The sequence below is a fragment of the Nuphar pumila genome, chromosome 12 (genome assembly GCF_984573655.1).
Source record: "Nuphar pumila chromosome 12, dmNupPumi1.hap1.1, whole genome shotgun sequence".
Lineage (NCBI taxonomy): Eukaryota > Viridiplantae > Streptophyta > Magnoliopsida > Nymphaeales > Nymphaeaceae > Nuphar > Nuphar pumila.
Genome location: NC_143260.1, coordinates 8,486,192 through 8,558,280, shown reverse-complemented (window position 1 = coordinate 8,558,280; position 72,089 = coordinate 8,486,192). Strand labels below are relative to the sequence as shown.

Sequence of the window (72,089 nt, the reverse complement as noted above, 5' to 3'; positions counted from 1 at the left end):
GATGCAACCAAAGCCTTGGAGGAAGCCAATTTGAGGTACTTGGCCTTGCAAACTCTCTTTTTAGTGTGATGTTTCACTGCTGCTTTGTTAATTACTGTTCCAAAAATGCATATAACTGGGTGGTTTGTTTGATAGGTATTGTAGTTTGATATCCAACTCACTTAAGCACCTAAGTTTTTCTATTGCCAATCACATTTCCTAATTTAGGCAATTTAGTTACCACTACTGTTTTCTATTAATTTAAAGTTTGGATGTTCATCTGTTGTCTGAATTTGCCCTCCCTTGGTTTTCACATACTTTTTGCACTTCCCTTGTTATCCTACTATTCCTTCCTCTCCCTTTGTCATTTCTCCACCATACATAGCTGCTGTTTCTATTTTATGTTTGAGACCTACAGTTGTTTGAAACATTCTTACTGCAATTATAATGTCTTGTCATCCTAAAATTCTATAATGTTTTTCTTAATTGTTCTTTCCTCATTTTGCGGACTCCAGCAAAATATTTGACCGGGTGATCTCAGTTAAATATGCACTAAGAGATGACAGAAAAAGGGATGACAGGCGGGACAGCCCCAGAAGAGATGGTTATGGGAGGCGCAATAGTCCATCTATTGGTCGCTCACCCAGCCCAGGTTATAGAAGAAAGCCAAGCCCTGACTACGGCAGGGAGCATAGCCCAGTCTATGAGAGATACAACGGGCCAGTTTATGATAGAAACAGAAGCCCTGATTATGGCAGATATCGCAGGTAAGGATCTCCTTTCTCTGTTTATGGTTTCTCATTTTCAAATCATGGTTATGCTTAGCAGAATCCTTACTATTGCCTTTTTCTGTATGGTTTTATTGGTACAGTCGATCGCCCATCCGAAGGTCCAGGACTTAGAGATCTCCACGGTCAGGTGGAATGTGTGCTGGTTTTTCTCCAAGTATTTTAGGAAGGATGATTGTTCGGTACTACTGGTCTAATATTCAACCTTAAATTTTGTGCTAGACTTATTATTTGTAAAAATCTAATCACCACTACTGTGTTTAATCTTTTGGTCTCCTTTTAGCATTTTCCTGGATTATCTAGTCATGTCATTCCCGGAAGTGCTTTGAGAATTGGTTACTGTTTTTGGTGGTAGGCGTGTGTGGATGTAGCAACGTTGTAAACGAGTGTATGTATGTTGCTCATGGTTTTTCTTTTTTCAGGGTTAACAACCTGTGGTTAGTCAGATTCCTACTAGCACAGAAGCTTATAATTAGGGATCACTCGTGGAGGGAAAGCATGTCAAGTTGTTTATCCTTTCAGATTATGTCGTCTCCTGTCACAGCATGAGCTGGGTCCAATTGCATATGACTCCACAATGTTATTGAGCTTTGTTTAGGAGAGTTTTTCCTATTCCATTAGAACTGGATCTACCTCCGATTGCATTGTAACTCTGTGGAGTATATCAATGTATTATTGAATATGTGGACAGATCATGTCTAGAATTTCTTCCCAAAATTCCCGTTCTCTGCTGCTGTCCACACTGAGGCCCATAAGTGCACAATGGACGTATATCTTGGATGTCACATACATATCTCTGGTGCGCTTGGGTTTAAGAGTTCACTGGTGTTCAAAGTGGTTGATCTTGAGTTAGTAGGCGATGGTGCTTCTGATTTCCATGGTATTGTTATCTTGTTTCATGTCGAAAAGTGGTTGATCTTGAATTGCTAGGCGATGGTGCATCTGATGTCCATCTTAGTCTTTATTCAAAGCACAATTGAAGCTTTCCCTCTGTTGATGGTTGTTTACATCTGCTGGTTTGGTTTAGAGGGGTGTGGGTCACGTTTGCCCGATTTTCAGTCTTTCATTTGTCCCTTGCCTCCATGATGACTATTGACTTTGCAGAATTCAGGTGCTGTTGGGATATCAGTACAATGCAAGGATGTGCCTGGGTGACCAGTCTTTTCAAAACTGTGAATGGAAGATATCTTAGTCTCAGATGCCTGTCTGGTGGCAAACTTGATTTTCAGTCTGTTAACATGAGCATTTTGCATTTGAGCTGAATCGAGGAACAAATTTGAATGAAAACATTCAATGTGGGGTAGGTCGGCTGCTCAGGATCAACGTCGAGTAACTTGAGGAGAGCAAAGTGATGGCTGAGAAACAAAGAATGACCTTTTTGCAAACTAAAGGAGTTGGGTTTCTCTTTGTGGTCTTCCTGATTTTTCCATTCCTGAAAGCCACTAGAAGGTTTGTCTATGTTTTGATATTTCTTTTACCATGCTGGAGTGACTTGGTTTGATACTCCACCAAACCCTGATCCAATAGGGTTTGATACGGGTCTGCATTAGACCCGACCCATTGACACCCCCACCACCACCCATCCAGCTTAATTTGAAATTATCTGGGTTTGCTAATGATATAAAACTAACTAGGTTCTTTCACGTATAAATTTATGATGCAGGGACGGGTTTCTCACTCATGTCCAGCTTGAATGAGAATTAGGGGTATCAATGGATCAGGTATGACCTGATCAAGTCCTGTACCAGATCCTATATGGACAGGCTTTGGTTACAAAAATGGTGTCCGATTAACTATCCAAGTTGGACCCATGAGGTCTGATTATTAAATGATTTATGAAATTTTATGCCAAACCTGGGTCTGACCCGAGTTCTGATTAAGATCCATAAATTTTCAATGTAAAAAGCTTTAAAATATATTATTTTACAGGGTATGGATCGGGTTCTGGTTTATGTAATTCTTATTGAATCTTAATGTGTTTTTTCTTATGAAAAATCCAGTTGGACCCGAATTCAGATCCAATACCTGCATTAATTAGTGGGATCTGGGTTTGGTCCCACCCATTTTAGTGGTGTCTGACCCGTTGACACCCCTACCAATAATGCAATATCCAATATCTAATTTGGTTTGATATGGTTATCCCGTATCTTCTTCTTTTTTTTGTCTCTGCCAAGGAAAAACACATGGGTTTACCTTAGTTCATGCAAAATACTTAAGTGTGGAGTCCATCTGGCTTTCAGTCAAGAGGTTGGGCATATCCCATGCATGTATGGGTATTCAGTCAGGTGCTTCTCAACTGATAGAGGGTGTTCATGCAAAATACTTAAAATGATTTTATAACCTGGAAATGTGTCGATTTTTTAAGCCTTATAAAATCCTACCTATATGTCATAATCGGACGATTGAAAAGTTGATCTTCACTAAGTGAAACATGTAGATCACACATAGGTAAGGTTGGTTTTATGAAAAACAACTACAAAAAAGTAAAAAAATGAAAAAATGTGTAGGTCATGGCGATATATATATATATATATATATATATATATATAGAGAGAGAGAGAGAGAGAGAGAGAGAGAAATGGGTCCCTGCTAAACCCATTTTGTGCTAAATGAGTTTTTCAGCTTTTCCTGTGCCTTTTATGTGGTTCCGACCCTATAAATGTATTAGGCATGATCGATTTACTAAGAATCCATACCTGGGTCATGTGTTTTTTATGAAAAAAATGATGTTTGGAGCCTCAAAATTTTACAAAGATTTTGGATAGTTGAATTTTAGAACTTTATAAAAATCCACCCATGTGTTGGAATCAAACGCTTCAAGAGCTAATCCCTATAAAATCAATTTCATAGATAACATCTGTACAGTCAAAATTTAAATATAAAATGAAAAAAGCCCAAAAAACCTAATTAGCATGCAGTTTAACACTAAACGGATTTAACATATATATATGAGAATCCAAGGGTTTATCTTTTCATGGATGCATATGCATATGACTAAGCATTGTGCTGAGGGATGTCAACAGGTTCGGATGTAACCCGACATCCGACCCGAATTCAAATCCAATTAGTCGTGTTTGGTAGTTAAATCTAGCTGTAATTAATGATCAGATTCTGTTTTGATATTAGTTTCTTCATTTAAATCCAAACCCATATCTGATTAAAAACCCAAACTGATTAAGTGTAAATATCAGGTTTTAAGCTTGTCGGATCCAGGTTGGGTTTTATCTTTTTCCATCCAACTCTGAATCAGAATATGAAACCGATTACGTCAAACTCGGTTAGGTCGGACTTGGTAATGCCTAGATCTGACCCATCTGACCCGTTTACATCCCTAACTCTGCTAGTTGACTAGCTATGACATTATGCGCATTTGGTAACTCAATTTACTTAATTTGATCCTAATAAATTGACATAAACAGTTTAATAAGGATTTGTCAACTAAGATGGGAGGACCTCTTCCTGCAATATGATTATTCATGGTGCGGACTAAATCCCTACGAGATGAGGCCATGACACAGTAGGAGTCAGGTTCTGTAAAACCTACCTTTCAACAAAAATCAACTTTTGGATCATGTTTACCGTTCTCCATTTATTATATGTTTATAAATCAAATTGGACAAGAGCATGATGTCTTTTGTAGTTTTTTTTTAAAGGGGGTTAGGCGGACCCGTATCAAAACAACAGTCGCCCCATGTGGCAGAGAGATTCGATCCTAGGCCTTCAGCTTGACACACGACCCCGCTTACCACATGGGATACCGCCTCAGGTGGTGGCTTTTGTCGTTTTTAAATCATATATTATAAGCATTTTTTTATTTATTACCCGAAAAAACCTCATTTGGGATCAAAGACCTGGTCGCACTGGCTCATCCTCCCATACCTACGATCATCATACCAAAAGCTTAAAACTGTAAGGCTAGGACCCTTGTCCCCAAGTCTTATCCTGAGCGTGGGCTTGTGCAAACTAGCTTGCAAAGTACTCGGTCCGATCACTAGATCAGACCTCCTCCACTTGGAGTGAACCAAGGATGCAAAGAGTTCACAAGCACACTGCAAAGTACTTGGTCCGATCACTGGATCAGACCTCCTCCACTTGGAGTGAACTAATCATGTAAAGAGTTCACAATACAGTCTTTGCGATGTGACCGAACCCAGCTAGCGATGAAAAAGGGTTAGATATAATCAGCTGTAATCCCTTACTAAATCGAGATCCAAGCTAAGTAGCTACTTAAACTAATCAGATTAGCTAATAAAAAATACTAAAACATAAATTGATAATTAATGGTTTGGCTTCCTTTAACTAAACGGGTTCAGGGTTCAGTCAAATCTCTGACCACAACCCGTACCAACTACATCCTTAAGCCCAGCCTAGCTGTGCAAAACTTGAACCGAGCTACGCTCTTTGGGAGTTGGAGACCACCTGAATTAGGAGTGACTTGCCCAAGACAACTAGGTTAGCTTCACCTGGTAGGTTATACCCAATAGAACCAAGTTGAGATAGTCCAACGGGTACAAATCAAAGGGTCCTAAAAAAATAGACAAGTACAAAACTAGTCATAAAAAGTTAAACAAGTGCAAAAATAAGTCATCAATTCGCAGTTGCTAAGGGTAAAAAGGGTCCTAACGATATTGGATATTTGTGTGTTTGAACAAAGAATCTTCAAAATTGTAGGGTTTTTAGAGAATAATGTCAAATTATTCATAGAGTAAGGTCATTTTTTCGTTAAATGAACTTAATGGTTCAATAATGAGGACAGGTTGAAACTCAAAATATCAAAATCATCCTACAAATTGGACCCCTGTTCGGGCTAAGTTAGAGTAACATTTATGGTGCAACCAAACCATCTACTTAACCACAAAAGTGGGATAAGTTAAACATTTATGGTGCAAATTCAGTTAAACTTAGTTCTGTTGGACAAATGGGTGCACCTCATGCAACCTCAAGAGCGGGATGAAATTAGGAGTTGGCATCGGGCTGGCCTGGCCAAGGCCAACCCTGGCCTTGACCCACCGAAAGCTCAATCTAGCCTTGTCGGGTTCGGGCCTCGCATGAGTGGTGTTGGGCTGGGTTCAGGTCAAGTCAGGTTGGGCCTTTGAAACCTAATTGTAATTGGATTGAGCTCGGCCTGGCTCCATTGAAGTGACGCTTTATCCTAACCTGGAACTTGGCCCAGTTTTACAAATTGGACCAGGTTAGGCCTGACACTTATAAGGTTTTGGCCTACTATGGCAGTCAAACCTGGCCTGAACCTTCTTCGGTCAGGTACCAGGCCGATGCAATGTTCACCCCTAGATGAAATAATTGAAGTTCCAAGTTCCAAATTTAGCATCCAAAGTACATAGGGGTAGTATTAGAAGTGGGGTGGCCATCAGGCCGGGTGCCCCATGGCCTGTTAGGTACCCAGCCCGTAACAGGTCGGGCCCAGGCTGCAATATGCAGCCCAAGCCCGATTGAGCTCAGGCCTGGCCCTAGGCAGGTTGGGCTGATGTATAAAATAAATAGGGCCTGGCAAGCCCGGCCTGTTATGTGGGTTAGGCCTAAAGGGCCCAGTCTGAACCCATCCTGAACCAGATTATAACTGACTCGGGCCGGCATCAGCCTGGGATGTGGGTTGGGTGCTAATGAGGCTGTGGTGGTGATGCTAATCGGCTGCCTGATTCACGAAAATCAAAGAAAAGAACAGAAAATGAAAGCTACGATCTAAGCCTATGCTAAACTATGAATCTATGAAAAAATGAACAGAAAATTAAAGAGATTACTGAATAATTCATTCATCAGCTCTGAAAATAAAAGCCATTACAAAGAATTTGTATAGGCCAATCAACTCTGAAAATAAAAGCCATTACAAAGAATATTTATAGGCAGCAAAACTCTAATCTAATTTGGATTTAAAATAGATTCAAATCCTAAATAAAATCCCAAAAATTAAGAAGAATCCTAAAAAAAACACAAAACTGATCCATAAATGAATCTTAGATACTAATTAAAGGGACCACTTAGCAAATTGCTTTCGGAAAATCCAACTTGCTATAAAAGAAAAGGGAAGCAAATTTATACTGACTGTGTTGTTGAAGAAAATCAACTCCGCCTGTGTATAACTGTTCAGTTATACACTGCCGGTCCCAAGCCCGGATAAAGGAGGAGGGTTGCGGTAGGCCTGTGACAGCCAGCATAAAAACTTAGTCATACCCTATGAAAATGAACCAATATGAGAATTTCGTTGGGGCGTTCCCTACTGAGCGACGCGTTGTACTCTCTAGGCCCGGAGGTAGTGATAAATGGGCAAGGGTTGCTAGGTCGTCGCCCAGAAGCGACGCGTCACACCGGCGCCCGGGTGTGGTGTCAAATAGGCAAGAGTTCCCTCACTTTGTTGGACGGGTGGGGGTAAAGAAGTTAGTCCAAGACCATAAAATTAGGTTAGCCACTTGGAACATAGGGTCTTTAACTGGTAAGTTGGTAGAGTTAGTAGATGTTATGTGTAGGAGAAAGATTGATATTTTGTGTCTACAAGAGACCAAATGGGTAGGTGAGAAAGCAAAAGTGATAGAACCTTGGGGATATAAGATTTGGTATACAGGAATAAATAGGAATAGGAATGGAGTAGGGATTGTTATGAGTCGTCAGTTTATAGATAATATAGTTGAGGTCCGTAGGAAGGGTGATTTAGATGGAGTAGTACAAGGGATATCTTATGGAGAAAAGCTTTTCATCGGCGGTGACCTTAATGGACATGTAGGCATTAGTAGGGATGGATTTGAGAGTATCCATGGAGGCTATGGTATAGGAGAAAGAAATGAAAGTGGAGAAAGGATTTTAGATTTTTGTTTGTCCTATGATATGATCTTAGCAAACACTTGGTTTAGGAAGAGGGAGTCTCACCTAGTAACATTTAAAAGTGGGGTTAATACGAGTCAGATAGATTTTTTCCTACTTAGAAAGAGAGATAGGGGTTGTTGCATCGATTGTAAGGTTATATCGGGAGAAAGTGTAGCTACACAACATAGAGTCTTAATTTTAGATCTTAGAATTAGACAATGCCGCATAAGGGATAGACATAGGATAGATCCTAGAATTAAGTGGTGGGCACTGAAAGGAGCTAAACAAGGAATGTTTGTAGAGCAGGTAGTTAAGGAAGTTGATTGGTGTCTCGAGGAGGATTCAGAATCAATGTGGAATAAGATAGCGGGTGGCATGAGAAAAGTGGCTAAGGAGGTATTGGGTGAGTCTAAAGGCGGTGCACCACTAGGTAAGGATACATCATGGTGGAACGAGGATGTCAAATTAGCTATTAAGGTTAAAAGAGAGTGTTATAGAAATCTAAGTAAGAGTCGTGATAATGAGAATTTGGAGAAGTATATGATAGCTAAGAAGGAAGCTAAAAAAGTAGTTCGAAACGCGAGGGCTAAGGTATATAAGGAGGTTTATGACAAGTTGGATACCAAAGAAGGCGAGAAGGATATTTATAGGCTTCCTAAGATGAGAGATAGGAAATCGAAGAATTTGGGTATGGTTAGATGTATCAAAGATGAAACGCAAATGGTTTTAGTCAAAGATGAGGAGATTAAGAAGAGATGGAAAGATTATTTTGATAAGCTATTTAATGATAGTCATGCTCAAGATCTTGGAGACTGCTCCATTCCTTTTCATGAGATAAATCGTGACTTCATGAGCAAGATTCAAAAGAAAGAAATTGCAGAGGCTTTGAAGAAAATGAAATCAAGAAGGGCAGTTGGCCCAGATGGTATACCTATCGAGGCTTGGAAATGCTTGGGAGAGAAAGGTTTAGAATGGTTGACAAATCTTTTTAACTTGATTTGGCGAACAAATAAGATGCCTAATGAGTGGAGGAAGAGTACTTTGGTGCCTTTATATAAGAATAAGGGTGATATACAAGATTGCACAAACTATCGTGGTATAAAACTCATGAGTCATACTATGAAACTCTGGGAGAGAGTGATTGAGTCTAGGTTGAGGAAGGTTGTCATGATATCGGAGAATCAATTTGGTTTTATGCCTGGAAGATCAACTATGGAAGCTATACATCTTCTTAGACAACTTATTGAAAGATATAAAGAGAGGAACAAAGATTTGCATATGGTTTTTATTGATTTAGAGAAGGCATACGATAGAGTACCTAGGGACGTTCTCTGGTGGACAATGATGAAGAAAGGTGTTTCTCTCAAGTACATTAGTATAATTAAAGATATGTATGAAGGAGTAGTAACCAATGTCCGCACTTGTGGAGGGGTGACAACCAATTTTCTGATAACGGTTGGGTTACATCAAAGATCTGCTTTAAGCCCTTTCCTATTTGCGATAGTGATGGATGAGCTTACGAGATCAATTCAAGAAAATGTACCGTGGTGTATGTTGTTTGCTGATGATATTGTTTTGATTGATGAGTCTAGAGCTGGGGTTAATGCTAAGTTAGAATTATGGAGACAGACATTGGAAGCTAGAGGTTTTAAGTTGAGTAAGACTGAATATATGGAATGTCGGTTTAGTAAGCAACGAAGTAGTGATGGGAGTGTAGTGAAGCTTGGTGAGCAAGAAATACCGGTGAATGATTATTTCAAATATTTGGGATCCATCATTCAAAAGTATGGAGAAATTGATGGAGATGTAAATCATAGGATAAAGGTTGGGTGGATGAAATGGAAAAGTGCAACTGGAGTGTTGTGCGATCGTAGAATGCCATTGCGGTTGAAGGAAAAGTTTTATAGGACAACTATTAGACCCGCTTTACTATATGGTACGGAATGTTGGGCTGCCAAGAGACATCATATTCAAAAAATGAGTGTAGCTGAGATGCGGATGCTTAGATGGATGTGTGGAAATACAATAAAAGATAAGATTTGGAACGAGGAGATACGTAAGAAGGTAGGTGTTGCACCCATTGAAAATAAGATGCAAGAGAATCGTTTACGGTGGTTTGGACATATTCGGCGAAGGTCTAATGATGCTCCAGTTAGAAGGTTGGAGAAATGAAAAATATATTAGTTAAACGAGGTCGGGGTAGGCCTAGGAAGACTTGGATGGAGATGATAGGAAAGGATATGAATGCTTTGAACCTCACCGAGGACATGGCATTGGATAGAAATGATTGGAGGAAAAGGATTCATGTGGAAGACCCAAAATGAATTTCTTTTTTGGTTCATATCGCTGACCCCAATTGTTTTGGGATGAAGGCGTAGTTGTTGTTGTTGTTGTTTGTTGTTGTGTTGTTGAAGAAAAAGTCTATAAAAAGAAGTCTGATTGCTTGATGAAAACAACAAAAGGTGTCTTAGTTTTTTCTCAATTAGGTTGAGGATCTTGCTTACCGTCCACTTGATCGCCTAAGCTTGATTTTTGTGGGGCTTGCATTTTGTTGAAGCCCGCAAACGGAAAATATAATGGTCGGATATTCGATCTAAATCCAACAAGATATTTTCAGATATGGATCTTTTATGTAAAATCCAAATGTGCATTCTGTTCGGATTCTTATCTCTTCAATCAGATTAGTTTCGTATTTGGATCAGTATTTTTAATCAGAAATGGAGTTTATCCCAATCAAAATCCGACCTGGTTGCATTTTTTTTATGTGTAAATAGCTTGTTTATGTTCTATTCTTCTGGATCCAGTATTACCATATGTATCTTGGGTTTGGATTCAACCTACCTCATCGGTTCTTTTTTGGATCTGCTGTTGAAATTTCAGATTCTGATTTGGATCTAACAAGATCTGGCCCAATCCACTGCCATCCTAGTTAACATGGCATTATATTAATTGCGAGAACAACATGATATTTTAGATAGAACAATTTACAAAAAGGTGCCTAACTAATCAGCTGTTTACAAATCTTGGCAATCTGCCAAAATATCATGTTGGAAATCTTGGCAATCTGCCAGATCGTGTTGATTTGTCAGCTCGTGTTTTTGATGACTCAAGTAATGATGGAGTCCCTCGAGATAACAAGAAGATACATCACCATCGACTCTTTCAAGATAAGAATCAGGAAGTCATTAATCGATCATAGAAAAGCTACTCCAGATAAGAGTCTAAAAGAATAAACTCTTGTTAACAAGAAAGTTAATATTGTAAAACTTAGTTGTGCTAATCCATTAAAATAACACGTCTTAAAGCCATTAAAAAATATTAAAACAAAATTTAATTGTTTTTTTTTACATTTATTAAAAAATAACCGATTCAGGGGTAAAACTTATCGATTTTCTGCCGTTACAGGCCCATAAGCACCGATACTGACAACATGGGTTTTCCCCAATGGCCTTAATCAAACATGATTCAAGACTGCAGAAATTCTTGGATTCTCTGCATATTTCTGTCATGAAGTACAGAATCCAAGAAATTCTTAAATGTACCTCCCTAAACACCAGTTGATGAGGGATGGTAATTTACTGCCCAATGATTCAAAACAAGTATTCTGAGTTATCATAGTAACAATCATTTAACAAATAACAAAAATGGAAAAAAGGGTGTGCATTTTCATGTACCAGAGACTGCAATCTCACAATAAACAATCCAAAATCCAATGAAGAAAAGGAAACAGAAGTACCCAAAAGCCAAAAGAAGAAGAAACTACAATTTTTATAATATTATATTTCGAGATGAAGATTATTATAAACATACTGAATTGATGCCTGTGACATATCTTGCACATACAAACAAAAACTTCTATGAAACACCATCCCTTTGGACCTCTTCAGACTATGTCCTTTTCCCCCCAAAGATCCACGGACAGACACAGCAGAACATAAGGAAACTACTAAACTACAGACAAAAATCAGCACTCCCTAACAAAAAGGTTAAAAATAGAAAAAAAGAAAAACCCTCAAATACAAGAGGTCCTTACGCCTTGTAGCTTAAGGCATTCAAAAGTTGAAGGATGTCATGAGTTCAATACCCAGGGTGCATGTCTCTTGATGCAAAGATCCCTGGTTCACAGAAAGAAATACTCAGAATTTTACACCGCGGACATCAAAACAAGGCAATGATCAACGTGACACCTCTCCGCCTGCAACAAGACGTTCAAAGTTCAAACCACTCCAAAGGGGTTAGCGTAGTTGGAGCGAGCCTTAGATGTCAGACAGGCAGTTGGGATTCGACTCCCAAGGGTGCTACCCCTTGCATAAGCTGAAGCCCATCATAGGCCCTCGGATTTAGGGTAGCCCTGACGTTTACGCCGTTCGGGATGGTGACTATATTTCCAATCTCAGATGCAGTTTTCCAGGGCAAAATATGAGAAAAACAAGACGTTCTCACCGTTATTGAAAAAAAAAAATCCTATCCTTAATTTACATCACTAACCACCATAAAACCCCCCCATTAAACACATATACGGAAGGAAGAAGAGAGAAAATTACTATTAATTAAACAAAAAACATTTTCTCCCTAATCATATTCTAATGAGAAAAATGCTCAACTCAGGGCCACCACCCCCATCAGGGTTAATCATGTAGAAGGCCTCCGAGTGGCAGCTACCAACCACCCTCTCGAACCTAGCCCTCATATACATGAGCTGACCGCCCTCACAAACCAAGCCGGGCAGTACCCCAGCCCCAACAGACACAGCACGCAGCAAGCCCAGCACCTTCTGCTCACCCTCACAGCACTCCCTCGACACGGCGTACCCAGCCTTGCGCCCGTTGCAGTACATGGTCCAGAAGGGCTCGCCAAACAGGGCCTTCACGGCACCCCTCTCGCACTCCAGGGCGAGCCTCACGAGCCCAGAGGCCATCTCCTTCACAAGTGAGCTCGTGGGCATGGCCAGTTCCAGGACCAGGGCTGGGTCCGAGCCCGGCTCGTCCTGCACCACGAAGTTGACGTGGCCCTTGCGGTTGCCGAAGAGGGTACCGGTGACCCTCTTGCCTAGAGAAGGTGGGCCTCCACAAGTTGGTGAAGAAGAAGAAGAGGAGAGCCTGGCTGGTTTGCAAGAGGGGAGGAAGGATTTAAGGGCGAGGCGAGCTATGAGGGATCTGAAGATCGTGGCCATCTTGTGAGGCTTGGTGGTGGTGGTGGTGGTGGGGTGTTTTGAGGAGGGCAGCCTTGTGAAGGGAGAGGTCGGGGGGTCTTCTGGATCCTTGGTGGTGGCCGGAATTATACTCTGGCTGCTTCTCTTTCGCCGGAGATGGGATCCTTCCGGCGTCATTGGGGGAGGTGGGTGCTGGTAGTGGTAGCAGAGGGAAGATAAGAATGGTTGGGGAGTTAGGGGAGGAGGAAAATGGGTGTGTCAAAAAGGTAATGATGATGCAGGAGATGAGACAAAAGGTCGTGGAATGATGTGTGACGCCATAGTGATTTTTTTTTTTGTCTTATTTTGGGTTTTTGATGATGAAAGACTTATGGAGGATGAGTGTTATGTCACAGAGATACGAGGGCAGGACACGTGATGCAGGTTTTGACTTGCAAGTTTTATTTATTTATTTTTAATAAGATATGAGGATAAGCTTTTTTTTTTAATCAATAAAAACATTTTTGATATTTATTAAAATATTTTTAAAAATAATAAAAGTTATTTAATATGTCAAAATAATGACCGTAGGCTTGTCCCTGTGACAGAGATGGGAAGCTGGTGGATTGCTTGATGGTAAACTTAAACGTGAAGAGGATCACGTCAGAGGCGCCTTGGATGTCGTTCATCTTAAAAATGAACGACCCTCATTGAAACAGTGAATAGGCTCGTTGTGAGCCCTTCATTTTAAGCCATTCAGATGCCAAACAAGAACGACATTGGAAAAAAGAGTGGAGCCCATTCAAGTGATTGGCATCTCATTACAGTCCGTTCGACTTGAGATCAAAGGCACTCAGAAGTGCTATACGGAAATACCGTAGAGCACACTCTGACCTTACCCATCTCCAACTTAAATTGATTGTTAGTTGTAACGTGTTTCTTATGGAAAGTTAAATAAATAAATAAATTGGTCGTTAAGTGTATATATAGTGGATGGAGTTATAAAAATGTAAAAAGGAAAAATGAAGGTATGTGCACTGTGCAAGACTAGTGAACAGTGATGCATGAAAGCACCATTACGCACGATGGGAGCTCATCCAGGAAATTTTAAAAGTTTTAAAAATGGAAGTCAACTCGAGCTTCTGATTAAATATCGTCCAGTCGATATGATAAAATTAATTCATGCTATAAGGTGACTGGTTTGGAAATATATTTGCCACAGTGCATGGCTTAGTATAGTTTTTTTTTTTTTCTCGGAGAAACTGATCCAGGCGCATAGACCTAGCCGTGCTGGCTCAGCCTGCCGTACTTAAGGTCTCTGTCTATGTCAGTATAAAACTACGAAGGCTTACCCTTTGACCCCAGGGAGTCGAGTCGCCAAGTTTGGGCTTATGCAGGGGTGAGATACCCCTCGGATTTGAACCTAGACTACCCGCTAGCTTAGTATAGTTTGTTTAGGTAAATCTGACCCGCTAACCAACAGGGGCTCCGCTTGTTTGGTAGGAGCTGTTAGTGCACGTTACCTTGTATTGGGACGGTTGCAAGTTCAAATCCCAAGGGTACGATGTATAACCGGGGAAGGGGGTCGCCCTAACCCCCAGCTTGCCTATAAAAAAAAAATCTGACCCACTAAATATGTTCTACACACCGTTTCATACGCCAGATAAGTCTTTATTCAGGGCATGTGACTTTTTCTAATATTTTTGAGGATTTAAACTTGTCAAAACGACCGAAAACAAAGAGCACTTAATCACGTGTTTGATGGGTGCACATGGGTCCCACCAAAAATCGAAAGTTCTTCACTTGAGGAGAATTAATCGCACCCACCTCCTGGACTTCGACCTGAGACACCTCCCAAACCTGCACCACCACCTCCGCCTCCCAAGCCTGCCAAGAGGCAGAGCGAGCCATGGCTCCCCTGGCGATACAGGGATCCTAGTGGGGGTGTTTCAGGGCATGGAAGCACATCTTAAAGTCCTCCTTGAACACCTCATGCATCACTTGGAGTCCACATTTAGCATCTCAATTTCAGTCCTTTAGGCTCATGCACCTTTTTAGCACTTTTAGAGCACTAACTTTATAGGGTGCATGGGGAAAACGCCTGTGCAAGTAAATTGAGCATCATAAAGTGTATGTGCAAAGTTACGGTGAGTCACCTTAGTCGTGGTCTAAAGACCATGCTCAAAGGTAATGGAGCAAGATCACAGAAGAGATCACTACTGCAAACTCTAGCCACTAATGGATCCTCTTGCTTCTTAAGATAGCAAAAGCCTAGAGAAGTAGCAGTGTCAGAAAAAAGGTTACCAAGAAAGGTCACTTCAATGATATCTTCTATGGTGTGATGCATAAGCGTAAAGTGTTGGACATTTTGGGTTTTCGGGTTCAACCCACAGTCTGACCCGGTTTCACACTTTGTTAGTGGGTCACGTAAGTGAGTGAATAATGGAGCTAGTGGGTGGGAGTTACGTGAATGTGGAGAGACCACATTCACGTAACTGCCCAATTCTTCATTATATAAAGAGGTTTGGGGTTACGAAAATGATGAGATTTCGTAACATTTCCCTGCCAAAATATTATTCTGCATTCAGGCGCAGCGGAACGGGTCCTGCTCACCGTCGACATTAGGCCTGGGCTCATTGTGGGCGTCGACCGGCTGAGGAGAACGCCGAACTGCCTACACGGACAATGGCGAATCCAGGTACGCTCCCTGTCTTGTTGTTTTTATAGGGTTTCACCCAACATTGGGTTATGGGCCCACATGCCACGCATTTTCGCTGCATGTGGCTGCGTAGGCCATTTCGGCGTTTTGGCGTCGGTGGAGTCGTCGTGGGGTGACAACCACCGGTAGGCGGCAGACTGTCGCTGTGGGGCGACAGTCATCACCGGCAAATTTTCATCGTAAAGGGCGACATTACTTTCCCGTTTTTACGATTTCAGGCAAAACTCATAAAAAAAAATGTAAGTTTTTATACCTGTGGCCGGTTTTGCCGTCGCCGGGATTATCGTCGGAGCCGTCACCAGAAATCCCCTGCACCGTCGGGTTGCAGGGTGGTCGGCTTATGCAGAAGGTGTTGCGGGGGTTGAACGCCGGATGGCCGGCATCTGAGGCTTCAAAACCCCTTTTTTCACTGCTTGGAGTTGCCGTCGCTGGGGCGTCTGCCGGAGATTCCAGCCGGTGCCAGCAATAGGACGTCGCCGTAGGGCGCCGTCAGTCGCCGATGGCCTTGCTGGCGCCGCTGGGATGTCGTCGGCGGATTCTAGGGCATCCGAAAATGACAACCACCATCGTCGTCGTGGGGCGACGTCGTCTGACGAGGAGGGGGGTTGTCGTCGGACTGGCGTCACCGTGGGGTGACGCAGGTCGCCGGCAACCGGCGCCGGTCGCCGTGACGGCGATGTGGGTCGCCGTGGAACCGAAAAGGGTGGAAACCGAAAACCCCCTTTTCGGTTTCCTTAAAACTGAAACAGAAACCATCGGCTTTCTGTTTAAGTTTTTAAATCGGACCGGATCGGGTCCGGCGAAGAGACCCGAGGACAGACCCGATCCAAACCCTTTTGGGTGGATCGGGTCTGCTCTTTTATTTTTTGGATCTGACCCAGACCCATAAAGGGGACCGGGTCTGGGTCTGATCCGAAAAGGATCAGGTCTAATCCGGACCCATTTTGGATCGGGTCCGATCCGGATCATTAAGGACCGGGTCGGACCCGGGTCCGGTTTGAATCGGGTCATACCCGGGTCCATGTTGGACTGGGTCCATGAAGGATCGGGTCATGTCCGGTATCCATTTTGGACCGGGTCATGTCCGGTATCCATTTTGGATCGGGTCCGACCCGGGTCTGTTTTGGACCGGGTCCGACCCGGGTCAGTGTTGGACCGGGTCTAACTCGGGTTTTAGTTTGGGCCGGGTCCGACCCGTATTAAGGATGGGTCGGGTCAGACCCGGATCCCATTTAAAACTAGGTTGGATCCATAAAAACAGAATCCAAACACTATTGAGACTGAATCGGATCAGGAACCTGATCCGACCCCTTCCGGAACCGGTTCGGAGCCGTTTTTGACCGGTTCTTTCCAGTTTTTCACCGGTTCCGAGATGCTGAGACTCTGTTTTCATAGATATAAAGAAATACAAGGATTTTGTCATACGGTTATAGGGTTTTATGAACTTTTGTTCATATTATGTATCAGTTTATAAGGTTCGGAACCGGTTCGGACCCTTAGATGACCGGTTCGGGGCGGTTTCAGACCGGTTTAGAGTGTTTTTAGACCGATTCCTACTTGAAGACCCTGGGTTTTACCCATATGAGCATGCTTTTGTTATTTTTCATGCTTTATAAAGTATTTATTTTGAATAATGCATGACTTATGCATGTTAATTCATGTATTTAGCGTTGGTTAAGTTATGCATGCTGATTTTAAGCATGAATTATGACTAAATTTATGACAATTAGTTTATGCATTTTTGTTGTAGTATGAACTGATATTATGTCATGAATATACATGCATTAAAATGTGTGCATGGGCGTGCTCCATAATACGAATAGGTTTTTCGGTAAAAGATTTTGATTAACCGAATCATAAATCACCAAAGTGATCTGAGTCGTGTTAATTGAGGATTCTTTGGACCGTATTAAAATTCGTAATTATGATTGTGTGTGAATTTATGAAACATCGATTCTACCCAAAGGTAGGTCGTCGTGTTCCAAAATTTACACAGGGTGTGATAGTGGATGTGCATTCCAGCCCATGAAGCATGTTCGTACCCAAAGGTACAGTGCTGAATTACCTCTGGATTCATGATCTACTAGTTTCACCAACTGAAGTCAATTCCTTGAGAATTGAAGAGACGAAGCAATTATGAGTATTATCGTTTTCACCAAAGTGAAACGATAATGGCTCAACTATGTTTGTCTCAGAAAAGGTGAAAATAAAGGGTCTCGCTTTTATTCAACACTAGTCTCGTCTGAGCAATAATAGTAATGTCTTTCCCTTTTTTCGTTCCTTGATTTATCAGGTTCCTTCCATATCGACGGTTCTAGTAGTATCCCTATCTTAGACGGATCGAATTTTTCTGATTGGAAAGAAATCGTGTTATTCACTTTGGGCTATATGGATTTAGATCTGGCCCTTAGAATTGACGAACCTCCCACTCTTACAGAGTAGAGTACAGCCGATCAGAAGGCTACCTCTGAGAAGTGGGAGCGCTCGAACAGACTTAGTCTGTTGCTTTTGCAATCTCGGGTGGCTAAGAACATTCGAGGCGCAATTCCTCACTGTAGGACTGTGAAGGAATTTTTGGGAGCCATTGAGGCTCAATTTGTCACTTCTAATAAGGCAAGGGCCAGTACCCTCATGTCCAAATTAGTGTCTATGAAATATGCTGGTGACAGTCACATCCGACAGCACATTTTGGAAATGAGGAATATTGCGACTCAACTGAATGACATGAAGTTCGCCATCTCTGACTCGTTTTTAGTCCATCTGATCTTAACCTCGTTACCTACTGAGTATGGACCCTTTAAAATCTCCTACAACACACATAATGATGAGTGGTCTTTTAATGACCTCTTGAGTAAGTGTGTTGAAGAAGAGGAGAGATTGAAGGGTGAGAGGGTGCCAAGTGCACATATGGCCTCTCATAAGGATAAACAGAGGTTGAGGCCAAAGAAAAGCTCATTCAAAAAGAAGAATCAGAAGAGAACCACTGGGGAGAGTTCAAACTCTCAGGCGAAAGCCAAATCCCAGTTGGGTGGTCCTTCTATAAAGTGTTTCTTCTGCAAAAAGAAAGGGCATAAGAAGGTGGATTGTTTGAAGTTCAAGAAGTGACTCGAAAATAAAGGTAATAAGTCATTTGTTTCTCATAAGTGCAATCTAATTCATGTTCCATTGCATAGTTGGTGGATTGATTCTGGTGCCACTGTGCACATTGCCAACTCTTTGCAGGCATTTCTGAACAAAAGGGAACCAACGGAGCATGAAAGAAGCATCTTCTCAGGAAATAAGATGTGTTTGCATGTCAAGAATGTTGGGACTTGCAGAATTGTGTTGGAGTCGGGATTCATGTTGGATTTGGTCGATACTTTCTATGTTCCATCTTATAGTCGGAACCTAATTTCAATTTCAAAACTTGATAAGTTTGATTTTGTATTTAAATTTGAAAAATCTGAACTTATTATTATGAAAAATTCAATGAATATAGGTTCTGCATATATGTGTGATGGTTTGTATCGATTAAGAACCAAACTCCAAATTCAGGAATCTCAATCCATTGAGAACACAAAGATTGGCAATAAACGTGGTCTAAAGGATGATCAATCCTATTTGCTTTGGCATCGGAGATTAGGACATATCTCGAAAGAGAGAGTCCAAAGACTCGTGAAAGAGGGAATCCTTGGATCCCTTGATTTTATGAATATAGAGCCATGTGTTGACTGCATAAAGGCTAAGCAGTCTAACACATACAAGAAAGATGCTAAACGCAGCAATGGAAAGTTAGAAATAGTGCATACGGATGTCTGTGGCCCTTTTTCATCGTGTTATACGGGTGAAAAGTATTTTGTCACCTTTATAGACGATTACTCACGGTATATGTATCTCTACTTATTATCTGAAAAATCTGAAGTCTTTCAGGTTTTTAAGGACTTCAAGAAAGAAGTAGAGAAGCAAACCGGTGAAGTTATTAAGGTTGTCAGGTCAGATAGAGGTGGCGAATATTATGGTCGTTTCACTGAAATGGGACAAAAGGAAGGTCCATTAGCGCGGTTTCTAAAAGAGGAAGGCATTGTACCTCAGTATACCATGCCTGGTAGTGCTTATCAGAATGGTGTAGCTGAAAGGAGAAACTGTACGCTTAAAGAAATGGTTCGAGCGATGTTGAATCACTCAAACCTTCCTTTGACCTTGTGGGGTGAAGCTCTTAAGACTGCAGTGCATATTTTGAATAAGGTTCCTACGAAGGCTGTTCAAAAGACTCCTTACGAATTATGGACAGGTAGAAAACCTTCTTTGTCATATATGCACATATGGGGATGTCCAGCAGAAGCTAAATTGTATAACCCACATATAAAAGCTTTTGATCTTAGGACAACTAGTGGTTTCTTCATTGGTTATACAGAAAGATCAAAAGGCTTTAGGTTTTATCGTCCATCTCATACACCACAGATAGTGGAAACAGATAAAGCAAGTTTTCTTGAAAATGGTTCTGTTGGGATAGATGCATCTCAAAATATTAATTTTGAGGAAATGCAGGATTCAGGTTTCTCACCTGCTAAGGATAATGACCCGACTTTCTCTATCATTGTTCCTTCGAGTAATGTAAGAGAAAGTCCAATCAATGAACATCAATCCCAACTAGATCCGGTTGTTGATGAGGATATACAACAACAACAGGATACAAAGGCTCATTTTGAATCACCTGTAGCACATGTATGGAGGTCCACCAGAATTAGGAAATCTGCTATCCATCCGGACTATGTGGTATATTTACAAGAGTCAAATGATTTCATAGACATTGATGAAGATCCCTTCACATTTGTAGAAGCCATTGAAAGTGAAAGATCAACACATTGGATCAATGCCATGAAAGAAGACCTTGACTCTATGGCAAAGAACCAAGTGTGGGATCTTGTACCTCGACCTAATGGAGTTAGACCTGTTGGTTGTAAATGGGTTTACAAAACCAAAACAGACTCTAAAGGTCATGTGGAGAGGTACAAGGCTAGGCTTGTTGCAAAAGGTTTCACACAGATAGAGGACATTGATTATAATGAGACTTTTTCTCCTGTCTCAACTAAAGAATCATTAAAGATAATCATGGCCCTCGTAGCTCATTTTGATTTAGAGTTACATCAGATGGATGTGAAAACTACCTTTCTGAATGGGGATCTGGATGAAGAGGTATACATGCAACAACCTCCTGGTTTCAGTATAGATGACTCAAATAACTTAGTTTGCAAATTGAATAAGTCAATTTATGGACTTAAACAGGCCTCCCGCTAGTGGTATAAGAAGTTCAATCAGGTAATAATGAACTTTGGATTCACTGAAAACATTGTTGATCAGTGTATTTACATTAAGACTAGTGTGAGTAAGTTCATAATTTTGGTTTTATATGTTGACGATATTCTTGTTGCAACTGATGATTTGAGTCTTTTACATGAAACAAAAGACTTTCTTTCCTCTCATTTCGATATGAAAGACATGGGTGAGGCCACTTATGTCCTTGGAATCGAGATCCGTCGTAACAGAACTAAGGGTGTCCTTGGCCTATCTCAGAAATCCTATATCCTTACGGTTCTTAAAAGATATGGGATGAAAAATTGTTCTCCTAGTTCGGCACCTATAGTGAAAGGGGATAAATTGAGCTTGAAGGACTGTCCTTAGGATGATATTGCGAAGGCTCAGATGGATGTTGTCCCATATGGTTCAACAGTTGGGAGTTTACAGTATGCGCAGACCTGCACTCGATCTGATATATCATTTTTTGTGGGAATGCTTGGTAGATATCAGTCAAATCCAGACATTGCGCACTGGAAGGCAGCAAAGAAGGTCATGCGCTATTTACAAGGAACGAAAGACTATATGTTGACCTACAGGAAAGCTGACCACCTAGAGGTCGTTGGATACTCTGATGCAGACTTAGGAGGGTGTATTGACAGTAGAAAATCCACTACTGGATACATTTTCCTTCTAGCGGGTGGTGTTGTCTCATGGAGAAGCGGAAAGCAGTCTACCACTGCTGCTCATACCATGGAGGCAGAATTTATTGCTCTATACGAGACTTCGTCACAGGCCATTTGGATAAGGAACTTCATTATGGGTCTTGGTATAGTGGACTCTATTGAGAGATCACTAAAGATCTTTTGTGATAATGAAGCAGCTGTGTCCTTTTCAAATAACAACAAGAGCTCAACATCGTGTCGACACATGGAGTTAAAATATTTTGTTGTTAAAGAAAGGACTGAGAATCATCTGGTATGTATTGATACAATTGGGACGAAGGAAATGACTACGGATCCCCTTACTAAAGGGCTAGCACCGGGATTGTATTCCCAACATGTAAAGGGGATGGGTCTTTTTTATTCCTTCTGATGTATGACAATACATTATGTAATCACATTTGTGTTTATGTTTTGATTCTCTAAAGTTTTGAGTTATTATTGATTTTGCATAAAGAATCTCTCATATGGGTTAGAGAGAATAGCAGAATAACAATATTAAAGGACCAATAGAATATGTGAGAGACCAACCTATTCATAAAGGTAATTTCTTTACATGCCTAAGCACTGAAGGTGAATTGTAGTGTAGTACAAGGAAATATGATATTTCATAAAGAGGTGTTCATATCCTTGACTCATACGATTCATCCTTGTGATAAAGGGTGGCATGTGAACCCACATGAAGAATTAAATCGAGATAACAGTATACACCTCGATTTATTACACTGTTGGTGTCAATGGGTCAAGTGGGAGAATGTTGGACATTTTGGGTTTTCGGGTCCAACCCACAGTCTGACCCGATTTGACACCCTGTTAGTGGGTCACGTAAGTGACTGAATAATGGAGGTAGTGGGTGGGGGTTACGTGAATGTGGAGAGACCACATTCACGTAACTGCCCAATTCTCCATTATATAAAGAGGTTTGGGGTTACGAAAATGATGAGATTTCGTAACATTTCCCTGCCAAAATATTGTTCTGCATTCAGGCGCAGCGGAACGGGTCTTGCTCACCGTCGACATTAGGCCTGTGCTCGTTGTGGGCGTCGACCGGCTGAGGAGAACGTCGAACTGCCTACACGGACAATGGCGAATCCAGGTACGCTCCCTGTCTTGTTTTTACAGGGTTTCGCCCAACATAAAGAAATAAGAATATGGGATGTCATAGAGGCCAACATCAACTTCTTTCTTTGAAACAGGGCAACAAACAATTTGAACAACTGAAGGAACATGTTTTCTAAGAGGAGAATCGCCATCAAGAGCAACAATAACCTCGGTTAGCTGCTAGTTGCGGTGCGGTGGGGGGGGGGATAACAACCTCTTCATCTTCTTGATTCTCCTTAAGAGTCTTAAAAGAATTTTGATTTTCAGATGAGTCTTTCAAGATTCATACTTTTTTGGCTTTGCACTACCAGCCTACCGACTGCAAGGCCCGCGACTTGACACAACTCTTGACAAGGAGCTTTGGGTATCCTCAAGCTAGAACTGGGCCAAAGTGAGTGATCCGGGTCTGAGGGTGGGCCAACCCCCCAGAGAAGAAACTTGAATCGATGATAGATTTTTCCCTAACCAGGCCTGCTGCTCCAGAACAAAAACATGTGAGAGACCATGGGAAAGGGTCTAAAGGCCATACCATAGAGGCCCAAGCACCTTGGGCAGGGTCATCAACCACAGTAGGCTTGTTGCCACTAGCAAGCTGCAGAGATGGAGTGCGGGGAAGATATCCTAGCAGTGGGAGAGAAGCTGCAGGCAACAATACAGGTGGGGTAATGGGTGACCATGTTGCCTCCCGTGTCGCAGTGCCTCGAGCATTAGGCTTGTTGCCACTAGCAGGCTGCAGAGGAGGAGCACATAGAAGAGAGCCTTGCAGTGGGAGAGACATTGCAGACTATGGTAGACTAGGTAGTCTTCCTCATCGCAGTGCCTCAGATCGACATGTGAGGCAGCAGAGACGACAGGGCCATGTAGCCGACTGACATCTCACTGACATGGTTCAGAGGAGCAACCGAACGACGTCCATCTCTTGTCACATCCAGCAGTCCCTGCTATTGCATCGAGGGAACTCTACTCGTACCCGAAGATGCAGCTCTGGTTAGAATGCCCCCGTCAAGGATGCAACGCTCTGTCATGTTAGCTCTTTAACTATGGGATGAGTGACCAATATAATCACCATCTCATCTTGAGTGATATCTTATCGCTTACAACCTTCAATGTAATTCTTCTCGTCTTGACATTTAATTCATAATGAGAAAGTTTGTCTTCTAAAAAAACATTTAATCGCGCCCACGAAATGCACCCATATTGTCTGTTATATAAAGATCTACAATTGAGTTGTAGGATTTTGACATGGTGAGTGTGACTATTTTCGTGATAAAAAAACTAACAACCATGAACTATTAAAAACTTTACTATATATATATATATAAATAAAGTACACTATCCAAAAGTTGAACCCTAACCAAATAAACCGACCATATTGTACATATTTACCATAAAAAATCCCAACTAGATTATACTTTTTATATTTATACAGAGAAACCATCCCCAAGATCAAAGAACTAGTCATGTTGGCTCTGCTTGTCGTACTTACGATCACTTTTTTGTTAGCGTAAAACTCATTGGGCTTACCCCTTTCCCTAGAGAGTAGACACACTTTAACTAGATTATATATACAAACTATTGTAGCAAAATATATTCTCGATTTGTTTTTGTTTTTACTTATGGTTTGAACCAAGGTTAAGAGGAGTAGAGTGATCCTTGTAAATAACAAGATAATTTTTTATTTGCATCAAGGTGAAAATAAGTTGAAGGCAAGATTAGTAGCAAAAGGACATTCTCAACGAGAAGGGATTGATTATGAAGAAACTTATTCTTATGTGACCAAAATGATATTTATTCATATTATTTTGGCATGGGTAGCTTATTTTGAGCTTGACCTATATTAAATAGATGTGAAAACTACCTTCTTAAATAGTAAACTAAATAAAATTATTTTCATGCAGCAACCAGAAGGTTTTGAAATTGAAGGTTAAGAGGATAAAATATACAAGTATAATAAATTCTTGTATAAACTTAAGTTGTCACCAAGACAGTAGTACTCTACATTTCATAATGCTATAACCAAGTTGAGTTATAAGGCAAATAGTCTAGACCACTGTGTATATGTAAAAAATAGTGTGAGTAAGTTTATTATAGCATTCCTCTATGTTGATGTCATATTAATTACAAGAAATGATATAGAAATGATAAAAGAGACCAAGTTATAGTTAAGTTCTTAATTTGAAATGAATGATATGGGTGAAACCTCATATATCTTTGGAATTAAAATACAAAAAATAAAAAATCAAGATTGTTATGTCTAAGTCAAGAAAAATATCTTGACTACATTCCAAAGAAATTTAGAATGAAAGGTATCAAGTCAAAGGATACTCCTGTAGTAAAAAATCTAAAAGTAAGTAAGAATGATTGTCCAAAAGATGAAGAAAAAAAGTTAAATGTTTCTTATGCTCAGACAATTGAAAGCCTGATGTATGCAATGCTTTGCAGTAGACCTGATTTAAGTTTTATTGTAAGTCTAGTGAGTAAATATCAAAGTATTTTTGAGCTTTCTCGTTAGAAAGTAGCGAAAAAGATTTTTAAATATCTAAATGAAACTAAGGAACCCAAGTTATGTTGTCAGTCAGATAGACTAAAGTTTGCAGGTTATTCAGATTCTGATTTTACTGGAAATGGAGCTGAAGCAAAGTTTACCTCTGGTTTTGTATTTATATTAAGAGGTGGGACAATTGCATGGTCATGCAAGGAGCAAGGGTGTGTAGCACAATATATCCAAGAAGCTAAGTATATTGCATGTAACATGGCAGACACCTTTGGTGTGTAGATAAATCAATTCATAAATGATTTGAAATTGAATATATTTCAAAAGATTCAGTTAAACTTTATTGTGATAATAAAGTTATTATAAGATTAATTTAAACAGGAGCACATAGCTCTAAAAGTAAGCATATAGAAGTTAAATATCAATATATTCATAATATACTTATAAAAAATGAAATAGCGATGAATTATATTCCTTTGAATGACATGATAGTAGATTCGCTAACCAAGACAGTCACTGAGAATGTTTTTACTAGACATATGAGTCAGATGAGACTTGATTATGTCTAAGTAAATAGTAAATAAATTTACTAGTTTGTGTGAATATCATTCAAAGTATGAATATCACTCAAAGTGTGTATGCAAGATTTTTGATAAGAACTAGCAATGAAACACATAATATCCCTTATTGTTAAATGAGAGGTGTAAGGTTTTGACCATAAGAGGATCGTTGGGAGGCCACCCCAATGGTCATTCTCCCTTAAAGGGTACAACCGCTTTACATGTACCAGTTAAATAATGAAACTAATTAAACTAAGTTAACATATAATTATCTTCTCTAATACACAGTTACATGTAACCAATGGTCATTCTCTAATACACAGTTACATTAAACTAAGTTAACATATAAAATTTTTTTTTTGAGATAACATAAAAAATGGCTACAATTATTAATAAAAATCTATTTCATATGGACAAATCAAAATATTTGCTGCAGTCAGGGCTGGGCTAGGATTGGACTGGGCTAAAAAAATGGATAAAAATCTATTTCATATGGCATCAGGGCTGGGCTAGGACTGGGCTTTTAAAAAAAAAAATTGAGGCAAGACTGGGATACAGCCCAGTCCTGCCCCCCTCCCCCAGCTACGCCTCTGAATAACCAAGAGTTTTCTCTCTTCATCTATGTCACATGGGTGCGGCACTTTTGTATTTTGATTTATTTTGTCATAAATAAAATTTATGCATTGTTATGAACTTCAAATTATCGCACCAGTGTTATATATTGCCATTAGATAATGTTTAAGAACTTTCCGTTGAGGTTGAGAAAGACTGCAGCAGAAAGTTTGATTTGTACATATGAAATAGTTTTTTATTAATAATTGTAACATTTTTTATTTTATGTCAAATTTTTTTTTCAAGGCGTTGCCCCTGAACCCTTGACTATCACACCAAATTTTTTTTTTTTTGCTACTACCCTGTTTGCCCCCCCCCCCCCCCCCCCCCCTCTCAGATGAATCCTAGCTACGCCCCTGGTCCCATGCGTTTCTCAAAGCTATTTATACCCTAAATAAACGACATCTAAAGTTTGCATAATAATGGCTGAAAACATAAGAGTTCAACCATGGTGTTTGGGAACCCCAAGGAGGTTTGACATAGAGGGATGAGGCCTAGGCTACCAGACAAATTGTCTTTGTTCAAATCTCATGAGCATCACCCCCTTGTGCAAGCCAAAGCATGGCAATTCTCTAGGCGCCGCTAGGTTTCTGTTTCTCAAAGCGGTTTCTCTCTAAAAATATCAAAAAAAAACATGGTGTTTGGCACGCTGGCATCATGGTGACATCTGATAGACATGCACTCCAAATAAACCCTTATTTAGGGTAGGTATGGAACCTACAACTTTTGGAAAAGGTAGTACACATAATAGCCTTTCACACTAATCCAAAAATCCTTCTAGAGGGACCATGTATATTCTCGTTCCCTTGCCTTTTTCCAACAACCATGTGTTTATCTTCATAACCATTAGGAGGTCTTATCTTATGACAATGTAAATAATAAAGTTGTCCGCAAGGTGAGAAGGTTCTCAAAGTTATTATGTAATATGTCTTTTCCTTGTTCCAACTGCCAGTGCCCAACCATCCTGTTAGGAACAAAACCACCATCTTCTTTTTTCTTTTTAACTATAGATAAAGATTTATGACTTAAGGACACGCTACTTTGGGTCCCGTGTTTAGGAAACAGGGGACGACACTTAAGATGTCATGTGACATGCTATCATATGTTTTTAATATATTTTTAGTTTTGAATAAATTTTTTTATCACAAGGTATCATGGTATAGAACTAATATATATATAATATAATATATGAGAAGTGCACATATTAGGCCTCATTTTTCGTTCTGCCGCATGGTTTTGAAGTGTTTTATGATGGATCTGAACCGTTAGATGTGTTTAGCATGCTCGATTTAATGGGAATAGACTCTTGATCATATTTTTTTAATGTTTTTATGACCCCAAAAAAAAATAGCACCTTCAAAGCCATTGCTTTTGGATCACAAAAAAATTTATATACAGGCCAGATTTCGATGATCCAAAAGCTGGTTTTCACTAAACAAAACATAGAGATTATAGATCACATATATGGTGTTAGATGTGAAAAAAAAGATCAAAAAAAATATAATTTTGAGAGGCCAGAATGAGAAAGTGGGCAGCACCAACGCATTACTCTATATATTATAGCATTTTCTACCCACATGAGTAAGGAATCCCTTGGTTAGAATTCATAGGTGAAAGCTGTTTTGACCAAATCTTACCTCATGGATATGTTCAGCATGGTCAAAATAGTAAGAATCAACTGTTGGATCATGGTTTATGCACACAAAAACACGTTTTGTTGAGGTTTCAAAATTTGGTATATTATCGGCTGTTGATTATTTAACCCTCATAAAATCTGGCATACAAATAAAAAAAACATGATGGCATGGTCATTTTCTATTAAACTTAATATGTAGTATGTAGATCACATCCAGAAGGTTAGATATGCAAAAGAGCTGAAAAAATGAAAATGTTACATTTTTTTACTAAGGGTTTCTTAATTACCCGGGCAGCAGCAAACATTATATATATATATATATATATATATATATATAGAGAGAGAGAGAGAGAGAGAGATGAACATATATTGTTTGAAGTCTTTTGTATGGGGCAGTATGAGAAATTGGGCCTAATCTCTCTCTCTCTCTCTCTCTCTCTCTCTCTCTCTCTCTCTCTATATATATATATATATATATATATATATATATATATATATATATATCGGGTTAATATTGGCTACTAATGAGCATAAATTACTTTTTCTTTAAATTTTTTTAATTTTTTGTAGATCTACATGGTTTTTTTTAGTAAGAAACTTGTTTTGAATCATATGATTATGATAAGTAATTAGGTTTTTAAAGGAATCCAAAAATCAATGGCTCACAATGTGCCAAAAATTTATATTTCAAAAGATCATATTTTTACATTAGAAAAGCATGATCCAAGGCTTGATTCTTAGCATAACACATCTATGTGGTTAGATGCAATTTGCACCTATGATTTCTAGCTCATTAGTTTTGTACTTTCATTAGTAGCCAATATTAACTTTTATATATATATATATATATAGAGAGAGAGAGAGAGAGAGAAATGTGATGGTGCCGCCCCTTTTCTTATTTTGCCTTGTTAGGCCGCTTAAAAAAGTGCAGTTTTTTGCAGTTTTTTGGCGTCTAACAACATAGATGTGAACTATAGTGTTTAGTGAGAACCGGCTTTTGGATCACCAGAATTTGACTTGTATGCAAGGTTTTCCGGTGATCCGAAACCAATGGCTATGAGGGCAACAATTTAATTTTCTCGGCTCATAAAAATATATTTAAAAACAGAAAACAAAATTCAAGAGTTGGTTCTCACTAAATCAAGCATGCTAAACACATCTAACTGTTCGTTCGGATCTATCATAAAACACTTCAAACTGTGCGACCTAATGAGTCTGAAAGAGAAAATGGGGGCAAATATGTTCAATTCTTATATATATAGTCCTACAATTTTCTTTGTTAATTAGGTAGGTCATGTTAGGATCCTCTAAAAATCATACTTTCAAGTATTTTTTGTTGGATTTGAACTGTTAAATATGATTATCATTACTTATTTACTAAAAAAAACTTTCTTTCAAATTGAATTGATGTAAAAATGTAAATATTTTATCATCAAATTTTAGTATAATATTAACCATTGCTTTTTTTTCTTTAAAATACACATCCAAGAATTAAAAAACCTTAGTACATCATTGAACAAGAAGAGGTGATCAAGATCAAGCCATATACTAGAAAATGGGAAACAAGTGTTATGAACACCATTGATGAGTTCACACTCATAAAGACATCAAGCTCCCCTCAGCACCATCACTGTGATGTTCATCACTCTGTTCCTGCTATCTTCTTCTCAACAGGAGGCTATACAGGCAATGTCTACCACGAGTTCAATGATGGAATCATCCCTTTGTACATCACCTCTCAAAGCTACAACAAAGAGGTGGTCTTTGTCATCTTGGACTACCACAATTGGTGGATAGCCAAGTATGGTGACATACTCTCCAAAATACAAACTATGCACCCATCGATTTCACAAAGAGCAATCAGAGGCACTGCTTCTCGGAGGCCATTGTAGGCCTCAACATCCACAACGAGCTCACCGTGAACTCGTCGCTGATGCGCGAAGATCCGAAAACCATAGTCGATTTCCGCAACTTGTTGGATGGTGCATACAGGCCTAGAATCAGGGGGATACGCAACGAAGAAGGTAGGCGAGAGGACGAAGACGAGGCCAGGCAGAGGCTGATTTCCAACCCCAAGTTGGTGATCATCTCAAGGAGCAATTCAAGAGCAATTCTGAATCAGGAAAGCTTGGTGAAGCTCTCCGAGGAGATCGGGTTCGAGGTCGAGGTGTTGAGCCCGACGCGGACGACGGAGCTCGCCAAGATATACAGATCTCTGAACTCTAGTGAGGTCATGGTGGGTGTCCATGGTGCAGCCATGACCCACTTCTTGTTCATGAGGCCTGGAACTGTGTTCATTCAAGTGGTGCCATTGGGTACAGATTGGGCTGCCCAGACTTACTATGGTGACCCTGCTACCAAGCTTGGTTTGAAGTCCATCAAGTATAAGATTCTGCCGAGGGAGAGCTCATTGTACGCACAGTATGATAAGGATGACCCTGTGCTGACAGACCCACAATCGTTAACCAAGAAAGGGTGGGAGGTGACCAAACGTGTGTACTTGGATGAGCAGAATGTGACGTTGGAATTGAAGAGGTTTAGGAAGAGGTTGTTGAGGGCCTACATCTATTCTGTGTCCAGAAGAAGGGAGAAGATGGGCAGTCTTGCTTCTTTGAAGCCATTGCCTGTGGTTGGTATGAGTTGATTTTTTTTTTATATTTATATTTTTTGGTTTTTTGAAATCGTTGATGATGATGGTGGTTTTGGTTCGTAAACCTGTGTTTGTTATATCGATTGGGAAGAGATTATGTGCTCTGTTTCGGTGTAGATAAGAAATTCATTCAAAGGAGTGCATCTCCAATTAATGTATAGAATAATATAATTTGTATACTTCCATCTTGAGTACCTTTCGGTTGTATTTCCTTCTCACTAACACCCAAGTTGAGGATTTTTATTGGATGTTTGAAAAGGTCCTTTTCTTCAAAAAATCCCTACACATAACAGTGATTTGGAAAATCAATGATTCAGTGAGGTTGTTAACGGCATTTTGTCGCGTGGGGATGCGGCACTGGGAATGCATGTTGCATTTTGGGGTAAGTACTTCGCTAAATACTCAAGTCTGATCACTGAATCTGCTCTCTGTAAGGACAATCCTTGATCCATTGGAAAGATTATTCAAGAAATAACTAATCAAATGGTTTAAGATTGTCAAAATCAAAGTATTTCTATTAATTCAAAGTCAAATTTCAGTTTTTAAGGTTTAAGGTCCCTTTATTGTAGTTTTTGATTTTCAGGATAAGACCTTTTTTCATTAAGTCCCTCGCTAAGACCCTTTAAAATCATAACTATAAGTGTTTTTTGCTTGATCCAAACTGGTAAATGTGTTTATCACAGTTTAATCAGTAGAAAACATGTATTAGATTGGGTATTTTTCTTACTCAGATGTGTTTATAGAGAAATAAAAAATAAAGGCTGATACCACTCTAAAAATTGATGATAAATAAATATTCAAGTTTTTTCATTAAATCAATTAGAATACCTCTCTAATCTTCTAATTTTTGGGGAACTTGGCAGTTAATGATAAACGAATATTTTCGGGTGGATGTAGGTAAAACTAGGGGTGTTGGGTTTGGTACGGACCCAGGTAGAACCTGACCTGGCCCCGATTTTTGGGTATGGTATCGGATTCGGACCCAGATCTAATCAGACCCACCATAAGAAAAACCACACCCGAACCAGATAAGAAATACATGAACCAGACATGGGCCATACCTGGTAAAATAATATTTTTTATCATTTTTACATTGAAAATTTGTGGGTCTTAATCAAAACTCGGGTTGGGCCCGGATCTGATATAAAATTTCACAAACTATACCTGTCTCCATGTATTAATTGGACCTTCGGATCCGGACCTGGGTCTTCTTATTTATCACCATACCCTGACCCTGGCCCTATAGGGTTTGGTACGGAAACTCGACCCGTTGACACCCCTAGGTAAAACTAAGCACAATCTGATCCGATCTGGCATAATTGACCGCTAATGGGAGTCACCTAGCCAGGTCTAGCTCCAATCTCCTTATGCAGCCATGCCCATCAAGGCAAAAATCACAAATAAATACATAAATTAATAAATAAACTGGCCTCTAATCAAATTCGATTATTTGAGATGTTTATCGTATTGGGATTTGAACCTGATTTGAATTTGGAAGTCTTACCAAACCCAAATCGGATTATGTTGTCTAGCTTTGACATCCCTTCACTTCTTGCAGTCCTACCCAAAAAACATTTGAAAAACAATTATTCTTAAGTTGGATGTCATTTTCTTATCATTTTAGGGAACAAATTTTCTTTTGTTCCATGCAATTTGCCAAGCAAAATTGTGTATCCTTGAATGACCTTCGAATTGTCTACGACCATCTCACTTCTATTGGATCATCGAAACTAAAGATTAACTCTTAAGCATGCAAGCATGAGCCCATCATGTGTTCACCCTTCATCAAAGCAAGGTTCATGATATCATAAGCCCTGCCACAGAAAAGCTTTAGTGTGGATGAAAGGTTCATGCAAACATGAGCTCATCATGTGTTCACCCTTTATCATAGTGCAGCCAACAGATCGCATCGAGATGGCGATGATTGGATGCATGGAGTTTGTTGCCGGGAACAAATCCAGAAGCAAACTGGCCTAAGAATTAGAGGTGTCAGTGGGTCCAGTTTGACCTAGACCAGGCGCATTCCAAAGCCTATAGGGTCAGGGTTTGGTGATAAAGAAGAAGGCCCAATTAGAATCTGGGTTAGACCCAAAGGATAAGATTAGTATATGATGCCAGATATGGTTTGTGAAATTTCATATCAGACCTGGGTGCAGAAGTTTCGATTAAGATCTATGCTTTTCAGTGTAAAAAAGATAAAAGAAAATTATTATTTTACTGGGTATGGATCGTGTTTGGTCCATGTAATCCTTATAGGACCTGGGTATAGTTTTTCTTATGGTGGACCTGATCAGACCTGGTCCGAACCTGGTACCAGCACCTCAAAGTTGATCCAGGTTCGGTACCTGAGTCTTGAGTCCGGACCAGCTCCAACCGGTTGACACCCCTACTAAGAATTGTGCTTGATCTGGCTACTCAAACTACATTTTGGCTCATGTGACCTAAAGAAACTGACACTGAATCCACTGTCAAAATTTGGTGGGAACCCAGTTTGTATGATTAACTAGACCTCCAGTATGCTAGATCGAGTTAGGTCCATCTCCAAGCAACAGGAGGATCTCTCTCTCTCTCTCTCTCTCTCTCTCTCTCTCTCTCTCTCTCTCTCTCTCTCTCAAAGGTGATTTTCAAGATCTGTAGATCCAAGTGCAAATTACACAACTGGAGCAAGTTAAGATATTAGCAATTGCAAAGATAAGGTGGGCCGGCATGAATCCCACCCATTATCATGTTGACACATTCAGACAGGTCCATAGCCGCATACATCTGCAATAAGTCGCGCCTAAACAGTGCCTCGCTTCTGAAACTGCAAAATTTTATTCTTGATGTCCAGAAGATACTAGCTTACCCTAGCTGTTTTTCAGAGTGAAAGAAAAACAGTACTGGAGATGCACGCCGATCAATAGTCTGGACAGAAGATTCGGAAGAGGTTGTTGGGTCCGGCGTGACTTTCCGGCGAGGAGGCATACCAGACGGCGTCACTGTAGCAGTGGCCCTGCATAGCAAACAAAACAGAAAAACAAAATATAGACAGCGTACCTGATGCTGCCATTTACGGAGGTTGGAGGTCGCCGGAGAAAGGGATTCTTCAACTCAGCCTGTCCGCAGCCACCACAAGCGCAGGCCTCTTTATGCAGACGGTGAGTCGACCTCTTCCCTCCTCAAAATTTCTGTATTTTCTCTTATTGAAAGGGTTACTTATGAGACCCTTTTATAAGCCACGAAATGAGAACGGTTGAGTAACCGTTCCCTCTGTTTTTCAGGTTTAACGGAAGGAACATTTCATGTGGGAAGCGTTACCCACATCGTGGGTAACCACCACCAACGTGGTGGTTTAACCCAACATTCTCCCACTTGTTCCGACGATAAACCTTTTAACCAGAAAACCTTATGGGAATAACTTGATGAATAGAATGGCCTTTATATTCTATTCTTAAGGTCCTTAGTTGAATCTCTAATCCTTATGAGATTAACAATAACCAAAATGAGAATCAAAAAACTGAAAGTGATCACTTTATTTATATGCATATGTCAAGAAGAGTTTAACAATCCCATCCTCATTACATGTTCGGAATATAATCCCGGTGCTAGCCCTTTAGTAAGAGGATCAGCGATCATCTCTTTGGTACCAATATTGACAATATGCACTAAATGATTCTCCGTCCTTTCTTTAACAACAAAATACTTCAATTCCATATGCTTGCATGACGTAGTACTTTTGTTGTTGTTTGAAAAGGACACTGCAGCTTCATTATCAGTAGACCTTCAGTGACTTCCCAATGGAATCGACCACCATTAACTGTGATATGAAGTTCTTTAACCATATAGCCTGCGAAGTAGTCTCGTACAATGCAATGAATTCTGCCTCCATGGTGTGGGCAGCAGTGGTCGTCTGCTTTCCACTCCTCCAAGAGATCGCTCCCCTAGCAAGTAAGAAGACGTACCCAGTAGTAGACTTTCTACTATCAAGGCATCCTCCTAAATCCGCATCTGAGTAGCCAATGACCTCGAGGTGATCAACTTTATGATATGTTAACATATAGTCTTTTGTCCCTTGCAAGTACCGCAAGACTTTCTTGGCAGCCTTCCAATGGGGTAAACCTGGATTAGACTGAAATCTGTCAAGTACCCCTACTGCAAAAGAAATATCTGGACGAGAACATGTCTGCGCATACTGCAAGCTGCCAACAACTGATGCATATGGATAAGCACTCATCTGTGCTTTGTCAATATCGTTCTGTGGACAATCCTTTAGGCTCAGCTTGTCACCTTTTGATATGGGTGTAGAAGTAGGAGAACAATTTTCCATCCCATATCGCTTTAACACCTTTTCTATATAGGATCTTTGGGAGAGGCCTAGAAACCCTTTTGCTCGGTCTCGACGAATCTCAATGCCAAGAACATAAGCAGCCTCTCACCCATATCTTTCATATCAAAATGTGATGCAAGAAACTGTTTTGTCTCTGAAAGTAACTTCATATCGTTGGTTGCAAGTAAGATGTCATCCACATACAACATCAATATAATGAACTTACTCCCACTTTCATTAAGGTATATACATTGATCAATAATGTTTTCTGTAAACCCGAAAGTCACAATGACTTGGGAAAATTTAATATACCATTGTCGGGAGGCCTGTTTAAGTCCATATATTGATTTGTTAAGCTTACAAACCAAACGATCATTTTCAGAGAAACCAAGAGGTTGTTCCATGTATACCTCTTCATTCAGATCCCCGTTGAGGAACGCTGTTTTCACATCCATCTGATGTAGCTCTAAGTCATAATGAGCTACGAGGGCCAGAATAATCCTCATTGACTCCTTAGTTGAGACAGGAGAAAATGTCTCATTATAGTCAATGCCCTCCATCTGGGTGAATCCTTTAGCAACCAATCTTGTTTTAAGTCTCTCTATGTTACCTTTGGAGTCCTTCTTGGTCTTAAAGACCCATTTACACCCTACGGGCTTTACTCTTTTAGGTAACGTGACAAGATCTCACACTTGATTTTTAGCCATAGAGTCTAACTCTTCTTTCATGGCTTCAATCCAGTGCGAAGATTGTTTGCTCTCAACAGCTTCCATAAAATTCAACGGGTCATCATCCATATCTATGAAATCACAAGGCTCCTGAAGGTACACCACATAATCAGGATGTATGGCAGATCTCCTAATCCTTGTGGATCTCCAAACAGGTCGTTCCTCAGGCTTAGATTGAACTTGATCATCCTGTTCGTGCTCTTCCGCATTGTCCACAATAGGTTCACTTTGGATTTGTGCATTAACAATCGAATGATCAATCACACCATCATTAGGAATAACAATGTGGTATCTTTCGATGTTTTCCTTAACAGGTGATAAAACTGGATCCTGTATTTCCTCAAAACCAATGCTTTGAAGTGCACTTAATCCTACTGAACCATCTTCTAGGAATTTAGCCTTATCTGTTTCAACAATCTGTGGTGAGTGAGATGGGCAATAAAACCTGTACCCTTTTGATCTTTCTGGATAACCAATGAAATATCCACTGGTTGTTCTTGGATCAAAGGCTTTAATGTGGGGGTTATACAGTTTAGCCTCTGCAGGACATCCTCATATGTGCATATAAGACAGTGATGGTTTTCTACCTGTCCACAACTCGTAAGGAGTTTTAGGCACAGATTTCGTAGGAACCTTATTCAAAATATGCACAGCTGTCCTTAAGGGTTCACCCCACAACTTTATGGGAAGTGTTGAATAATTCAACATAGCCCTGACCATTTCTTTAAGCGTACGATTTCTCCTTTCAGCTACACCATTCTGATAGGCACTACCAGGCATGGTATATTGAGGCACAATGCCTTCCTCTTTAAGAAATCGCGCTAATGGTCCTTCCCTTTGCCCCATCTCAGTAAACCTACCATAATATTCGCCACCTCTATCAGACCTGACTATTTTAATAACTTTATTGGTTTGTTTCTCTACTTCTTTTTTAAATTCCTTAAACATCTGAAAAACATCAGATTTTTCGAAAATCAAGTAGAGATACATATACCGAGAATAGTCATCAATAAAGGTAACGAAATATTTTTCGCCTGTGTAACAGGGGGAAAATGGTCCACATACATCCGTATGGACAATTTCTAATATCTCACTACTGCGTTTGGCACCCTCTTTATATGTGTTTGTATGCTTAGCCTTTATGCAATCAACACATGGGTCTTTGTCAGTAAAATCTAGAGATTGCAAGATCCATTCATTTACCAGTCTCTTTATTCTCTTTTCAGAGATATGACCCAACCTTCGATGCCAAAGTATATAAGATTTATCATTCATCATGCTACGTTTATTTCCAACTAATGCGTATTCAGAATTCAAAGACTCCTGAGTTTGGATCTTCACATTCAATCTATATAAACCATCATAAACTGATGCAGAACCAATTTCAATTGAATTTCTGAATATGAACAATTTGGAATTTTCAAACTTAAAACAATATCCAAATTTATCCAACTTTGAAATTGAAATTAAGTTTCTACTATACGATGGAATATAAAAGACATCATGAAGATCTAAAACTACGCCTGTATCCAGAGTAATCCTGCAGGTTCCAACACCCTTCACATGTGAACGCATCTTGTTTCCCGAATAGATGCTTTTCTCATGCATTGTTGGTTCCCTTCTGCTCAGGAACAGCTGTAGACAGTTGGAAATATTAACAGTAGCACCAGAATCAATCCACCAGCTATTTTCAGGAATTTGTAATAAATTACATTCATGAGAAACAAATGACAAATTACCTCTCTTTTCCAACCACTTCTTGTACTTTATGCAATCTGCCTTTATGTGTCCCTTCTTCTTGCAAAAGAAGCACTTTATGGGAGCAGAGTTGGATTGTTTATCTTGGGATGTCTTATCCCCAGTTGGCTTCTTCCTAGCATTTCTCTTAAATGCATTCTTCCTTGGTCCTACCTTGGACGTATGAGAAGCCATATGTGCACTTTGCACCTTCTCACCTTTCATCCTCTTTTCTTCTTCAACACACTTGGACATAAGTTCATTAAATGTCCATTCATCATTATGTGTGTTGTACGAGATTTTGAAAGGTCCGTATTCCAAGGGTAAGGACGTTAGAACTAAATGCACTAGGAAAGAATCAGAGATAGTGAGCTTCATGTCATTCAGCTGAGACGCTATGTTTCTCATCTCCAAAATGTGTTGACGAATGTTTCCCCCTCCAGTATATTTCATAGATATCAGTTTTGACATCAGGGTACTGGCAGAGCCTTGTTTGAACTCACAAACTGTGCCTCAATGGCATTCATGAATTCCCTCACTGTTCTGCATTGTGGGATAGCACTCCGAATGTTCTTAGCTACTTTAGATTGCAAAAGCAATAAGCTAAGTCTATTCGAGCGCTCCCACTTCTCAAAAGCAATCTTTTGATCAGCAGTACTCTGATCAGTGAGGGCAGCGGGTTCATCTATCCTTAGGACCAGATCTAGATCCATATACCCTAATGCAAATAAAACAGTTTCTTTCCAATCACTAAAATTTGATCCATCTAGAAAAGGAATTGAGCTAGAGCCATCTAAAATCACAGAACTAGAAACTGCATGACAAAAGACATGTATCAGGAAGCATTCATACGAGACTTAAAACTTTAGTGGAAAAAGCAAAATGATAAAGGCCCTTGATATGCTTCTTTCCAGGCGAGTGAAGGGGGTCATCGGAGTCCTACTTTGGTAAGAGCTCCGACACGCGAAACCACTTCGCCTACCGACCATATTCGGTAAAACTAAGGTTCTTGTGAAGATAGACCATCAACACAAGGTATCTTTGGATACACATGTGTGATGTATCTCGACACATTTACCTTATTCTACCCTACTTAAATTCCAAACACGATAAAACTACCTTTGGGTCGTCTATCGTTTCATGAATATAAGTACAATGTGCATATCGGCTTAGGAACTGTATGATAGTATAAAATTCATTTATGACTCACGTGTATTCAGTCACTTTGGTGACATGAAAACACTGATTCATTTAACTATCCTTAATGCTAATATGCAAAATTATATCTTAAAATAGTCCGTAAACCGAATGGACTAGACATATGACCCTAGAAATGGTTCTTAAACTGAATGAACCAGTCATATGTATCACGAACTGGTCTTAAAGCACTCTGAACCGGTCTGAAACAACCCTGAACCGGTCATCCAAGGGTCTGAACCGGTTCTGAACCTTATGAACCGGGTCAAATATGAACAAAAGTTCATTAAAACCCTATAACCGTATGCCAAAACCCCTATATTTTCTTATATTTAAGAAAACAGGGTCTTAGCATCTCGGAATTGGTGAGAAACTGGAAGGAACCGGCCAAAAATGGCTCCGAACCGGTCCCAGAAGGGCACTAGTCAGTCCTTGATCCGGTTCAGGCCAAATAGTGCCTGGACCCTTCTGGATCCGGGTCAGACCCGACTGCTTACTGGATCCGGGTCAGACCCGACTGCTTACTAGATCCGGGTCAGACCCGGGGTTATCCGGATCCGGGTCGGACCCGGTACAATCCTGATTCGGGTCGGACCCGGTTAAGACCGGATCCGGGTCGGACCTGGTTAAGACCGGATCCGGGTCGGACCCGGTTAAGACCGGATCCGGGTCTGACCCGGTATTACTGGATCCGGGTCGGACCCAATAAGTACTGGATCTGGGTCGGACCCGGTAACCGCTGGATCCGGGGTTTACCTTATCCGGGTCGGACCCGAGCGGGTCCCCACCTGAATCCCTGATCCGATCTGAATCACTTTATGGATCGGTTTCGGGTGGTTGGGTCCGGTTCAGAAAATGAACCCGACCCGAAAAACAAAAACGTAAAGAGTCGAAATAGGGTTTTTCTGAAACCCTATTTTGCCCTTTTCGATTTTGTTGCAGGGTGTGGCCGCCGGTTCCGACGATCGAACGATCGCCGGCAACCCCGACGGCGAGGAGGTGTCAGCCACCACCGTCGGTGACCCAATGGTCACCCCGCAGTCGACGGTGGGGCGACAGCAACTGCAACAGCAATGTGCAGAGGGAGCTGGCCTCTGCCGCTGCCTGCCGGCGACCCATGCAGCCGACAGTCGGCGAACGCCTGCCGTCGAACAACCTCGGCGCCTGCCGACGATCAACGCCGGAGTATTGAAGACGACACAGGTAAGTCTTCTTTTTTTTATTATTATTATACTGTCGCCCAACGGCGACAGTCGCCGGTGCCGGCGACAAGCGTCGGTGACCAGCAGCAGGGTCACCCCACGGTGACCTGCGTTTCTGGTCAAAACCGGAGCACACCCCGCAGCGGAAGCGGGGTGTGGGCCCATAACCCAAATGTTGGGTCCGGCGTGACTTTCCGGCGAGGAGGCATACCAGACGGCGTCACTGTAGCAGTGGCCCTGCATAGCAAACAAAACAGAAAAATAAAATATAGACAACGTACCTGATGCTGCCATTTACGGAGGTTGGAGGTCGCCGGAGAAAGGGATTCTTCAACTCAGCCTGTCCGCAGCCACCACAAGCGCAGGCCTCTTTATGCAGACGGTGAGTCGACCTCTTCCCTCCTCAAAATTTCTGTATTTTCTCTTATTGAAAGGGTTGCTTATGAGACCCTTTTATAAGCCACGAAATGGGAACGGTTGAGTAACCGTTCCCTCTGTTTTTCAGGTTTAACGGAAGGAACATTTCATGTGGGAAGCGTTACCCACATCGTGGGTAACCACCACCAACGTGGTGGTTTAACCCAACAGAGGTATCTAGCATGAGTTTTGCCATCGCCTTGCATAGCTTCTAAGAACATGATTGAGATTTGTGGCCACGGTATAAGTCAGAAAAAATATGAACTTTCATAAACATTCACATCAATCTACACAAAATATTTCAGGTCTTACTTTCGGAGTTTCATACATACTATCCCAGGTAAGTCGGGGCCCATAATGGTACATGCCAAAACTTCAATTTTAAAATCTGTTCTGTTGTTGAACTAGCTGTCCTAAATTAGGGGGTCATGTATCTTCAATCTTTGGCTCAACCAGCCTCTTGAACCAAACAGGGTCCCTGCTGTACATCATCGGAGGTACGAAATGCAGCCATGAAATGGTTGTGTACTCTATCTAGGATATGTGCTTGGCAATCCTTTAAAGTGAAACCTGAGTTGCAGTGGAATCTACTTTGGAAACAGATGCACGTCTGTTTTCTGTCTTCTGCAACTAGAAGTGACGTCATCGTCTGGAGAGAAGCCCTTCATGCCCAAGCAAAGATTGCTCAGGTCACCTTCCTGCCAAAAGCACCACCATAAATATGTTCTCTGCAAATGGAAACCATCATAGTTGTTGCGAGTTTATAGCACTTAACAAAGCATGTATCAATAGCAACACTCATTTCAATTCAACACTTTGAACAGAGCTGTGCAGAATGAGAAAGCAGATGCTAACTTGAAATTGTCAACAGTAGACGACGTTAGTAGTAAGCAAACTATGTGGTTCCATTAATCCAACCATCCATCAAATATGAATCAAGGCTTAATCATATCTACTACATTGATCAGAAATAACAAGTATAAAAAGAACCATAAGATAAAATTACCTGCCTCCTGTTTCAGATCTAAAACAATGATTTACAATTTTTCCTCATTTTTTTATTTCAAAAAAAGAAACTTGACTCCATATATAAATGCTGGAGGTGGCCAACCTGGACAGGTATCCTGCATTATAATGCAAAAGTATAATCAGAGTCTGCTGGGCCCTTAGTATAAGGGCAGGTCCTAATCTACATGAGTTGATACAGAAGAGGATCTGAGCCTGGCTATGTATCTTGAGCCCAATTGTTGACCTCCTCCCTTCATGTATGGCAGTGTAGCAAGGATAAAATTGAGGGCCCAATGAAGATGTATTTGTGGCACTCTTTCTAAATCACCAGACAAAGTTAATAACCACCATCTCCAAACCTTTACCAATTTCGACTCCTAAATTGTTTCCATGTTGCTAGAAAGAGGCCCTTGCAATTGTACAGCTACAATGGAATATTGCCCTCTTCCAGCCATGTGAAAGCATTGAAACAAGCAAAGGGCAATGAGCAAAAGCCCAAGTTCTTGACTCTTAGTCACCAAAAACAAAGCACACACTGGCTCACAAGAAGGTTTCTTAATGGATAGTGGTTTGTGATATGACAGCAGTTGAGGTGAAGCATCATTGCTCCAAATAGCCTTTTTAAGGAGGTGAGCCAGCGATAGTTCAATATAGTAGTTAACAGGAAAAGATCCATTTTTCATCTTCTTCCAAACAATTTCAACTTCTGGGTTACTAGAAGTTTAAAACAGCCTCTAATCAACTTTTCCTATGCTAAGAAGTTCTTGAAGACTGCATCAAATTGTAATCCACCAGGACATCCCCTGTACACTATTCATTTACTTTTATGTTGTTGATGATGGTGCAAGTGGTCATAAATGCATGTGATTCCAAAAGAGATTGTTACAGTAACCATGTAACCCTCAAATATCTAGTGGTTAAAATGTCATATTTACTTGACCTTTTAACACCGTTCAAGAAGGCACCCAAATCCTTTACATAGAACCTCGTCCTCTCATGATGTACTCTTTCCAAGAACAAGGTGCAGTGGAGAATCCATACTTTGTTTTCATAGTTGTCTCCTCCCTGCCATTCACTGTCGTCTTGAGATAAAAGCCACTGATGATTTATCAATTCATGCCTTCTAGTGCCTAGTCCCCTCTTGTTCAAGGGAAGAGTAACCAAGCTCCAATTTTCAAGATGCATACCATTTTTATGTCCACAGATTTCCTTTTTGAAAGCCCTTCATTTATCCTTGGTGTTGGGCTTAGGCATAAAAGAAGTGCAGAGGCACATACTAATCAACTATAACAGATTACCTCATTCAGTTTGATCGTAAACTTCTTGAAGAGGCGCTAAAGCTAAACTCTCGGTGATCAACTCAATCAGATATGCAGAAATTCATGTGAAAGAATAAAATATTTAGAGCCTTCTCTTAATTGCCTTTTAATCATTTCACAATTGCAGAATTTTTGGTCCTTTACCAAAGCTTATTGTCTTCTATTCTCACATCCTTTATCAAGGTTCACATCCAAACCAGGCTTGACCCAAACACAACCCTGTGTTGAGGGCAAGACAAGGGAAAAGTTTTGCAGGTGTGTTGCCTTGCCAGTTAAACACATGTAAACCAACAATAATTTCACAAGGCACGCATGGCAAATCAATATTTAAATGCCTCTATGCCAACAAAACAGAACAAAAGAAAAAGTCATATTCACATCAAATAATTGAGATTCAAAAGTTTTGCTTCTGCTGCTGTCTATTCATTTTGTCATGTCCCTGGTACCCTTATTAACAGCAGCATCACTTTGATGACATATTTCTTTGCAGAATCAAACATGCAAAAGAACACAGAAGAGAAATTGGAAACAGGTTCCCATATGCTCCTTTGTGGACAGATTCAACTCTTAGTAGGGTCAAGATCTATACTTTTCATATTAAAGCATCTTGTGCTTACAGCACTTCATGTATCAAGATCTCTATGTTGCACATTAAAGCATTTTCTGCTTACAGCACTTCATGCATCCGCCTATTTTGTTTCAGCTTTGCCACCCACTGAAAATTACAAGCATATGCTTGCTGCAAACAAGAAGCACAGGGAAGGAAATTTTTCCTTTTATATGAATTAGCTCATAAATGTTAGATTCAAATTAAAAATCAAAGTCAGATATTGAAGGAGAGAGATAAATATATTTAGCAAAATTTATAAAAGAACAGCCCATACTCCATTCCGGCAAAAAGAATTCCTTTTAAACACCCACTTAATATTGGCTTCCCTTTGTCCACTAACAAAGACTACCAATGTTTTCTGTATCAATGAATTCCCCCAGATCTTATAAAATAATGAGGCTGCCAGCAGGCCCAACATGGATTGGGTTGGGTTTGAACACAATGCTGATCTACTAATAAAAGATGGATTAAGGTTCAGACTCCGATCAGCCCTATCATATGGAGGACTGTCCATGGCAAAAATCCAAGTGAATATCATAAATCCACACCTAACTCATAATCCCATATTCAATTTGTAATAATGCACTAAAAGCCAGGATAACCAAACTGATCATATTGATATGAGATCAATAATAGATTATGCATATACTTGATTGCCAGCTCATAACTGTAATGAAATGGTGGTCTTCAACAAATGCACAAATAACTCACAAACAAGTGTCTATTGGAGACATTACAAGCATGACCCTTGAAAGGGTATAAAGGGAAGAACACTTGAAAAATAAATAATACTTTATTCATGAACAAAATGCTTAAGAAGCATGGTTATTTACATTGAAGGGGTTCACCCCTATATATACAAAACAATGGGAGAGAGAGGAGAGCTCATTTTGAGCTCTCCAAAAAGAGACGTTGGATTCCAACGTCTCTTAATATAGCTGTTGGACTACAGTCCAACAACATTTATTATTATAGCTGTTGGACTATAGTCCAACAGCATTTATTATAGCTGTTGGACTATAGTCCAACAACATTTATTATAGCTGTTGGACTACAGTCCAACAGCTACTTGCACAGTCAAGTTCCAACAGGAACTTGACTGGATCAAAATATCTAGTTTCTATTGAACTAGATGCTAAAAAAGAAAATAGAAAAAGAAAATAATAAAAGAAAATATAATAATATTAAATAATATATATATATATATATTGCAGTTTACATTTTAACAATAACAAAATATAGTGGCACAGACAGTTTGCTAATATTCTCTTCCCATCAATTCAGGTGTTTCTGGCCATGCATTAGATTTCCCACCCAACTGTGGATCTTCCAAGGGAACTGAATCTGAATTCCAAGACCAAGTCTTGCTAGTGTCACTCACAGCCAGTCAGCATCTAATTAAGATCAATGCTTCTGTTTCCAGCATCTAGGTTATCAACAAAGAATCTGACCCAAGTCCAACCATCAACGCTTCTATATATGACAATGGCAATCACTACAAAGACCTATGTCACACGGACTCGGCTAAAGGGTTGCCGCACCCGCGTCGACACGCACGGACTCGGGTGCGGACTCGGGTGCGGCTTTGGACTCGGCCCGGACTCTGTCAACTCCGAGTCGGACTCGGTCAACGAGTCCGGGCCGAGTCCAACCACATTTTGGACTCGGTCAACTTTGACCGAGTCCAAAATTGTCCAGTTCGAGTTTTAAATTTTGTTTTGGATCCGGGTCGGGTCGGGTCCAAACCCGACCCAGATCCAAATTTTTTTTGGCAGCCGAACCCTAAAAGGGGTTTATCGACAGGGAGAGGGGCTTACCCTCTCGATTTTGCCTCTCCCCCTCAGCCCCTGCAGCTTTCTCCTGCAACCACGCCGGCGATCTGAACTCCGGCGACAGGCAGCCACCGTCTCCCCCTCCGTCAGGTATGTCGACCCTGCTCGTAGCCTCCCTCCCTACACCCTCTGCTCGCAGAGGAGGGGCTCGGCCCCCCTCCCTGCACCCTCTGCTCGCAGGGGAGGGGCTCGTCCCCTCCCTGCACCCTCTGCTCGCAGGGGAGGGGCTCGGCCCCTCCCTGCACCCTCTGCTGGCAGAGGAGGGGCTCGGCCCCCCTCCCTGCACCCTTTGCACGCAGAAGAGGGGCTCGGCCCCCCTTCCTGCACCCTTTGCACGCAGAAGAGGGGCTCGGCCCCCCTCCCTGCACCCTTTGCACGCAGAAGAGGGGCTCGGCCCCCCTTCCTGCACCCTCTGCTCGCAGGGGAGGGGCTCGGCCCCTCCCTGCACCCTCTGCTGGCAGAGGAGGGGCTCAGCCCCCCTCCCTGCACCCTTTGCACGCAGAAGAGGGGCTCGGCCCCCTTCCTGCACCCTCTGCTCGCAGGGGAGGGGCTCGGCCCCTCCCTGCACCCTCTGCTGGCAGAGGAGGGGCTCGGCCCCCCTCCCTGCACCCTTTGCACGCAGAAGAGGGGCTCGGCCCCCCTCCCTGCACCCTTTGCACGCAGAAGAGGGGCTCGGCCCCCCTTCCTGCACCCTCTGCTCGCAGGGGAGGGGCTCGGCCCCTCCCTGCACCCTCTGCTCGCAGAGGAGGGGCTCGGCCCCTCCCTGCACCCTCTGCTCGCAGAGGAGGGGCTCGGCCCCCCTCCCTGCACCCTCGGTTCGCAGGGGAGGGGCTCGGCCCCCCTCCCTGCACCCTCTGCTCGCAGGGGAGGGGCTCGGCCCCTCCCTGCACCCTCTGCTCGCAGGGGAGGGGCTCGGCCCCTCCCTGCACCCTCTGCTCGCAGAGGACCTCCCTGCACCCTTTGCACGCAGAAGAGGGGCTCGGCCCCCCTCCCTGCACCCTCTGCTCGCAGGGGAGGGGCTCGGCCCCTCCCTGCACCCTTTGCTCACAGAGGAGGGGCTCGGCCCCCCTCCCTGCACCCTCTGCTCGCAGAAGAGGGGCTCGGCCCCTCCAATATTCCCTGTTTTATTAACTTTATTTTATTTACTTATTTAATTATTTTCTTTTCAGTTTTCACTTTTCAGATATAATGGCGAGTTCTAGCGGTAGTGTCAATACATTTGGTTCAAGTTCTAACCCTGAATTAGATGTTTCTCAACCACTTTGGAGGCTTGTGACAAAAGGGATAAAAGCTAGTAGTGGTGGTGGTGGGAATGTGCAGTTTCATTGTAATCTATGTAAGACTGTTTTCACAGGTTCTTATACGCGTGTGAAAGCACATCTTTTGCATATTCGTGGTCAAGGAATTAGGGCATGTTCTGGGGTTGACAAAGACATGTTAAAGCAATTAAAAAAAGAACAAGAGGAAGCTGAAAAGAAGAAAATTGCAGAGATGAAAAGCGATTCGATTAATTTGTCTTTTCCTACTGCTAGTGATACACAAGAAGAGCTTTTAAAGAAAAGAAAGATGGAAAGCAATAAAACAATACAAGCGTCATTCAAAAACATGGCAAGAGCAGAAATTGATAAAAAGATTGGTCGATTCTTTTACTCAAGCTCAATTCCTTTTAATGTAGCTAGAAGTCCATACTGGAAAGATATGATTACATCTTTGGCTAATTGCAATTTGAGTGGTTATGTGCCTCCTAGTTCAGAAAAACTAAGAACAGTCATTCTTGCAGAGGAAAAAAATAGAATTGAAGACTTGCTAGAGACCCAAAAATTTGCATGGAAACGACATGGAGTGTCGATTGTTTCTGATGGGTGGACTGATATACAAAGGCGACCACTGATAAACTTCATTGCTTACTCACTAAATGGGCCAATCTTTTTGAAGACTGTTGATGCATCTGGAGAGTATAAAGATGCTGAATATTTAAAGAGATTATTTGTTGAAGTGATAAAAGAAGTGGGTGAAGAAAGTGTGGTGCAAATCATTACTGACAATGCTCCAGTTTGCAGTCGTGCAGGAATGAATTTGGCAAGTGAAGATACATATTCACATATTTTTTGGACTCCTTGTGCAGCACACAGTTTAAATTTGGCACTTAAGAGTATATGCAATCCATCAAAAGATGATGCACATGCACATGAAATGTGCTTATGGATTGAGGAAATAGAGCATGATGTTCGAAATATTAGAAATTTTGTTGTAAACCATCATCATGCCCTTTCTATATTTAATAGGCATTCTGATCTCAAGTTACTGAAAGTTGCTGAAACTCGTTTTGCTTCTCTAATTGTTATGATAAAAAGAATTAAGCAACTCAAGAATGCATTGATGATGATGGTGGCTGATCAAGATTGGGATTTTTACAGTACTGAAGATGATGTCAAGGCTCAAGCTATCAAAAAATGCATCTGTGATGATTTTTGGTGGGATAAAATTACATATTTTGTTGAATTTACAGAGCCTATTTGGGAAATGCTGAGAGAAGTTGACAGAGATGTACCCATGCTTCATAGAATTTATGAAATGTGGGACAATATGATTGAAAAAGTTCAAAGTATCATTTTTAAACATGAGAAGAAAGATATTGCACTTGATGATTCAGAATTTTACAATCATGTACATTCAGTTTTAGTGAGAAGATGGGATAAAAGCAATACACCTTTGCATTGCATGGCACACTCTCTCAATCCAAAATACTATGCAAAAAAATGGTTGACAGCAGGTGTTGGTCGTGTTTCTCCAAATGAAGATCCTGAGATATCAAGAAATAGAATGATATATTTGGGAAGAGTTTTTAATGATCCTCACATGTTTAAGGTTGTAAATAGTGAGTTTGGCAAGTTTTCTACTGGAAGATTTGATTCTTTAGCAGCACTTGTGGCAAGGGACGAGGAAGATCCCCTTAATTGGTGGGCAACATATGGATCAGAGACACCAAATCTGCAACGTCTTGCAATGAAGTTGTTATCTCAACCTGCTACATCATCTTGTTGTGAAAGAAATTGGAGTACATATGCTCAAATTCACAACATTAAAAGAAACAAACTCACTAGTAAAAGAGCAGAGGATTTGGTATATGTTCACTCAAATCTACGATTAATTTCTCGCCGCACCAAAGAAGAGTATAGGTACTTTTTTTTCTTTGTATTCAAAGTTTGTATTTAAATATTTCATATTTGTATTCAAAGTTTTAAGTTAGATACTAATATAGTGATTTTTTGATGCAGTTGTGGACCATCCAAGAATTGGGATGTAAATCCAGAAGATTTTGACTTGGAGGGAGAACATAATTTACATACTCTCAACATGGACTACATCGATCCTGTTCTTCCTTCTAATTCAGACGATGAGGCAGATTTATGATAAGTTTTGTTGTTTATCACACTCACAAGCTTCTTTATGTGTTATATTTTGGTAAGTTTGTGTTGTTAAGAATTGCTTTTTTTTTGCTTTAAAATTTACAATCTTTATGTGTTAATTTATTGTTATATATATATAATTATAATATTTAAAATATATATATTTATAATATATATTTTTTAATATATATATATAGCCGAGTCCCCGTGTCCAAATTTTTTGGAATTGCGCCGCACCCGTGTCGCACCCGCACCCGCACCCGCACCCATGTGACATAGACAAAGACCCAGTTAACACTCTTGAGATATAAATAGCACATATGCCACACAATAAAGACAAAATGCAGGTGCTTCACCCCTTGAATATGATCTTATCGTGATCCACTTCATCAATTGCCTATTAGCCAAGTTCAACGCCTTGAAGTTACAAACCAAATATAAACAATTATTCCCTAAGAATGCAGAGAAAAATTCGAGTTGTATTGAAATGAAAAAAGTTTTGAGTATCATTTACCTGATTCTGGCAGCAAATTCCTTCATGGTGTGTGTAACCACACAATCAAAAGAGCTTCATTGATATGCAATCAAGATCCAGGTTTGAGAAAGCAAGATTTATTTCTAAAATTATTTCAATAGTAGCACCATCGAAGATAAAACTCAACAAAGAATTGACAGTCGACATCATAATATTGTCGCATTGCTTTTGCAGAGAATATTGACTGAATGTAGTGGTTAGGACAACTATTGTAAGTAATAATTAAGTAGTAATATAAAACTGCCAAGAACTTACCACCCTGCAAAATTTCCTTTTTGACCAGGTCTCCAATATTTACTGCATCAACGCTTCTTATTGGTTGCCCCTAGCTCTCCACCAGATCTATGACGCCCTCCTTTCACGTGACCTTGTTGCCATGCCTTCGAAGGATCTCGTACAACATATGCATTCATTACTGGGGTTGTATTACCTCCACAGTTCTTGCTGCGTTTGCTTTTATTGGTAGCATCAACATCAGCACCACTGTTGTGTGTTTTACCACCTTTTGTGTAAGATTTACCTGCATCTTCACCCACAGCGAGAATCTTATCCATAAGATCTGTCATTCCTTTAACTGCAACCTCATATCTATCTGCAGATAATGAACCCTCTTCCACAAGATGAATAAACCGCTGGTATAAATCATCATATCCTTGAAGTGCATCCATTGGCATCACACTATTAGAGCGAGTATGCAAGGGATGAATACGCTTGAAATCCTTTCTCCAACGTGTGATAATGTAACGATTTGGGATCTCATTCACACCTATATGGTTAAGAACATATAACACATGCCTGCAGAGGATACCTTTACATTGGAATAAGCAGCAAATGCAATGGAACTCAATTTCAGCCTCATTTGAGATGACTTGGTAATCCTTGACACCAACCATGTCGCCATGCTTGTCAAAAATACGTTCTTTGAGTGTATATATTGCAATTTGATCAGCAGTCCTAGTTTGCTCAATATTGTAGCAGTTGAAAGTGCCGTATATCTCCTCCTGGAATTGTGCAAATATTCCTCCTGTGTACACTTTTGCAAGTTGGCTTTCACAATAAAGGCGAGTCTTCATAATTGGTATTGTGTCATACGAGTCAAAATCAGCCTGAGCCTCTCTCTCATAACTATTCTTAAGAGCAACCTCGTATTTTTCAATGAACTCCTTCAAAGTGGTCTTCTGTTGCACATATCCATCAAAAAAGGTATTGACACTTTCACCACGTTGGATAATGGACATTCCTGCATAGAATGTGTCCTTTACAAAAACTGGCACCCATTGATGGTGAACTTCATACAATGAATTGAGCCACTCATCATGTTCAAGTTGGAAGTCTTCAATCAATTTTCTCCAAGAACTTTCAAATTCATCAACCGTCACACTATCATAAATGGCATTCTTTAAAGCTTTCTTGATTGTCTTATAATCAGTTAATCCTTCCAATTTTGATGGAACTTTTTTCAAGATATGCCACAAACATAGACGATGGTGTGCTGCAGGAAAGACTTCATGAACTGCTACTTGTATAGATGGACAATGGTCAGTAATAATAGCATTTGGAGAACGTCCTGACATACAATTCAACCACGATTTAAACAGCCAAATATATGATTCTATTGTCTCATCTGCAAGTAAGCCACATCCTAGCAACACAGATTGTCCATGGTGGTTTGTTCCAACAAATGAAACTAAAGGCATTTCATAACCATCTATCAAGTATGTTGTGTCAAAAGTAATTACGTCTCCAAAATACTCATACGCTGCCCTGGACCTAACATCGGCCCAAAACACATTCCTCAAATGTCCTTCGCTATCAAAGTCCATCAAGTAGTAGAAGCCTTTGTTCATGGACTGCATGTGTTTAAAGAACCATTGGAGTGCCATCGCATCACCTTCTTTAAGTTTTAAATGTTTTCTGTCTTGCTCCTGGCCAAAAGATAAATGTGCATGTCCTTCTGCATCTATGGTTGATGTATCAAAGGAGTGATTCACTTTATTTCCTGTGACACAATTCAATTTAGCTTCCTTCTTACCTCCAGACTCCAAGCGTTTATGTGATCTATAGAACCGTGCCATATGTGGAGAACATACATGGTTGTGTGGAAGGTGGAGATCGGTCACCACCCACTTCCTTGAAGAATTTTGTTTAACAATTCGCATCCTTGCCATACATCCAATCCTTGTTATTGGTTTTGAAAAGGTGGTTATTTTTCTTGTTGGTTTAAAACCTTCTTTGTTGCAGCATATAACCACACGATTAGTCTCGTTAGTGACCTTCGAACGGCTCGTGCATTTTATTCTAGTGCCAAATCCAACATGCCTAGCATAAGTATTGTAGAATTGTTCTGCTTCTTTGTAACTATCAAAAGTCATTCCAAGAGCTGGTTCAAGAAATGGTGCTTGATTCATATCCCTACCGACCGAAATAAGGTCCTTGTAGATAGGCTCAATGGTTGTACCATCTTGGGCTGCTTCAACTGTACCAAGGTCCACGCTAGGGGGCAACGTGCTGGAAGTGTTTGGATCCCCTTCAACAACGACGGTACCCATGTTGTCAGATTCCATGATAAGTGTGTTTCTTGTTACGTTTAAAACAAGCCTGCAAATTCAAAGGAAACATGATTAACAACAGCATATGCTTTGAATTGCAAGCATGCATGATTCAGTAACACAGTATCTTCCCGGAAGCACCTCAAATTCAAATAATGAGAAAGAAAAATTGAAGATAGACAAAATTGCCAAATTTGTTTCAGGGAGGGGAAAGGAAAAGAACATAGATACTTGTAGAAGGGGGCATTGGGAAAACAATCAACTCAAACAAAATGAGAACTGAAGGAGTGTTCAATCCAGAAAATTGGGAAATGTTGGGAGATGCAACTCAGTTTTCTTGATGAGTGGGTGCAGGCAGAAAAAACTACCAATCATTAAGGGGGGAGGAGAAGGGTTAATTCTTGGCCGGAAAAACTTTCAACCAAGTATCAGATTCCTAACAAAATGCAGCTGGTGCGCGCACAGGGCCTTACCAAACTGAAACGCAACCAAAGTCAATGGCTGCGAGGTACTCCATTCTCACTGCTGTATTGTGTCTTCATGCTATTTTTGTTTAAAATATGCCAGAATTTAGCAGCTGAGCAGTGTGACATAGGTTGAAAACCCACAAAGGGAGCTCACCTACCATGTAAAGATTATAAAAACCTAATAGATAGTGAGCAATATAGTAAACTCTTAAGTCGGTACGTCCAAAATCCCCAAAACGTAACCGAAGAAATATTGTGCACAATGAAAACCCTAAAATCAACTATACATCTAAAATACAATGGTGATCCCAAAACCCCACTTTGAACTCAGAAGTTCCAGATCTTAAAAAAATCAACGTAGCACTCACCAAAATAGGATCTGAAGAGAAAACCACGATGAAACAAACAGAAACGATCCGAAATCCCACTCCCCATGAAAAGAATCGATAAAAAAACGATGCGTTTAGAAAAAACCAGAAACCCAAATGAACTTAACAGATGATTAAAATGATTCAGAAAACCAACAAGAAAACTTGGAAAAAAAAACTACTAAAATCCAAAAAACCCCAAATACGATCTTTGAAAGAGTCCCTCAAAAGAAAACTACGAGAAAAGAAGAAGAAATGCGTGAGCATCTTACCGAAGCAAAGGAATTTTGCAGATCCGGAGATACCGAGACGGGCGCTTGAGAGAGAGAGAGAGGCGGGGGATGCCCTAGATTTGGTAGTGGTGAGGTCAGAGGTGACCACAAAAAAAGAACACAAGATCAAGCCATCGATTTGAATGTTGCCACAACCACAAAATCAAGGGACCCTTGATAATTTACTGAAAAGGTTGGGGTATGTTTTGGAAAATTGAATCCGAAATATAAACGTGGCATGCCGAATTGTGAAGAAAGTCTGAAAGAAGGAACAGAGTTTTGCATGTGGCAGTAATTTAGTGGTGGCTTGACCGCTGGACGTACATTGGTCAGAGAAATAGTTTCTTTTCGACACGTCGTTTGCCCGTGCAATGGCGTTCTTCCTCCATGGCGCCCTCTGATTTAGAGTGCACCTTAAGAACAAGCACTTCAGGAAGAAGATGGAGATGGTCTTCCTTTGCTCCCTTCTTCTCTTCTGAAAAAAAATGTTTCGCGATCGGTTGTTAAACTTAAAAAATAAGTCCTTACAGTTTCTACTGCCACCTGCAGTATATGAATTATATATTTTCTAATTACAATGAACCATTAAAAAAAAGAAGAACCCGTATTTTGTAGGATGGTTATTTAAAGTAATGAGATTCGACTTTGTAGTCTAACCAAGACTACCAAGCTCATAAGGGCGTCAACGGGTCGGGTTTACCCGGACCCGACCTGTATCAAACCCCCGGGAATGGTGATAAATAATAAGGCCCGACAGCTCTCATTAATGCATGGATTCGAGTATAGTTTGTGAAATTTTATACCAGACCCGGGCCCGACCCGAGTTCCCATTAAGACCCACAAATTTTTAATGTAAAAATGATAAAAAATAGTATTTTACCGGGTATGGCCTGGGTCTGGTTCATGTAGTTTTTATTGGGTCCGGTATGGTTTCTCTTATGGTAGAGCTGAGTAGACCCGCGTGCATTCGGACCGATGCCATACCCAAAAATTGGGGCTAAGTATGGTTTCACCGGGGTTCAAACCAAACCCAGCTCATTGACACCCCTAAACAGCATGTTTAAATATAAATGAAACAGGTTGCTCTTGGCTTGGCTTTAGGGGTGTCAATGGGTCGGATGTGACCCAAACTCGACCCATACCTAACCTTATAAGGTTAGGGTTCGAGTCAGACTCAAAGGGTTCTATATAGAGAGAGTCAGGTATGGTTTATAAAATTTTATACCAAACACGGGATCAACCCAAGTTTTGATTAGCACCCACAAATTTTCAATGTAAAAAAGATAAAAAATATTATTTTATCGAGTATGGTATATAGGTCTGCTTCATGTAATCTTTATAGGATCCGGGTATGGTTTCTCTTATGATCAGTCCAAGACCTAAGTATGAACCCAATACCATCATTTCAAATGAGGTATGGGTTTGGTCTTCCATGGGTTCAAATCAAACCCGATCAGTTGACACCCCTACTTGGCTTGTGTTAAGCTCCCAAAAAAATCATTTATTCTTATCAATTAAGCCCTTGCCTTCAGTGAGTCGCCGCAGTTCGGTTTCTGCAATGAGTGACGCCCATGAGATTTGAACCTCGAGCTTAGCTTATTCACTAATCCTGTCTTCACAAAATATTGAGCCCAATGTTGTTAAAATCGGTTTCACTTGGTCTGTTCAGATTGAGTCGGTCTAATGACTATTCAAAAAAGGCTGATTTAATTCCGTTAAAAAAGAATTAACGAGATTAAAAGTTTATTTGTAATTTTTATTTTTAATAATGCGTGTCATTCTCATGGTAAAAGTTCAAAAAACTATTTGATTTTTTTTGTCTAATAAACTGATTCACCTAGCACATCTATTTTTACACCATTGATTGGGCCAAAGTTGTCAAACAAGGATAAGAAAACAAACTGCTATGACAGTTCAGTTTTTCTTTTTCCATGTTTTACACCGGAAACCGCAGCCCGAGGTACAAAGACTTAGGCGCCGTGCCTATGCAAGGGGGTAGCAGCGCCTGTAGGAATCGAACCCTGACTGGTGGTGTGTCAGCTATGGCCCGCTCCAACTAGGCTAACCCCTTGGAGGCTACTATGACGGTTTAGTTAAAACATCATCTTCCTAATTAGTGAGTTTTTTTATCCTGATAAACATTTATTGGGAAAGAATTTAGAGAAGTACAAGAAATATGAAACTTTTGAAAAAAAAAATCATGAATTTCATGTCCAATAAAATAGCTCTTTCTAATTTTGTTGACACTATGGTAGTTACCATAGTGACAAAAGTTAAAAACGGCAAAATCTCCCCTCCGGCAAAACACTCGGTAGATTTTGAATCTCGCATTTTTTTTTTGGCAAAATCTTGAGAATAAAAAATAAATTAAAATAAGAAAATATAAATAAAACACATTTAAAAATAAAAATCTTGGGGGTTTTCATGATAAATATCTTTTAAAAATATAAATATCGCGATATTTGTCACGGTTTGAAAATCTTACGAGAAATTGATATTTTGAACTTTTAGGCAATTTCTCGTGATATATGGGCGATATTTGTTATAATTATCGTGATATTTGTCACAGAGGTAGTCACTACTTTGTAGGACTTGTAGAGAACGAAAATGTGTTGGATTCGGTTAGAATCTAGGTTTTATTGAGTCCCAAACCTAATTGAATTTTTACTAAGTGGATTTGGGTGAAAAAAGCTAAAACTGAATCTGGATCCGACCAGCTTAAATAGCTAATAGAGCGCACCATTTACATCAAATGTTTTGGATTCGGACTTGGTTTAGACTGAAATTTGGGCTTGGATGCAATACTCTATATCAAATCCAGAAGCAATCATTAATCGGACACCTTCTTCTTAGGGATGTCAATGGATAGGATTTTATCCCATATCTGAATCCGTCTTCATTTAATTAGACTGAAACCATATCTGATTATAATAGGATGCAGATATGGTTTTGTTTTGTTATTTGCTACAGAATCTGATGGACGTTCAAATCCAGTTATATGTAATAAAACATATTTGGTATGAGGTTTTCACCATCCGAGTCCAAAGCCCAATCAGTTTAGCCAACATCCATTTAATCAGATCTGGTATTGACCATATCCAATCAGATCTGGTATTGACCACATCCAATCTGAATCCAAACCATTTACATCCTTATTTCTGCTACTGAACCCAGATAAATGGATTCAGATTCAATTGGATATCCATCCAAAATCCAAACCATTTACGTTATTGGATAGAATCCTGCTGTTTAAAGCACACAAATATCGTTGAACGTTTGGATTGGTTGATGGTTCCAAAAAGGAACCTCAACTAATTCTCACAAAAAATAAAGAATGACAAGACTGTGCAACTATAAGGTGATCAAAAGAACAAGGCCATTGTGGAATACTAGAAAAAATGGAAGGAGTAGTGTATCGGCCATTCAAAGGAGTAGTATATGAATGCTCAAATCTTGTCAAATTTGATTAATCAGACTTCCTCTCTCAAAAGAATGTTCTCCCTAAGAGATGTCACTCATATATGTCATCTTCTAAATAAGGTGCAGACCATGCAACAAGGGGAGATGACTGAGAGAGAATACTATTGTGTCTTCTCCCAACTTTGGGACGAGCTTTCCTAAATGGAATCGCTCTCTTGATAATGAACTCTGCCAAAAGCAAATAAAAGCGGAGCAATTTTTCTAATTCATCAACTGTCTTTGATTGAAATTTGATCAAGTAAAGGCCTCATTATTGCATAGAGGAAGAATTTCATCCATTGAAGAGACATTGGAGAAGCTAATTATGGAGGATGATAGGTTGAAAAAATTGGTCAACCAAAGAGTGGAAGAGATTTCGTTTTATCCGTATCTAGATGGGGCTGTTACACCAAGACATACAAACCACCCAATTTCAACAAACAAAACAATGAACACAATGAGAAAAGTATCATATGTCATCGTTGCAACGAACCGAGATATTAAACCCTATTGTCCCAAACTCAAAAAGAATATAGAAAAGAAGGTTGAAAAGGTAGTCATGGTGGGATCATCTCAAGAATCCAAGATGGCCAATGATAACGGAGCTCTTCAAACCTATGTAAATATGTCACTTCAACAACTTGTGAAAGCTCTTCAACCTTTACTTAAGGGATTCTCTTCTTTTACTGAGGCGACAATTTCCTCTTCATCTCCTTCGGGTATGTCTCATTGGCTTTTAGATTCTTGTGCATCTTTTCATATGATTCCAAACATCGACTTTCTCTCTGAATGTTGTAATGATTCAAGAGCTTCTTATGTTTCAACTGTCGATAAGACTTGTCTTAGTATTAAGGGGATATAAAATTTTGAAAGTATCCATGGTTTTCAAGTTCTTATTGTTAGATTTATTCCAAAATTAAACCTAATTTGCTTTTCATTTTTCAAATTACCAATCATGATTGTAAGGTCACATTCTCATCACATAGTTGCTGTGTGTAGGATCACCAATTAGAGAGGTTGATTAGGGAAGGCCTCTATGTCATTGACTCTCTTTATTTATCAAAGAATGTATTTTGTTGTAATGTCCAAAATCTTGATGTAAATTTGTGGCACAAACGTTTAGGACATCCTAGTGTGTCAAAGTTTCTTCATTTTTCAAATTTGAGAAAATTTTGTAATATTGAGGATGTACATTATATTGATTGCATTCTTGGTAAAATGAAAAGTTTACCTTTTGGGACAAAGAACTTTTATGTCTTCTAAACCTCTTGAATTGATACATTCGGATGTTTGGGGTTCGACACCAATATTATCTAAGGGTGAATATGCTTATTATGTCATTTTTGTGGACGACTTTATGAGATATACTTGAATTTACTTTCTTAGGCATAAATCAAATGTATTTAATATTTTCAAGACTTTTCATAATCTTGTAAAGAATAGGTTCGAAAATAACATTTGTATCTTTCACTTTGGTTCAGAGAAAGAATTTCTATCAAATGAATTTAAAAATTATTTTGGCTCAAATGGAATAACTTAGCAAATATTTTATCTACGCACCTCAACAAAATGGACTTGCAAAACAAAAACATAGACACATCATTGAGACTACAAGGACATTACTTATTTCAAACAATGTACCAAAATTTTTTGGGGACGAAGTTGTGTTAACCACTGCTTATCTAATTAATAGGATGCTCTTAACTTCTCTAAAAAATGTTTTACCTATTGAAAAACTTTTTAAAATAACATTTGATTACAATATGCTTAGAACCTTTGGTTGCAAATGTTTTGTTTTGTGTAACAAATATGATAAACTCTCCCTGGAACTTATACTTTGTGTCTTCTTAGGCTATGCTGAAAATAAAAAAAGGTATAGATGTTTTGATACCAAAACTGATGGATTATATATTTCTAGAAATGTAACTTTCATTGAAAAAGAATCTTATTATGATTTGGAAAAGCCTAAGAAAGAAATTGATTTTTTTTGTTTTATCTTTTGCCTAAAAATACTGATATTGATGTTTATGGTGAATGTATTAATGTTGATAACTCTATTGGTAATGATAATGTTGACGATTCCATTGGTGAGAACGTCAATAATGATGAAGTTAATGTTTAAAAATCTCAAGAAACGTTCTTGCAATACACTAGATGTGATCCTAAGAAACCATTTGTTTTAGAGAAATATATGAACAACCAAACTAGGAAAGTTATTATTGTTGAACACTCTACTAGGATCACGAAACCACCTTAAAAATTTGTTTCCTATGAATCTTTCTCACCCAAATACAAAGTTTGTTTTGTATTGATTCACTCTTACATACAACCAAATACCTACTACCAGGATAAGTAATACTCAGGGTGGATAGAAGCCATGAAAACTGGGGATGTCAATGGGTCAGATCTGGTTTGGACCTAGGTGAGTACAAACCCAAATCTGTTTTGAGATGCGATTACTAGGTTTGGACTCGGATCCTATAGGGTTTGCTATAAGAAAAATATACTTGAACCCCATAAGGATTACATGAACCAAACCCGGTCCGTACTCAGTAAAATAATAATTTTTTATATTTTTATATAAAAAATCATGGGTCTTAATCGAAATTCGTGTGGGACCCGGGTCTAGTGTGAAATTTTACAAATCATACCCGACTCCATATACTAATCGGACCCATTGGGTCCAACTTGGTTTCTAATTGGACCTTCTCTTTTATCATCAAACCCTAACCCTATACTTTTGTACCCATAGCGCGTATGCCTACAGTTAGGACCTCAATAATTATAGCATCAATTAAAAATTGCCTTATTTACCAAATAGATGTTAAATATGCATTTTTAAATGGTGACTTAAGCAAAGAGGTTTATATGGAGGTTTTACCAAGATTAAGTGAGGGTAAGATTTTTCATTTGTGTAAGGCATTATATGGTTTGAAGCAAGTACCTAAAGCCTTGTAAGATAGATTTAGTGGCTTAATGTTAAAGCTTGGGTTTAAATCATGCTAACTGACACTGCTCTGTTTGTTAAGAATTTCAATACGGATAATGTCATTTTATTATTGTACGTGATTGATATGATCATCACTAGATAAGACATGAAAGGACTGGATGATATTAAGCTAGTTCTTAAGGGAAACGTTGAGATGATTGACTTGGGTTATTTGCATTATTTTTTGGTATTGAGGTTGCATTTTCCCCCCACAAATATTTGTTATGTCAAACCAAGTTTGTTGTAGATACCATTGCTAGGTCTGAAATAAGTAAAAATAAGGTGATTGAGACTCCAGATATGATAATGACAAGATGAGGGGTGATTGTGGGGAACCATTGGAGAACCCTACTCCTTATCGATAGTTAGTTAAAGCCCTTACATACTTATCGATCCACATACCTGACATTGCACCTACTTTAGTTCGTATGGGTGTAGTGATGCGTATAGTGAGATATATCAAGAATTCTATCAATGAAGGGCTTTTATTGTCCTCTACCTTTGACTTAAATCTAATTGCATGTATTGATTCTGATTTTGGGGGGGTTGATGCAAATAATCATCGCTCCATTGGTTTTTGTAGGTGACTCATTGATTTCATGGAAGTGTAAGAAGCAACAAAATGTGTCCTTCTCGTCAACCGAAGAAAAATATTGAGCTATGACTTCTACTACTTTGGAGCTTGTCAGGTTGAGACAACTATTGCAGGACATAAGAGTTTATTTGATGGAGCCTTCCAAGTTATGTTATGACAACAAAAGCACAATCTATATCGTGGGCAATCAGACATTTCATGAGAGAACAAACATATACAAATGAATTGCCACTATGTTCATAAAGAGTCCTTGAAGAACCCTATTTCTCTACCCTACATGAATTCAAAACATCAGTTGGCAGATTTCTTCACCAAGGCTCTTCTATCTCCTAGATTTCATTTTCTCCTTAACAAACTTTCGGTTGTGACACTGTAAGTTTGAGGATGAGTGTTAAATATTGTATTTTTTTAATGTGTGTATTTAATAATATATATATATATATATATATATATATATATTATGTAGAATGTCTCTAGGTTCTTGTGTAAACATTTTTTTGTTTTTTATATTTATTTAGGTTAGAAGGGGCAACTTGGTCTTTTTGACCAACTAGTTGTTGGGCACCAGCTATATTTCTAGCTGTTGGGAGATCCCAACAGCTAGTAGGTAACTTCCTCAAACCCTTACTTGTTGTATATATATGGGACTTAAGTCCCTTTCTCTCTGATGCATTCTTCTTGATGCATTTTAAAATTAATAAAATATTATTTTTTATTTGTGAGTGCTTTGTTGCACTTGAGTTCTTCCGGATAAGTGGAATTTGAAGACTTCCTTCTTGGACATCATTTCATTTCATCAGTAATGCCTACATCTGAACCAAATCTGACCAGTTTACACCCCTAGGTTAGGTATCCTCTCCACTCAGAATTTGTATTTTTTTCTTTTTCTTTTTTTTTGAGCATGATAATTCACATTTACAGGGTACTTTATATCTATGGCATTAGGAATTATCTTTGTTGGTTTTGATTGTAGTTATTGATACATATTTGGTTTTTTGAAGAACAGATAGATTGCTCATCAGTCGCCATTGGCTGCCCTCATTCTCTCAGTTAATGGTGTATACATGGCCACAGCTTCCGAGCAGGGAACCATAATCAGAGTTCATCTTGTTTCACAGCCAACAAAGGCATGTAATCTGAGTTACTAATTTCTATTACTTTATGCTTGTTCTTAATGCACTGCTGCTAATGGGATTTGCCAGCATATGTTCAATTTCTTAATCTTTGGTGAAAATATTTTTCTTTCAACAGTCATATAGTTTTCAAAGAGGGACATACCCATCAACTATCACCTCTCTGGCATTCGGACCATCCAAACAATTTCCAGATTTGCTCGTTGCAACCACCTGTATCGGTTCTGTTCATGTTTTTTCAATTGGATCAGTGGTAAACCGAAGGTTCAATCTTTTGGCTAGATTTAGTTATTTTTGTTTTGACAAGCCCATTCATTGCATACTGTGAATTTGTGTTTCATTTTCCTTAGCATGTTTGTCTATCATAATTATGCTTTCTACTATCTTTTTTTCACATTTTTTAAGGAATAATATTGATGTTTGGAAGTATTTTTGCCTTAATCTTATGAAATTTATTTATCAGAATGATTAGGTGGTTTTCATGAATTTAAGTTCTCCTTGTTCTTTAGTTTTGATTTAACGGACTGTTACTTCTATTTACTTTATGGGGTTTCCTATATGAGGGGAATATAAAATTGCAGTGCAAGGCATTCAGAACTTGCATTCCTTCATGTATTGCATGTACAGGCACTCATAAGCATGCATGACAGATGTAAGATAATCATGCTCACATTGGTAGAGGTTATGCACATTTTTTCTTGAGATTTCCGTGTTGAACCTACTTGTGAACTTGTTTGTTAAGGATTAGAAAACAAAATCTCAGAAAGGATTGGCCCCTTGATTTTGCAGAATCAAGAGGTCAATCATTCTGCTAGCAACAATAATTCCTGACAGGATAAATGATATCCTGGATCTTGGTTATCACTTTGTGCTCCAAAATGCTATTCCAGCTGGTGTAAAGGGGTACAAATGAAAATGTTGTTTTGTTTACATGCAAGTTTGTCTCAGAAGTATCTTCTCTCCATGTAGTCATTTAGTGTGTTGATTAGATGCACTTCTGCAGCTGTGCAGCAATCCATAACATTGATGAATCTGTTGCTGGTTCTTCCTTTACACCCCTTACAACTTGTAGGTGAGTTTGGATATGATGCCACTGCATCAACCTTTTTTTCTCTAAAATATTATGATAGCTGGAGTAGGTGCAGATGCCTATTCAAATCAAATCCTGATTTTCTCATTCTCGATTCCCAAGTGATTCTAATTGGTATCAAGCAGAAATTTTCCCACATTTTTATAGAATGAATGACAGGGTTAAGAACACAAATGAGATGTAGACTGGATCTATGAACAGAAAATATAACGCTTGAGTCCACATTTAAATTCTCTGTTTTTACTATAATTAACTATTTTGAGGAAGGAGTTGGAAATCAAATAGCAAAAAGAATGATTTGGAGGTTCAAAAACTGTGAAGAATCAAATCTTCCCTTGAGAGTGAAAAACCTAACAGTGTGTGTGTATATATATTAGGACTTAGCTGCCTCCCACTTTTCTAGCTTACCGCCAACCTACCAGCCTTTTGAAGGTGTTTTTCCATGTCTTGCTAAATCTGATTGTACAGATGTGTTCTACATGCTTGATTGTATAAGAATCAACTCTTGGATCATCCACACGCAGGTAGGTTTTCATAAGATTTAAAAATCGACGGTCTAAAATTTTCATAAATATTCAAGGCTTAAAAAATCATGTTATTTTATAGAAAATAACATAATCCAGGTGTTGTTTCCTAGCAAATTGATCATGCCGAACATATCTGCAAGGTCAGATTTGTGAAAAACAACCTAAAAATACCTGTTCGCTCGTGGTAGGCCAGAAAGTGGTAGGCAGATACCACTTTTCCTATATGTATTATATAAATAGAGAGAGAAAGAGAGCTGCCTACTCCATTTCATGCCTACCTTTTGCCCCTTGGGAGGTTTCCAGGTTGTTTTTCGCAAATCTGACCCTGAAGATGTCATCGGCATGGTCGATTTGCTAGGAAATGTCAGTTGGACCATGTTTTTTCGATATATATATATATATATATATATATATATATATATATATATATATATATAGAGAGAGAGAGAGAGAGAGAGAGAGATGCCTACTCCGTTTCATGCCTACCGTGAGCCAAAGGGAGGTTTCCAGGTTGTTTTTCACAAATCTGACCCTGCAGATGTGTTCGGCATGGTCGATTTGCTAGGAAACGTCACTTGGACCGTGTTTTTCGGTTAAAAAACAATTTTTAAGCCTTGTATATTTATGATATTTATAAAAAATTTACACTGCCGATTTTCAAACCTCATAAAAACCTACCCGCATGTCAGGACAATGCAAGAGTCAATTCCTATAAAATCAATCAAGTAGAATGCATGTGGTCAGATTCGAGAAAAATATGAAAAAGAATATTTCAAAAGCCTCATAGACTAAGGTAGTCAAGGATTGATATAGGCAGCTATTCTCTCTCTCTCTCACTATATATATATATATATATATATATATATATATATATATATATATATATATATATGTGTGTGTATATATGTGTGTGTGTAATCTTACATTTATATGTGAAGTTCATGCTTTTGTTTTCTCCTGTTTGACAGGGCATCAATTTCCATCATCTCATACAATGGCTATTTCCAGGAGTACAGTTTAACTGTAGATGAATCTGGCGCTTCCATGTGGAAGTTGGAGCGTGAGTTTAATTTGCTGACAAGGCTGTAATATAGTATTGAATATTATATTTTTGTCTACATGTACATATGGTGGCTTATTGTTAATAATGTTTGTTTGGATTGTTTCCTTTATATGCTTAAACAAAGGTTGCATGTGAATGCTAATTTCTGTTGATTAAAAAGTTCTTTAGAGCTGCTGGTCTTGCATCAAATTTTAAGCAGAGTTTTCATGGGCATGGATGATGCCGATGAATTCCAACTTACTTTGTTCAGTCATTTTCATCTAAGAGAGAAAAGTTATGCGGAACTTCACTTTGAATGAGACTTGTGTATAAGTTCAGCAGTAATGGTAGAATTGCAGCATTCTGAACATGGAAACTTGGTAGTTGGTCGGTGGTGGAGTTTGATTTCATTGGAAACTTAAAAAAATGCTAATTTTGAATTATATTTTCTAAATAATGAATCTGGCTTTTGCTAGTTCAGAATTTTCTCATGAAATGGTTTGCTCAAAAAGTTTAATTTCAGCTCACAGGTTTGATGAGTTGTGGAGCCTGATTCAGAGTTTTTGCCCTTGTAGGGGGTCTGGGGGCTCCTCCTGGCGCGTAGGGGGCAGCGCCCTCTGGAAGAATTTTTTTGGGGGGCTTATGTTTGAGACCCGATTTCTTTTGAATCAGACCCGACTTGTTTAGGTTTAGGGGTGTCGCCCTTGCTTTATAAATTCTTTTTTTTTTTCTCTCTTGTAACAGTCGAAAAAGAGCAATAAAGGGTTTTTTTCTGAGCGGCCATGGTTTTTTACTCTCTCAGATTTGAGGGAAGGTTTTTCCACGTAAATCTTTGTGTCCCTCTTCTTTGTGTTTTGATTGTTCTTGTTTCTTCATTTTCTTGCTTAAGCCTTTAGGTTCTCTGCTCATCTGGTAGAGGCAAGTTGTGGATGGCGCCAAGTTTGACTGGCCGACTTTGAAATCCACGGGGGGCATCCCTTGTTGCAAGCTTGAAGCTAGGTTACTCCCGGGTGGGCAGGGGGGTCCTCCAGTTTTACCGACTGGAAGCCTGCCTGCCAATATGCAGTTGGTGATGGGGGGTTTTCCCTTTGCCTAGCAAAACAAAAAAAAAGCTTAATTTCGCACTAAAAATATTTTGCAGTGTTAATGAGCTGCCCTTAGAAAACTCACAATTAATTTGTGTGTTTGCTCGTGCGCATGCGTGCGTGCTGCCTCCACACACACATTCTTGCTCATACCTACAATAGGCTACTGTCACACAGCTCTCAAGTTTTGACTCTCTAAATTGGATTTGGTGAGCTTGCTCATTAACATAGTCGCAAACCTTATTCTTGGGATTTTCTCTGCAAGGAATTTATTTTTTACAAAATATTGGGAAAATCTTTGTAGATGCAAAAATACAAAAAACTTAAAATATATAGAATTAAATTCTAAGGTTAAAATCACATTAAAACTGCAATAAGGTCAATGATATATTAATTGTGAGCAATAAATTGGAATGACATGATTTATTCTAGAAATCTTTTTATTTTGCTAAAATTTCAATAAATAAATAAAAACTGCTGATATTTGTGATTATGCTCGTTGATGCATGGGTTTGGCTGGGATTTGGTGGAATTTCTCCCAACCGTTGTGCTTCACTACCTGATTAAACTCAACTTCATGAGTACGGACGTGAACTTTCTGGATGTAGGCATTACTGAATGATCCGATATGAGACTGCTAAGACATTTTTTTTTTAGAATTTTCAAAATTAAACCGCAGTTGGATTTTGGAGCCACGCCAACTCCGTGGTCTCCCTATTCACGAGCCCTTCCATTTCTGCCCAGCCCGTGACTTGGCTCGTCACGAACTCATCGTGATCGGTTTGTATAACTGGTGAGCCAAGCCACGAGCAGCTCGTTCATCTTAAACAAGTCAAGCCCTAACACAGGGTGTTTGGCTCAGCTGGACTCGGGTGAGCTTGTATAGATTTAAATATGTATATATTTAATGCATAATATATGTTTTAGTGTAATAAATAAAATTGATTATTTTACACGAGCAAGCTCATGTTCGCCTCGTCTCTTTCAGACACAAGCTGAGCTTGAGCTTGAGCTTGGCTAAACACAAGCACCAGCCGAATCAAAAGCTCGGTCAACTGGTAAATGAGCCGATCCCAACCATGCCCTGTTTGGTTAGTTCGGCGAGCCCTAATTGGAAAACATACCCAAATTGAGACATGGTCCAAATCTATGAGTTCACACTTTGGATCGGGTCGACCATTTTCAAGTCATGGTCAACTAAATCTGGAGCCGATCCAAATTGCAACTAAGAGTTAAAAGCTAATGATCCTTCGGATATTGACTCACTCAAGTCAAGACAAGAGGTCAAAATGAAGACCGCATCCTAGTTATATGTGCTCGGCTTTCATGTGATGACTGCTTTTGATCTTTTGGATTATGCCATACGTGTGAAGGCGTGCCCCGCCATATCTCAAACACGTGGAAGCCTGCAGCACCATTGGTTCCAAAACAAAAAAGGCCCCACACTGGTGGCCAGCAGGTAACAAAGGCCAAGCTGAAGAAGAAGGGAGCTCTCCAGCAACCAGTAGGGAGTCCCGGAAACAGAAAGGATGGTCATCTTCTTGAAAATTCCAAACAAGTCTCTCTTCTACACCCCATTGGACAGGAGCAGGAGATCAGGGTTGAACACAAGAGCAAGCCATGACCCTGTAGGAGGCCTCTTGGCAGCAGCAGTCGTCTTCTCGGCCGCCAACGCAGCGGACCTCGGGCCGCCGGAGACGCTCGGAAACGTCCCGCAGATGCTTTCCGGTGAGAACTGCTAATGCTGAACTGTGTGGCTTTCATGGTTGGCCTGACTCATTGGTGCTGTTTCGCAATCTTTTATAGGGGGTGATGGGCGGCCCGCCAGGATCCAGAGGCCCAAGTCCAAACGTGCTGAATCATGTACCATAAAGTGTGTCACTACTTGCATCCGCGGTGGTGCTGGATCACCTGGAGAAGGCCCTCTAAATGCTAGAAGGTTTTCTTCTTCTTCTTCTTCCTATCGATGGTATTTGGAAAATATAATGTTTTAGGCATGATATTTTTAGAAGCCAATATATAGTAGAAATGTGATATTTTCAAAATATTGCCTATTTTGAAAATATCCCATTTTCATTATGATGTTAATTCAATAAAACTAATTTGTAATATTTCATGTCATGTATTTTTCTTGGTACGTGTGTTTTTTTGGATAGTCCAGCTCCCTGAGGAGTATACCTAGTTTCAACCTTGTGGCGGGGGACGCCACCTGTGGGTTTCGAACTTGGAAAGTTCTGTCAACTTGGTGGCATTCACAAGTCACCCCAACCAGATGAGCGGAGCACTTGTGGGCCTTTTCTTGGTGTGTGTGTGTGTGTGTGCACACGCCTGCACTTTCAGAGTTTTTCTGACAAAAACCAGTTTTTTTGAAACATTATGAGAATTCCCGCACCAAGGTTTTCTTGTGAATGAGATTTGTGACATTTGGTCCCATGTAGGGATGCAGATGGATCTCTTGGTTGATCCAAATTTGAGCCTGAATTTGACACAAGAGTTCTGATTCAGATAAGAATCCGAACTACATCCAATGGAGTACAGTTGAATCTGCATTCGAACTATAGACCATGATTCTGGATTGTAAATCAGTTTGACAAATAATTTTACATGTGAAAAGCACAAACATATTGGATTTGATTAGAAATGATACAGAGATCCAACAGAAAACAACAACCTGAATCTAAATCTGAATTAGGAAAGGGACCGACCAAAATCAATCCCAGTCCAATATGAATACACATTGAAATTCTATTTTGGGACCATATTTGAAACTATTGTGTTGGATTCGGCTCACAGGTCCGATCAAACCCAATCCATTTCTTCCTGCATCTGGTCACATTGGGATTAGGCTCATTAAGCTACACGAGAACTAATATTATAGTAACTCATAGTACCTGTTATGGATTAGCCTGTCTGAGTTGGTTTTTAGTTGAACTTTGGAGCCCCAAACCAGTCAGCTCTTTGTTGGGCATGGTCTGACTGGGTTGCAGCCAGTCAGCGCGATGGGCCAGCCCGTTGTGCACACCAAGTAAAGACCACTGTTTGAGTTCATAAAACTGGGAGGACAAGTAGGACTATATATCTAAAGGCATTTCCCTCCACTTCTTTGCAGGCCTCTAGTGGTATTCAAACAAGGATTCAGAAGTCGGCAATATTGGTAATCATCTAAAGCTCTCACAATAGACCTCTTTCTTTTTAATTCTCTATTATTACTTTTTTTTTTTTAGATAATCAGAGAAAACCACCTCACTTGCAAGCTCATTGGTGTAAAAACCACAGGCCTCCCTTCCAGACCAGGGAGTACACTCAGCTTTAGCCTCGCGACAAGGGATGTGCTTGTATGAGTTTCGACTCCTGACATTCCCTTCTACCAGTTATACAACGATACCATTGGGATTCGAACTTGTGACATCTCAACACAAGGTGACGTGCACTAGCTGCTCCTACCAGACAAGCGGAGGCCCCGTTGGGACTTTATTATTTCATTTAACTACACATATATGAAAAAGACGATATAGTCCGTTTAGGATGTCCTGTCCATGTCTTTGATCACATGCATCCCAAAACAAAACATTGATGGGCCTACCTGGTTCCATATCCAGCCAGACTCACCCAACCTAGCAGGCCTGCTGGGTCTGGTGCTTCGGCTTGACTCCCACAGACTCCAGTCAAATGTTATGACCACCTTTTAGGCTGTCTGGGATCCGGAAGCGGAGACGGGGTTTTCCAGGATCCCCACTGGTCTCTTCTGATTGTTTAGGCATAGTTGGGAGGGGAGGGGAGTTCAGAGCAGAGTTGGAACGCTCCACTTTTTTTTTTTGAAAGGCAAGCTGCGGTTAGGCAGACCCCCACTAGTTATTATTCAACGTACCACAGCGGTTTTGAACCTGCAACATCCCGCCACAGGGAGACGTGCACTGACAGCTCCTACCAACAACGCGGAGCCCGTGGCTCTCCACTCATTAAGTTTGGCGGAGTTCAACATCTTTCCGAGGATGTTGTTGTGAACTCCACCCCATATCCCTCTCGACACCGGCTCCCAAACAGAGCCTTACTCAAAAATGACCAGAAATCAATGGGTTGGATCTTCATCACTTTGGGCATGCCACTGCAAATGGAATCCATCCCGTCAATGGTTTTGAGTGTTAATAAGTGTGTAAGTGGGGCAGGCCTGAGCTGAACTAGGAAACCGAACTGTTTCATGGACCTTTAGGTCTGCTCCAAACTTTTGCCCAGGTTGGCAAGTAGAGCTGCCGCTTGGGTCTTCCATTTTATGATGCTAACCATCATGGATTGGATCCATCCCAACACCCAACCTAAATAGTCTTTTTACAATAGGAGATTCTGATCCTAACCAACTACATAACCAAGCCCAATTTGAATTGTCAAGGACTCAAATCTGTTTACCCCACCGAAAACTGAAATGTTATACTCAACCCAGTTTCTACTTGAACCATTTAAGAAGGACACAACATGTATCCGGGTTGATATAGGTCTGAACCTGATGGCACATATGGTATGTCGTCCTTTTTGCACAGGGATCAGGTTCCAAACCAGATCCATATTAGTTTGGGTTTGGCCAAAAGAATTTAGACCCGAATCAATATGGACTCTGATAGAACCAGAACCAGACCTGAACTAAACTACCCTAGTCTGTCCATCCACAAGATGAATGGCAGCTAGATGACCCCGAAAAAGAATGCCACCACTTCGTTTGGGCACTTTTCATGATCATGATGAACAGAACCACTGATATGGATGCCAAGAGTACGGGTTGGTTTCTGATATCCAAACTAGTTTAGTGGATTCAGTATCGATTTTCTGGATCTGATCAGTTAATCAGGTCAGATGTGGTTTCAAATTATTGCCTATCTCTGAATTTGTCTAGATCCAACTTTGTTTATGCTAGTTGGATCCAATAAGTTTGATAAAGGCTTTCTTCATGTAAAACAAGTCGTCCGGATCTGATTAGGCAGCATCCGATTATGTCAAAAGCAAGAATGCTTAAACTCAAAGCCAATCTGACCCATTTAGATTAGTCCGGATCTCTAGTCCATTAACCTGTTAGTCCTACACCAGTGACCCTGCCTGGGCCATCGATACCCTGGACCAGGGTTGGCCCAATGTTATCTTGATCAAGTTCGGCCCGTGGACCTTCCAGCCTGATCCATGTCTGTTTTTGGTGGATTTCAGCTTGATTGAATGCTCGGATATCTGCAATCTCATCAAGGATGGAGAAGATGGAAATTGATAACCACCTCATCCCATTTGAACCTTGTTTCTTTTGCTAACACTAGTTCATGTGATTGGCAATTAAGGTTTTATCTTGATATTTTCTCTTTCAAAATGTTGGGCCTTCTGTTATGCTTCAACCATTGATGTTGGGCACCCAAAAATGCTGAAAATTCACAATATGTTACAGCATGATTCCATATTACAATAGTGTTGTAACATTAAGTTTCAATCACAAAATTTAATATCATGCTTCATTTGCTACATATAGCTGAAAATTCATCTGTTTGTTCTAGGTATAAAAATTATTTTATTTTGAGAGAGAGAGAATTGGTAGAGGACATCAATTTTGCATTTAATTTTCATGGGTTCTACACTATGAGTTTTATTGTTTTCAAATTTCTTTTGTTAATTTCTGTGTATATAAAAGTAATTTTGTTCTGCCTTTTCAAGAAAAAGTAATTTTGTTCTCTTTAAATTAGATTTAGTTTTCAGTAAATTAAAGTTTAACAAAGAATTACATATAAAAAAACCATAAAAACCAATAATTATTTAGCCAATTAATCATGATTTCTTAGAGTGATCATTAATCAACATTAGCCATAGAGTTGAACCGCAAGATTGGCCGATTTTTTTCCCGATTAATCACAATTTGGGGATGATGATGGTTCATGAATAATTACCATTGACCATAGTGACAAACGTTAAAAATGGCAAAATCTCATTTTTCAAAAACTCACGAGAATTTTAAAAAATTCCATAAATCTCGTGTTTTTTTCAGCAAAATATTGGCAATAAAAAATAAATTAAATTTTTTCAGCAAAATATTGGCAATAAAAAATAAATTAAAAAATGTAAAATCTATTTTTATATGAAAATATTAATAAAAATTATTTAAAATTTAAAAATACACAGTTTTTTCATGATAAATAGCCATTTAAAACATAAATATCACGTTTAAATCACAGTATTTATGTTTTTTCACAAATCTCATGATATTTTGAAAATCTCGAGAGAAATCTCCGTTTTAAACTTTCAGGCAATTTCTTGCGATATTATCTCGAGATTTTCTTAAATCTCACGATATTTGTCACTATGCCGTTGACGAGGAGACCTCCTATGGGCAAGACTGTGTCTAGGGCTTAGAATTTACATAACACAGAGATCAACCAAATCAATTAAGATTTTTTACAGATTACAATTATCATCATCATTCTTATCCTTTTTCTGTTTCCCGCAATTAGATACAGTTCGATCCGGATCCACTTTGTCCATTACAATTTTATCATCAGAGCGCACTTGCAATCAAAGTCGGATCATATTTGGGTATATAACCAGACTTGCAATTAGTTAATGGGATCTTAAAGGGGCCCCCATACCTACTGAATTCAAGTAATTTGTAATTGGTTGGATACCCAACCCAGATCTGGTTCAGATATCCATAGTTTGTAATATTTTAACCTGATCCAGTTACCTAACATGAGGAGATACAGTGCTTTCCAAGATATGAACCAAACGAAGTTCAAAACCCAACAATAGGTCAGGATTGGAACTAGGGATATCAATGAATCCGATTTTATCAACCGAATTTGATTCTGTTTAGTTGCATTTGGTAAGCCAAAACTATATCTGATTATAATCGGATGAGGATATCGTTTTGATTTTTTTCTACCGGATCCAAGAAATATCCGAATTTGATGGATATCCGAATCCGTTTACATGTAAAAAAAGATATGGTATGAGCTTTTCACCATTTAAATCCTTATAGGTTTAACCAACATCCGATTAGTCAAATATGGTACTGGTCACATCCGAATCGATTAAATCCCTATTGTGAACCAACTAAGGCAGGATCAAGTCAGGAATTGTACCTCAAGATCCAGAGATATATGTACATAATCTGCCACCTGATCGGACATTGAGAGCATCAATCCTATCTGTGGGCCCCAGATAAGAAGTGGGCCCAGCATCGAGCACCTGATCTGTTTTCGAAAGAGCTCTCCCAAGGTGTCTAGAGCAGGAAACGGGACAGTTTTTGGGAACCCATACCAGCCTGAAATGGGTTTAGACCCGGCCCATCCACGGGGCCTGTCCTCAACGGGTCAGTATGGTCTGGTCTGGTCCAAAATGGAGCTGGGCAGGGCTACCCTGTGCCCAACCCATTGAAGAGAGACGGTTTGCTTCGACCGAACCAAGACAGCCCGGCCTGTCCTGTTGCCCATCCCGAATGATGTTTACACAAATTGGGTAGTGCAGCCTTCAGGTTCTCTAGAGTCATCGATATTACCAGCTGGTCCTACCATAGTGACAAATATCGTGAGATTTATGAAAATCGTGCGATATATCGCAAGAAATTGCCTGAAAGTTTAAAACAGGCTTTTATGAAAAAACATAAATACCGCGATTTAAACATGATATTTATGTTTTAAACGGCTATTTATCGTGAAAATTTGTGTATTTTTATTTTTAAATATTTTTTATTAATATTTTCTTATAAAAAA

General features: G+C 39.8%; 3 protein-coding genes and 3 pseudogenes across 9 annotated transcripts in view; 4 read left to right on the top strand and 2 right to left on the bottom strand.

Moving 5' to 3' along the window:
- The window catches only part of LOC149819894 (serine/arginine-rich splicing factor RS31-like), a 4,367-nt gene extending 3,336 nt beyond the window's left edge, over positions 1–1,031 (top strand). For all 5 annotated transcript variants that reach the window (XM_089982876.1, XM_089982879.1, XM_089982877.1 and 2 more), the window contains 3 exons: positions 1–35; positions 495–746; positions 851–1,031. The exon at positions 1–35 is cut by the window's left edge and continues 204 nt beyond it. In XM_089982876.1, coding sequence (XP_089839002.1) covers positions 1–35; positions 495–746; positions 851–881 — 318 coding nt within the window. In that variant the 3' untranslated portion in view covers positions 882–1,031. The remainder of the gene's footprint in view (positions 36–494; positions 747–850) is intronic.
- An 11,128-nt stretch (positions 1,032–12,159) lies between these two features.
- Positions 12,160–12,912, bottom strand: LOC149819893 (protein MIZU-KUSSEI 1 pseudogene; annotated as a pseudogene).
- A 10,218-nt stretch (positions 12,913–23,130) lies between these two features.
- LOC149819892 (xylan glycosyltransferase MUCI21-like) lies at positions 23,131–40,788 on the top strand (annotated as a pseudogene).
- Positions 40,317–52,540, bottom strand: LOC149819890 (protein FAR1-RELATED SEQUENCE 6 pseudogene; annotated as a pseudogene). 2 transcript variants are annotated; one of them, XR_016426482.1, is made up of 3 exons: positions 52,440–52,540; positions 49,039–51,381; positions 40,317–40,797 (listed from the first exon to the last, which is right to left on the bottom strand). The product of XR_016426482.1 is annotated as a protein FAR1-RELATED SEQUENCE 6 pseudogene, transcript variant X1 (transcript). The 2 variants fall into 2 exon arrangements; XR_016426483.1 differs by having other exon boundaries at positions 40,317–40,767.
- LOC149819891 (uncharacterized) lies at positions 44,854–48,521 on the top strand. Its single transcript, XM_089982748.1, has 2 exons — positions 44,854–44,928; positions 46,022–48,521. The coding sequence occupies exon 2, from the start codon at positions 46,027–46,029 to the stop codon at positions 48,052–48,054; it is 2,028 nt and encodes a 675-aa protein (XP_089838874.1). The 5' UTR covers positions 44,854–44,928; positions 46,022–46,026; the 3' UTR covers positions 48,055–48,521.
- A 13,301-nt stretch (positions 52,541–65,841) lies between the features above and the next one.
- On the top strand, positions 65,842–69,866 carry LOC149819889 (uncharacterized). Its single transcript, XM_089982804.1, has 4 exons — positions 65,842–66,087; positions 66,166–66,298; positions 67,469–67,513; positions 69,550–69,866. Exons 1-4 carry the CDS (start codon positions 65,889–65,891, stop codon positions 69,605–69,607), a joined length of 435 nt encoding a protein of 144 aa, XP_089838930.1. The 5' UTR covers positions 65,842–65,888; the 3' UTR covers positions 69,608–69,866.
- Positions 69,867–72,089: the final 2,223 nt, after the last annotated feature.

Coding starts and splice junctions, on each gene's coding strand:
- LOC149819891 (XM_089982748.1), top strand. CDS start 46,027: ATGGCGAGTTCTAGCGGTAGTGTCAATACATTTGGTTCAAGTTCTAAC.
- LOC149819889 (XM_089982804.1), top strand. CDS start 65,889: ATGGTCATCTTCTTGAAAATTCCAAACAAGTCTCTCTTCTACACCCCA. Junction 66,088..66,165: donor CGTCCCGCAGATGCTTTCCG/GTGAGAACTGCT, acceptor AATCTTTTATAG/GGGGTGATGGGCGGCCCGCC. Junction 66,299..67,468: donor GGCCCTCTAAATGCTAGAAG/GTTTTCTTCTTC, acceptor ACTTCTTTGCAG/GCCTCTAGTGGTATTCAAAC.